The sequence below is a fragment of the Salmo salar genome, unplaced genomic scaffold (assembly GCF_905237065.1).
Source record: "Salmo salar unplaced genomic scaffold, Ssal_v3.1, whole genome shotgun sequence".
In the NCBI taxonomy this organism is placed as follows: domain Eukaryota; kingdom Metazoa; phylum Chordata; class Actinopteri; order Salmoniformes; family Salmonidae; genus Salmo; species Salmo salar.
The window spans coordinates 325,591-397,679 of NW_025547958.1; the positions used below are offsets into that span (position 1 = coordinate 325,591).

The 72,089-nt window shown below is 43.2% G+C and overlaps 1 protein-coding gene across 1 annotated transcript; it reads right to left on the reverse strand.

Annotated features, from left to right (window-relative positions):
- Positions 1-3,351: 3,351 nt before the first annotated feature.
- LOC123732520 (Fc receptor-like protein 5) lies at positions 3,352-28,422 on the reverse strand. The gene is made up of 11 exons (XM_045711743.1): positions 28,293-28,422; positions 21,560-21,604; positions 18,305-18,367; positions 17,403-17,699; positions 16,707-16,949; positions 14,697-14,897; positions 14,572-14,628; positions 12,629-12,709; positions 12,451-12,512; positions 10,020-10,062; positions 3,352-3,991 (listed from the first exon to the last, which is right to left on the reverse strand). The coding sequence occupies exons 1-9, from the start codon at positions 28,315-28,317 to the stop codon at positions 12,451-12,453; spliced, it is 1,074 nt and encodes a 357-aa protein (XP_045567699.1). The 5' UTR covers positions 28,318-28,422; the 3' UTR covers positions 3,352-3,991; positions 10,020-10,062.
- Between the last annotated feature and the right edge of the window lie 43,667 nt (positions 28,423-72,089).

Sequence of the window (72,089 nt, forward strand, 5' to 3'; positions counted from 1 at the left end):
ATAAACCTTGATAAAATATTGAACTGTTATTCAAACAATTATAGATAAACATCTCCTGAATCCAACCACGTTGTCCGATTTCAAAAAGGCTTTACAGAGAAAGCAAAACATTATATTATGTTAGGATACCACCACAGCAACAGAGTAACAAAACAGCCATTTTCCTAGCATTTTCAAAGCAATGGTAGCCGTCCAAAAGCAGAAAACCAGCTAAAATGATGCACTAACCTTTGATAATCTTCATCAGATGACACTCCTAGAACATTATGTTAGACAATATATGCATTTTTCGTTCTATCAAGATCATATTTATATCCAAAAACAGCATATTACATTGGCGTTTGACGTTCAGAGAATGTATTTCCCCAAATACTGCCGGTGAAAGTGCACCATAATTTACAGAAATACTCATAATAAACGTTGATAAAATATTAAACTGTTATTCAAAGAAATATAGATTGACATCTCCTGAATGCAACCGCATTGTCAGATTTCAAAATAACTTTACCGGGAGAGCACACTTTGCAATAATCTGAGTACTGAGCTCAGAAAACAGCAGCAGGCAAATACAGATAACCGCCATTTTGAACTAATTTAAAATCATAAATAGCACTATAAAAATTCCCTTACCTTTAGTAATCTTCATCAGAAGGCACTTCCAGGAATCCCAGGTCCACAATAAATGTTGTTTTGTTCGATAAAGTTCATCATTTATGTCAAAATAACTCCATGTTGTTTGCGCGTTCAGTAGGCTACTCAAAATGTAGGTGGCGAGAGAAAACCTTCACGACGAAAAGTAAAAATAAATACTATTTACGTTCGTTCAAACATGTGAAACGTTGTATGGCATCAACCTTTAGGCCCTTTTTAAGTTCAAACTTCAATAATATTCCAACCGGGCGTTTGCAAAGTCTTGGAAACGTTTTGGAACGCAGGTATCTCCCCAGGAGAGCGCGCGTTATGTACTGAAGGGGTCCTCTCAGTCCCATGCTTACCAGCCTTCTCCTTCGGTCTGTGTTTGCCGCAAAAGACTCAAACAACTTTCCAAGGACTGTTGGCATCTAGTGGAAGGTGTAGGAAGTGTAAAATGAGTCCTAACTCACTGTGTGTTAGATAGCCAAGGACTTTAAAAAACTACAGAGACCAGAAATTAATTTCCTTGTTGGATTTTTCTCAGGTCTTTGCCTGCCATATGAGTTCTTTTATACTCACAGACATCATTCAAACAGTTTTGGAAACTTTAGAGTGTTTTCAATTCAAATCTACTAATAATAATAATTTACAAATATTTGACTCTGGGCCCCGAGTATTAGGCTGTTTACTCTGGGCACGCTTTTCATCCAAAAGTGAAAATACTGCCCCCTAGCCCTAAAAGGTTAATTAACCTGTTAGGGCTAGGGGGCAATATTGACACGGCTGGATAAAAAACGTACCCGATTTAATCTGGTTACTACTCCTGCCCAGTAACTAGAATATGCATATAATTATTGGCTTTGGATAGAAAACACCCTAAAGTTTCTAAAACTGTTTGAATGGTGTCTGTGAGTATAACAGAACTCATATGGCAGGCAAAAACCTGAGAAGGTTTCATGCAGGAAGTGGCCTGTCTGACAAGGTGTCATTCTTCTTGTCTCTGTTTATTGAAGAGTGAGGATCTTAGCTGTCCCGTGACACTTCCTACGGCTGCCATAGGTTCTCAGAAGGCGGCAAAACACTGAATCGTGGCTTTGCAGGATCTGGCTGAAACAAAGTAGCGCGTTTGGGTAGTGGCTGGTTACAGTACTGTGAGACTCAGGCTCGTGCCGCGTCGACCGAAAGCTTTGTTTTCTTTCCTCTGTTTAGCTAAATGGAGATTCCCGGTCGGAATATTATCGCTTTTTTACAAGAAAAATTGCATAAAAATGGATTTTAAACAGCGGTTGACATGCTTCGAAGTACGGTAATGGAATATTTAGATTTTTTTGTCATGAATTGCGCCATGCGCGCGACCCTGATTTACCATTTCGGATAGTGTCTGGGACGCACGAACAAAACGCCGCTATTCGGATATAACGATGGATTATTTTGGACCAAACCAACATTTGGTCCAAAATAATCCATCCAGCAGTCCTGGGAGTGCATTCTGACGAAGACAACAAAAGGTAATCAAACTTTTATAATAGTAAATCTGATATTGGTGAGTGCTAAACTTGCTGGGTGTCTAAATAGCTAGCCCGTGATGGCTGGGCTATGTACTTAGAATATTGCAAAATGTGCTTTCACCAAAAAGCTATTTTAAAATCGGACATATCGAGTGCATAGAGGAGTTCTGTATCTATAATTCTTAAAATAATTGTTATGCTTTTTGTGAACGTTTAATCGTGAGTAATTTAGTAAATTGTTAGTGAATTCGCCGGAAGTTTGCGGGGGGTAGGCTAATTCTGAACGTCACATGCTAATGTAAAAAGCTGGTTTTTGATATAAATATGAACTTGATTGAACAAAACATGCATGTATTGTATAACATAATGTCCTAGGGTTGTCATCTGATGAAGATCATCAAAGGTTAGTGCTGCATTTAGCTGTCTTCTGGGTTTTTGTGACATTATATGCTAGCTTGAAAAATGGGTGTCTGATTATTTCTGGCTTGGTACTCTGCTGACATAATCTAATGTTTTGCTTTCGTTGTAAAGCCTTTTTGAAATCGGACAGTGTGGTTGGATTAACGAGAGTCTTGTCTTTAAATAGCTGTAAAATAGTCATATGTTTGAGAAATTGAAGTAATAGCATTTCAAAGGTTTTGAAAATTGCGCCACAGGATTCAACTGGCTGTTACGTAGGTGGGACGAATTCGTCCCGCCTGCCCCAGAGAGGTTAACCGCTAAAATCGCCACTGGACAACAAGTAGGCTGTAGTATATGTTTCAATTTACAACAACTTGGGATGTGCCAAGAACATTGATCGTATAAAATAAATGTGACTTTCACTGTCAGTTGCTGGCTAGATAGTTGTGAGCAGTATGGCAGATATGACTAAGGGCTGTAGGTGGAACCTGGAATGGAGCATTTAGAAGATACTCAAGGCCCTGGGGGCTGTAGGGGAAACCTGGAATGGAGCATTTAGAAGATACTCAAGGCCCTGGGAGCTGTAGGAGAAACCTGGAATGGAGTATTTAGAAGATACTCAAGGCCCTGGGGGCTATAGGGGAAACCTGGAATGGATCATTTAGAAGATACTCAAGGCCCTGGGGGCTGTAGGGGGAACCTGGAATGGAGTATTTAGAAGATATTCAAGGCCCTGGGGGCTGTAAGGGGATTAAAAACAGAGTGGTTGTGATGTCATTCAGAACAGATTAAAAAACACACTACATGATTGAGGAAAATCATTTATTTAGTTCTATATGCTACAAAGACAAAAGCAATATCTTACCAGGATGATTAATTGAAAAATAATTGTTTTGCACGAAACAACCACAATAAAACAAAAGGACCACATTAGTTTCATGTTTAAATCAAATAATGATGAACAACTATAGAGACCAAAATGGGAAAATAAAGTAAATAATGATAGTAATTGAATTCTCCTCTCTTGTATGTTTTCTAACTCTGTAACATGTAACGGTATAACATTATACTGAACCTGTAACAGTAATGCCTGAACCACAACACCTATCAGTTTATCTGTATAGACATGAAAAGTTAAGGCATTTACAATGTATCAAACATAATGCTGTACAGTATATGACCAGTATATGACTGATGTTAAAGGACAGCTGCTGAATGAATAATACAACACACATTATATTAAAACACATTCCAATCAGAATAATACATGTATCAGTTAATAGATCACATTTGATCAAATGCCACTATTGTTCCAGCAGGTGGAGCTACAATGTAACAACATACAGCATTGTGACTCACAGTTCTATATTAGAATTCCATGAGTTCCATTCTGATGGTTGTTATGGTGATCAGGTGATCTCAGCCTCACTCTTCTTCAACATGATCACCTGTTCAACACAGAAGTAGTTCATCAGTGTGGCCATGTATTTACTTATCCAATACAGAACCACTTAGAAATGTACATCATATCAGATGATTTACTAGTCAATTCTTTGCTACGAAGAATCCGATCAAATTATTTCGAATGAGGCTCCAGTTCTCCCTTATTAATACCAGAGCTATTTACTAATTATCAATACCAGGGCTATTTACTCATAATGTCCAGCTCTCCCAGGGTAGCCCAGTGGTTAGAGCGTTGGACTAGTAACCGAAAGGTTGCAAGTTCGAATCCCTGAGCTGACAAGGTACATCTGTCGTTCTGCCCCTGAACAAGGCAGTTAACGCACTGTTCCTAGGCCGTCATTGAAAATAAGAATTTGTTCTTAATGGACCCACCCATAACCACAGCCATACTCTGGACCTGGTTATTACCAAGGGGCTTTCTTCTGTGTGCCCTCGTCTCCTGCCTCTCTGGGAATGCCCTGGAGTGGGCCAACGCCGTATGGGGGGGAAGGAGAAGCGCTTCCGGGCAGTTTCCGGGTAGAGCGGCGGGTGAACGTCTTGTCCACATTAGGCAGGGGACGAGGAGTGCACAGGAGTTCCCTTTGGACTTTCGGACCCTGGCCGCCGGTTGGATAACATGCTGGCTACCCGCGGACATCCAGATCGGGCTCTGTCCATCCCCCAGCAAACTCTCCTACGCCCATGGATCTGGGTGGTGCTGTACTTAGGGCGACCGGAGGAGGGGCCGGTCCATGCACCATCTGTGGCTGCACAGGGCACACTGCCGGTCAAAGGTGGGGAGGTTCCTCTGGGAGTCGAGGCAGCAGGCAGGGCACTCTCGTGTCACCCCAGGTGAGTCGGCACCAGGCTCACACAGAGCCCTCTGTTGCAGACATGTTTCTGTATATACATTTTCCTGAGTTTTCCTCGCATTCCCAGCAAAAGACGCTCGTAGATTCAAGCACAGCTGGGAACTTTATTGACAGATCATTTGCCCATAGTTTAGGGACCCCTATTGTTCCAGTGGATATGCCCTTCCCAATTTACGCCCTAGATAGTCGACCATTAGGGTCAGGGCTAATTAGGGAGGCCACCGCTCCACTGGACATGGTGACGCAGGAGGGTCACAAGGAGAGAATCAGTCTCTTCCTTATTGATTCTCCTGCGTTTCCCGTGGTGCTGGGCCTACCCTGGTTGGCCTGTCATGACCCCACTATTTCGTGGCAACGGGGTGGTCACGAAAGTGCTCCAGGAGGTGTTTAGGGGTTTCCGTCGGTGCTACTACGGTGGAAAGTCCAGACCAGGTCTCCACCGTGCGCATCCCCTCTGAATATGCCGATTTGGACCTCGCCTTCTATAAGAAGAAGGCGACTCAATTACCACCCCATCGACGGAGGGATTGTGAGATAAATTTCCTGGTAGACGCAGCACTTCCCAGGAGTCACGTGTATCCCCTGTCACAGGAGGAGACGGTGGCTATGGAAACACATGTCTCCGAATCTCTGGGGCAGGGGTACATTCGGCCCTCCACTTCACCTGCCTCCTCGAGTTTCTTTTTTGTGAAGAAGGATGGAGGTCTGCGCCCGTGTATTGACTATCGAGGTATCAACCAGATCACTGTAAGGTACAGTTACCCGCTATCTCTCATAGCCAGTGCGATTGAGTCAATGCACGGGGCACGCTTCTTCACCAAATTGGATCTCAGGAGCGCTTACAACCTGGTGTGTATCCGGGAGGGAGACGAGTGGAAGATGGCTTTCAGTACCACCTCAGGGCACTATGAGTACCTCGTCATGCCGTATTGGTTGATGAATGCTCCATCAGTCTTCCAGGCCTTTGTAGATTAGATTTTCAAGGACCTGCACAGGCAGGGTGCAGTGGTGTATATTGATGACATCCTGATATACTCCGCTACATGTGCCGAGCATGTGTCCCTGGTGCGCAGGGTGCTTGGTCGACTGCTGGAGCATAACCTGTACGTCAAGGCTGAGAACTGTCTGTTCATCCAGCAGTCCGTCTCCTTCCTAGGGTACCGCATTTCCACTTCAGGGGTGGAGATGGAGAGCGACCGCATTTCAGCCGTGCGTAATTGGCCGACTCCCACCACGGTAAAGGAAGTGCAGCGGTTTCTAGGGTTTTCCAACTACTACCGGAGGTTTATCCGGGGTTTTGGTCAGGTAGCGGCTCCCATTACCTCACTGCTGAAGGGGGGACCGGTGCGATTGCGGTGGTCGGCTGAGGCGGACAGGGCTTTTGGTCACCTGAGGGCTCTGTTTACCTCGGCTCCTGTGCTGGCTCATCCGGATCCCTCTTTAATGTTCATAGTGGAGGTGGAAGCGTCCGAGGCTGGGATAGGAGCCGTGCTCTCTCAGCGCTCAGATACGCCACCAATGCTCCGCCCCTGTGCCTTCTTTTCGAAGAAGCTCAGCCCGGCGGAGCGAAACTATGATGTGGGGGACCGGGAGCTGTTGGCTGTTGTCATGGCCTTGAAGGCATGGAGACATTGGCTTGAGAGGGCTAAACACCCTTTTCTCATCTGGACTGACCACCGCAATCTGGAGTACATCCGGGCAGCAAGGAGACCAAACCCTCGCCAGGCAAGGTGGGCCATATTTTTTTACCCGTTTTGTTTTCACCCTATCCTACAGACCAGGTTCCCAGAACGCGAAGGCAAACGCACTGTCCCGGATGTATGACACAGAGGAGCGGCCCATGGATCACACCCCCATACTCCCGGCCTCTTGCTTGGTAGTGTGGGAGCTGGCCGCGGACATCGAACGGGCGTTATGTACAGAGCCCACTCCCCTCCAATGTCCAGCTGGGCGTCTGTACTGGTTTTATGTCTGCTGTCTGCGACCGTTTGATCTATTGGGCCCACATGTCACCCCCATCTTGTCATCTGGGCATTGGTCGGACAGTGCGCTGTCTTAGTGGGAAGTACTGGTTGTCCACTTTGGCTAAGGACGTGAGGGTTTATGTTTCCTCCTGCTCGGTGTGCGCCCAGTGCAAGGCCCCTAGGCACCTGCCCAGAGGGAAGACACAACCCCTACCCGTTCCACAACGGCCGTGGTCTCACCTGTCGGTGGATTTCCAAACGGATCTTCCTCCCTCACAGGGTAACACCACGATCCTGGTCGTGGTGGGTTGGTTTTCTAAGTCCTGCCGCCTCCTCCCTCTGTCCGGTCTCCCTGCAGCCCTACAGACTGCGGAGGCCCTGTTTACACACGTCTTCCGGCACTAGGACATATTATTTGATCGAGGTCCCCAGTTCACGTCAAGAGTTTGGAGGGCATTCATGGAACGTCTGGGGGTCTCAGTCAGCCTTACCTCGGGTTTTCACCCCGACAGTAACTGGCAGGTGGAGAGAGTGAACCAGGATGTGGGAAGGTTTCTGCGGTCTTATTGCCAGGACTGGCCGGGGGAGTGGGCGGCATTCGTGCCCTGGGCAGAGGCGGCCCAGAACTCGCTCCGCCACTCCTCCACTAACCTCTCCCCCTTCCAGTGCGTACTGGGGTACCAGCCGGTTCTTGCGCCTTGGCATCAGAGCCAGATCGAGGCTCCTGCGGTGGACGACTGGTTTAGGCGCTCTGAGGAGACGTGGGACGAAACTCATGTGCACCTTCAGCGGGCCGTGAGGTGCCATAAAACCAGCACAGACCGCCACCGCAGTGAGGCCCCGGTGTTCGCACCAGGGGACCGGGTCTGGCTCTCGACCCGAAACCTGCCCCTCCGCCTGCCCTGCCGGAAGCTGGGTCCGTGGTTTGTGGGGCCATTCAAAGTCCTGAGGAGAATAAACGAGGTGTGTTACAGTCTACAGCTCCCCCGATTATCATATTAACCCCTCGTTTCATGTGTCTCTCCTCAGGCCGGTGGTGGCTGGTCCGCTCCAGGAATCTGAGGTGCGGGAGGTTCCTTCGCCCCCTCTGGACATCGAGGGGGCTCAGTCGTATGCAGTTCGGTCCATACTGGACTTGAGGCGTTGGGCGATGGGCCTTCAGTACCTCGTGGAGTGGGTGGGGTACGGTCCGGAGGAGAGATACTGGGTGCCGGTGGAGGACGTGTTAGACCCATCAATGCTACGGGAGTTCTACCGTCTCCATCCGGATCGCCCTGCGCCTCGCCCTCCGGGTCGTCCCCGAGGTCGGTGTTGGCACACTGCTGGAGCTGCGCATCAAGGGGGGGGGTACTGTCATGACTTCTGCCGTCGGTCCCTCTCCTTGTTCGGGAGGCGTTCCACGTCACCGGTCTTCTAGCCATCGCCGATCCATCTTTCATTTTCCTTTTGTTTAGTCTTTGTTTTTTACACACCTGGTTTCATTCCCCAATTACATGTTCATGTACTTAAATACTTGGAGGGCTCACAACTTCTTCCAGCTAAATCAAGACAAGACTGAAGTACTTATTGTTGGATCTAGAGAGAGAATCTGGCCGCACATTTTAATTCACAGGCAACAAAGATAAAACACCAGGTAAAAAGCCTAGGTGTTATTTAAGTTTCTGTACTCAATTCCGAATCACACATTATGAAAGTGACCAAAATAGCTTTTTACCACCTGAGGAACATTGCCAAGGTGCGGCAGTTTCTCACTCAGGCTGATACAGAGAGACTCATCCATGCTTTTACTAAAAGCAGGCTTGACTACTGTAATGCTTTCCTGTCTGGTCTACCCAAGAAAGCTTTTGGTAAACTGCAAAACATACAGAATGCTGCAGGGTACTGACCAAGACCAGACAGAACACATTACACCGGTTTTAAGGTCTCTGTACTGTAAAACATACAGAATGCTGCAGGGTACTGACATAGAACAGACAGAGAACACATTACACTGGTTTTAAGGTCTCTGTACTGTAAAACATACAGAATGCTGCAGGGTACTGACCAAGACCAGACAGAGAACACATTACACTGGTTTTAAGGTCTCTGCACTGGCTGCCTGTGAGTTTTAGAATTCATGATAATATTCTTCTATTGGTTTTTAAATCAATCCACGATTGTGCACCCCAATATATGTCAGACATGCTTTTAAGTTATGTACCCAGTAGGTCCCTCAGGTCCTCTGGCCTTTTAACTATCTCAAAGCCCAGGACCAAGAGGCATGGAGAGGCAGCCTTTAGTTACTATGCCCCCCAGACTTTAGTTACTATGGGCCCCCAGCCTTTAGTTACTATGCCCCCAGACTTTAGTTACTATGCCCCCAGACTTTAGTTACTATGCCCCCAGCCTTTAGTTACTATGGCCCCAGCCTTTAGTTATTATGCCCCCAGCCTTTAGTTATTATGCCCCCAGCCTTTAGTTACTATGCCCCCAGCCTTTAGTTACTATGCCCCCAGACTTTAGTTACTATGCCCCCAGCCTTTAGTTACTATGCCCCCAGCCTTTAGTTACTATGCCCCCAGCCTTTAGTTACTATGCCCCCAGCCTTTAGTTACTATGCCCCCAGCCTTTAGTTACTATGCCCCCAGCCTTTAGTTACTATGCCCCCAGCCTATAGTTACTATGCCCCCAGCCTTTAGTTACTATGCCCCCAGCCTTTAGTTACTATGGCCCCAGCCTTTAGTTATTATGCCCCCAGCTATAATAGTGTTATACTGACAGATACAAGACCTCTGGGTGTAGTGGGTTGGGTGTTATACTGACAGATACAAGGCCTCTGGTTGTAAAAAGGAGACAGATCATTTGTACATTAGGGTTAGTGATACAGTGATCTGGACCTACCTCAGTCTGTACATTAGGGTTAGTGATACAGTGATATGGACCTACCTCAGTCTGTACATTAGGGTTAGTGATACAGTGATCTGGACCTACCTCAGTCTGTACATTAGGGTTAGTGATACAGTGATATGGACCTACCTGCAGTCTTGTACATTAGGGTTAGTGATACAGTGATATGGACCTACCTCAGTCTGTACATTAGGGTTAGTGATACAGTGATATGGACCTACCTCAGTCTGTACATTAGGGTTAGTGATACAGTGATCTGGACCTACCTCAGTCTGTACATTAGGGTTAGTGATACAGTGATCTGGACCTACCTCAGTCTGTACATTACGTCCCTGGATCCAGATACAGCTCTACCTAAAGTACACACAGATTACATTTATTAAAATGGCAATATGTAACTTTTTGAGCAACCCAACAAAATCCACATAGAAATGTGTTATAGATCTGTCATACTGCTTTAAAGCCAATCTAAGTAGCGGTAGATATTTTCCACGTGAGCTATTTCTATGCTTCCCATTCTTCAGATTTGTTTTTGCGACTATTACAAAGAGCTGAAACAACAGTATTTTTGGTTATAGAAAACACAGTGGTTTAGATGGTACAATGTTTATCTAAACTATAAACATTGCTTCTTAGGTAAATCTGAACAAAAAGTGAGTTAATTATTTTTCATGCCAGAATGAAACATTCTAAAACAGAGAGGTGCCGGGTCCTGTTTCAGCAGGTATCTGAGTATAGAGAGGTGTCGGGTCCTGTTCCAGCAGGTATCTGAGTATAGAGAGGTGCCGGGTCCTGTTCCAGCAGGTATCTGAGTATAGAGAGGTGCCGGGTCCTGTTCCAGCAGGTATCTGAGTATAGAGAGGTGTCGGATCCTGTTCCAGCAGGTATCTGAGTATAGAGAGGTGTTGGGTCCTGTTTCAGCAGGTATCTGAGTATAGAGAGGTGCCGGGTCCTGTTCCAGCAGGTATCTGAGTATAGAGAGGTGCCGGGTCCTGTTTCAGCAGGTATCTGAGTATAGAGAGGTGTCGGGTCCTGTTCCAGCAGGTATCTGAGTATAGAGAGGTGCCGGGTCCTGTTCCAGCAGGTATCTGAGGATAGAGAGGTGCCGGGTCCTGTTCCAGCAGATATGTGAGTATAGAGAGGTGCCGGGTCCTGTTCCAGCAGGTATCTGAGTATAGAGAGGTGCCGGGTCCTGTTTCAGCAGGTATCTGAGTATAGAGAGGTGTCGGGTCCTGTTCCAGCAGGTATCTGAGTATAGAGAGGTGTCGGGTCCTGTTCCAGCAGGTATCTGAGTATAGAGAGGTGCCGGGTCCTGTTCCAGCAGGTATCTGAGTATAGAGAGGTGTCGGATCCTGTTCCAGCAGGTATCTGAGTATAGAGAGGTGTTGGGTCCTGTTTCAGCAGGTATCTGAGTATAGAGAGGTGCCGGGTCCTGATCCAGCAGGTATCTGAGTATAGAGAGGTGCCGCGTCCTGTTCCAGCAGGTATCTGAGTATAGAGAGGTGCCGGGTCCTGTTCCAGCAGGTATCTGAGTAAAGAGAGGTGTCGGGTCCTGTTCCAGCAGGTATCTGAGTATAGAGAGGTGCCGGGTCCTGTTCCAGCAGGTATCTGAGTATAGAGAGGTGCCGGGTCCTGTTCCAGCAGGTATCTGAGTATAGAGAGGTGCCGGGTCCTGTTCCAGCAGGTATCTGAGTATAGAGAGGTGCCGGGTCCTGTTCCAGCAGGTATCTGAGTATAGAGAGGTGTCGGATCCTGTTCCAGCAGGTATCTGAGTATAGAGAGGTGTTGGGTCCTGTTTCAGCAGGTATCTGAGTATAGAGAGGTGCCGGGTCCTGATCCAGCAGGTATCTGAGTATAGAGAGGTGCCGCGTCCTGTTCCAGCAGGTATCTGAGTATAGAGAGGTGCCGGGTCCTGTTCCAGCAGGTATCTGAGTATAGAGAGGTGTCGGGTCCTGTTCCAGCAGGTATCTGAGTATAGAGAGGTGCCGGGTCCTGTTCCAGCAGGTATCTGAGTATAGAGAGGTGCCGGGTCCTGTTCCAGCAGGTATCTGAGTATAGAGAGGTGTCGGGTCCTGTTCCAGCAGGTATCTGAGTATTGAGAGGTGTTGGGTCCTGTTTCAGCAGGTATCTGAGTATAGAGAGGTGCCGGGTCCTGATCCAGCAGGTATCTGAGTATAGAGAGGTGCCGGGTCCTGTTCCAGCAGGTATCTGAGTATAGAGAGGTGTTGGGTCCTGTTTCAGCAGGTATCTGAGTATAGAGAGGTGCCGGGTCCTGATCCAGCAGGTATCTGAGTATAGAGAGGTGCCGGGTCCTGTTCCAGCAGGTATCTGAGTATAGAGAGGTGCCGGGTCCTGTTCCAGCAGGTATCTGAGTATCTACACTGGACTATCTAACTTTGTCACAGAAACTGAAATTAGGTGAACTACTAGAGTTTTAGCATAGTGCATCTTTAACTCTAAATGACTACCGACACAGTGGCACAGATGTAGGAAGAAATCCTCTTATCACTGCAGAAACTGATGGGTGGTGCTGAGCCCTCTGGCACAAATGGATGCCATGATCTCTACTTTTCATCATCATCATTAAGCTGTCTGTCTGTCTGTCTGTCTGTCTGTCTGTCTGTCTGTCTGTCTGTCTGTCTGTCTGTCTGTCTGTCTGTCTGTCTGTCTGTCTGTCTGTCTGTCTGTCTGTCTGTCTGTCTGTCTGTCTGTCTGTCTGTCTGTCTGGAACGACCTTCTGACCTATATCTCTGTCTGTCTGTCTGTCTTCACTGCTGAGTATCCAGGGTCTGGAACGACGTTCTCTGAAAGAAACACATAAGCAGGTTACAACTAGTGACATGTTAAAAACACGAAAAAAAACATATTATTTTCTTCAGAAAGATGAGGGGAGTGTTGTTGGTCTCTCCCTTCTTCCTACCTCTCCTCCTGTTGTGTTGTCTCTTCTCTGTGTGGTTGATGTCAGCATAGGTCACATCACCTGGACCAGATCCACCTGGAACTAAACACAGGAGAGAGAGAGGATATTAACACAGACTGGACCAGATCCACCTGGAACTAAACACAGGAGTGAGAGAGGATATTAACACAGACTGGACCAGATCCACCTGGAACTAAACACAGGAGAGAGAGAGGATATTAACACAGACTGGACCAGATCCACCTGGAACTAAACACAGGAGTGAGAGAGGATATTAACACAGACTGGACCAGATCCACCTGGAACTAAACACAGGAGAGAGAGAGGATATTAACACAGACTGGACCAGATCCACCTGGAACTAAACACAGGAGAGAGAGAGAGGATATTAACACAGACTGGACCAGCTGAGAGAGGATAGTCTGAGTGTTGTACAGTATTACAGTACCTGTGGTGTTATAGTGTTGTACAGTATTACTGTACCTGTGGTGTTATACAGTATTACAGTACCTGTGGTGTTATAGTGTTATACAGTATTACAGTACCTGTGGTGTTATAGTGTTATACAGTACTACAGTACCTGTGGTGTTATAGTGTTATACAGTACTACAGTACCTGTGGTGTTATAGTGTTGTACAGTATTACTGTACCTGTGGTGTTATACAGTATTACAGTACCTGTGGTGTTATAGTGTTATACAGTATTACAGTACCTGTGGTGTTATAGTGTTATACAGTATTACAGTACCTGTGGTGTTATACAGTATTACAGTACCTGTGGTGTTATAGTGTTATACATTATTACAGTACCTGTGGTGTTATAGTGTTATACAGTACATTTACATTTACATTTACATTTAAGTCATTTAGCAGACGCTCTTATCCAGAGCGACTTACAAAATGGTGCATTCACCTTATGATATCCAGTGGAACAACCACTTTACAATAGTGCATCTAAATCTTTTAAGGGGGGGGGGGGGGTGTTAGAAGGATTACTTTATCCTATCCCAGGTATTCCTTGAAGAGGTGGGGTTTCAGGTGTCTCCGGAAGGTGGTGATTGACTCCGCTGTCCTGGCGTCGTGAGGGAGCTTGTTCCACCATTGGTGTGCCAGAGCAGCGAACAGTTTTGACTGGGCTGAGCGGGAACTGTGCTTCCTCAGAGGTAGGGGGGCCAACAGGCCAGTGGTGAATGAACGCAGTGCCCTTGTTTGGGTGTAGGGCCTGATCAGAGCCTGAAGGTATGGAGGTGCCGTTCCCTTCACAGCTCCGTAGGCAAGCACCATGGTCTTGTAGCGGATGCGAGCTTCAACTGGAAGCCAGTGGAGAGAGCGGAGGAGCGGTACTGCAGTACCTGTGGTGTTATACAGTATTACAGTACCTGTAGTGTTGTACAGTATTACAGTACCTGTGGTGTTATAGTGTTATACAGTACTGCAGTACCTGTGGTGTGTTATACAGTATTACAGTACCTGTGGTGTTATCGTGTTATACAGTACTACAGTACCTGTGGTGTTATAGTGTTATACAGTACTACAGTACCTGTGGTGTTATAGTGTTATACAGTACCTGTGGTGTTATAGTGTTATACAGTATTACAGTACCTGTGGTGTTATAGTGTTATTCAGTATTACAGTACCTGTGGTGTTATAGTGTTATACAGTATTACAGTAGCTGTGGTGTTATAGTGTTATACAGTACTACAGTACCTGTGGTGTTATAGTGTTATACAGTATAACAGTACCTGTGGTCTTATAGTGTTATACAGTACTACAGTACCTGTGGTGTTATAGTGTTATACAGTACCTGTGGTGTTATAGTGTTATTCAGTATTACAGTACCTGTGGTGTTATAGTGTTATTCAGTATTACAGTACCTGTGGTGTTATAGTGTTATACAGTACTACAGTACCTGTGGTGTTATAGTGTTATACAGTACTACAGTACCTGTGGTGTTGGAGGTCTTCACTGCAGAGTAGACTGGATCAGCTCCTGGAGACTTCTCTGGAGGAGATGAGACAATGGGTTAAAGACATAAAGACACTGTACTGTGTGTGTGTGTGTGTGTGTACCTCTCCTTCTCCTGGGTTCTGGGTCCTGTTTGATTCTAACGTCAGGATAGGTAACATCTCTGGGTTCAGCTGCTACATCTTTGATCCTCTTGCAGAACAGGACCAGTAGAATGATCAGAGAGATGGAGAGAACAGCCACCAACCCAGAGACAGACAGAGGGAGGAGGAGAGAGGAGGGGAGGAGAGAGGTAGAGCCCCCATCTTGAAAAACACAAGAGAAAACAACAGTAAAAAGTTATAAACAAACTGATTAATATTATCTTAGACAGTACCAGTCAAAAGTTTGGACACAACTACTCATGCAAGGGTTTTTCTTTTTTTAACTATTTTCTACATCGGCATTCTCTTAACCAGATTCACGAGGTAGTCACCTGGAATGCATTTCAATTAACAGGTGTGCCTTATTAAAAGTTAATTTGTGGAATTTCTCTTCATTGTGCGTTTGAGCCAATCAGTTGTGTTGTGACAAGGTAGAGTTGGTATAGAGAAGATTGCCCTATTTGGTAAAATACCAAGTCCGTATTATTGTCACGACACCGACGGATGGTGGCGCAGAGGTATTTAGGGGCTGCGTCCCTATTTTGGACGTCTAATAAGGGTTTTGGTATCTGTTTGGCGCCCTGCCCTGCCGTGTTTGGACTTTCTTTATTTTTGTGCATACGGATTAAAAGTCTGTTCAAGAATTTACTGTCTCCTGCGCTTGACTCTACCTCTCCTGCTTCCTTGAGCCAGCCCTGACAAATATGGCAAAAAACAGCTCAAATAAGCAACGAGAAACGACAGTCCATCAATACTTTAAGACATGAAGGTCAAATCTGGAATTTTTTCAAGAACTTTGAAAGATTCTTCAAGTGGAGTTGCAAAAACCATCAAGCGCAATGATGAAACTGGCTCTCATGAGGACCGCCACAGGAAAGAAAGACAGAGTTCCCTTTGCTGCAGAGGATGAGTTCATTAGTTACCAGCCTCAGAAATTGACAATTAACTGCACCTCAGATTGCATCCTAAATAAATGCTTCACAGAGGTCAAGTAACAGACACATCTCAACATCAACTGTTCAGAGGAGACTGTGTGAATCAGGCCTTCATGGTCGAATTGCTGCAAAGAAACCACTACTAAAGGACACCAATAATAAGAAGAGACTTGCTTGGACCAAAAAACACGAGCAATGGACATTAGACCGGTGAAAATCTGTCCTTTGGTCTGATGAGTCCAAATTTGACATTTTTGTGAGACGCAAATTAGTTGAACAGATGATCTCCGCATGTGTATTTCCCACCGTGAAGCATGGAGGAGGAGGTGTGATGGTGTGGGGGTGCTTTGCTGGTGACATTGTCTGTGATTTATCTAGAATTCAAGGCACACTTAACCAGCATGGCTACCACAGCATTCTGCAGCGATACGCTTAGTGGGACTATCATTTGTTTTTCAACAGGACAATGACATAAAGCACACCTCCAGGCTGTGTAAGAAGGAGAGTGATGGAGTGCTGCATCAGATGACCTGGCCTCCACAATCACCCAACCTCAACCCAACTGAGATGGTTTGGGATGAGTTGGACCGCAGAGTGAAGAAAAAGCTGCCAACAAGTGCCCAGCATATGTGGGAACTCCTTCAAGACTGTTGGAAAAGCATTCCTCAAGAAACTGGTTGAGAGAATGCCGAGAGTGTGCAAAGCTGTCATAAAGGCAAAGAGTGGCTACTTTGAAGAATCTCAAATATAAATATATTTTGATTTGTTTAACACTTTTTTGGTTACTACATGATTCCATGTGTTATTTCATAATTGTGATGTCTTCACTATATCTCCAATGTAGAAAATAGTAAAAAATAAAGAAAAACCCTTGAATGAGTGGGTGTGTCCAAACTTTTGACTGGTACTGTATGTACTGCGTCTAATGACCAAGCGAGATTACAAGAACACAAATTATTATGAATGTAACGTCTCAAACTTAACAGTGTAAAGAAGAACCAAATAATCTGAATGTCAAAGTTTCTCATATTCTCACCTGTCACAGTCATCCAGCTCTCTGGTGAATCTCCTTTCGAGTTGTAACACTTGTAGAGTCCTTCATCTGACTTGGATACTGCAGGGATGGTCATCTCTCCTGTAGTCTCAGCCCTGATGAGGGATCCATCTTTGTAGAAAACAGCTGTGAGGTCAGAGGGAGTTTCCTGATATCTGCAGCGCAGAGTCACAGAATCTCCCTCAGTCACAGGAAGGGCAGGGCTCTCCAGGATCATAGCACCAGCTGTATATAATATATAAACATCATATATAAACAGGTCTCTCCAGGATCACAGCTCCAGCTGTATATAATATATAAACATCATATATAAACAGGTCTCTCCAGGATCACAGCTCCAGCTGTATATAATATATAAACATCATATATAAACAGGTCTCTCCAGGATCACAGCTCCAGCTGTATATAATATATAAACATCATATATAAACAGGTCTCTCCAGGATCACAGCTCCAGCTGTATATAATATATAAACATCATATATAAACAGGTCTCTCCAGGATCACAGCTCCAGCTGTATATAATATATAAACATCATATATAAACAGGTCTCTCCAGGATCACAGCTCCAGCTGTATATAATATATAAACATCATATATTAACATAACATCAGCTATCTGAAACCAGATGAACCACTAAACACTATAATGTTAGTAGATGGTGTTTGTGGACATACCATGTACTGTGATGTTGACAGCATTGCTGTGTTCTCCAGAACCAGACTCACACCAGTACACTCCACTGTCTGATGGTGTTAGTGACACATTGCATGAAGACCCTTGTTGTTTTCCCCAGTCAGTATGACACTCTGAAAGGATTCCTCTCATTGTGTTCCTCACCACTCTCCATCTAGCAGAGTTCCCCTGAACCTCACAGCTCAGAGAGACAGACTCATATTCAAAGAACTGAGATCTGTCAGGACTGAGACTCAGAGATGCTTGGTTAGAGAGAACTGAGAGAGAGAAAGTCTGATCTGAGAGACACACAGAGAGAGAAAAAAGAGAGGGATGTAGAGAGAGAGATACATAGAGAGGGTCAGTCTGATATCTGTACTATTGTAATATATTCCAGAGCTGGGTCTGTATCACATCTGAGTTAAACATTTTTTGTTCTACCAGTCTACACCAGATTCAATGAGACCCTTTCTGCCCTTTGTCAGGTCTCTCCAGGATCACAGCTCCAGCTGTATACAATATATAAACATCATATATAAACAGGTCTCTCCAGGATCACAGCTCCAGCTGTATATAATATATAAACATCATATATAAACAGGTCTCTCCAGGATCACAGCTCCAGCTGTATATAATATATAAACATCATATATAAACAGGTCTCTCCAGGATCACAGCACCAGCTGTATATAATATATAAACATCATATATAAACAGGTCTCTCCAGGATCACAGCTCCAGCTGTATATAATATATAAACATCATATATAAACAGGTCTCTCCAGGATCACAGCTCCAGCTGTATATAATATATAAACATCATATATAAACATAACATCAGCTATCTGAAACCAGATGAACCACTAAACACTATAATGTTAGTAGATGGTGTTTGTGGACATACCATCATATTCAAAGAACTGAGATCTGTCAGGACTGACGCTCAGAGAGGCTGGAGGAGAGAGATCTAAGAGAGAGAGAGAAAGGGAGAGAGAGAGAAGAGAGCGATGAAGCCTGTGAGCTGCATTGGAACAGAGATGCTGAAACACAGCAGAGAGAGGCTATTCTCTAGCTGTTTAACCTGGTGATGAGGGTAGGCTACTATCCTGAGATCTGGAGACAAGGCTTTATATTCTAACAGAGATGCTGAAACAGAGACAGTAGATCTAGCTGGTCTGTCATAATATAATAGAGACAGTAGATCTAGCTGGTCTGTCATAATATAATAGAGACAGTAGATCTAGCTGGTCTGCCATAATATAATAGAGACAGTAGATCTAGCTGGTCTGTCATAATATAATAGAGACAGTAGATCTAGCTGGTCTGTCATAATATAATAGAGACAGTAGATCTAGCTGGTCTGCCATAATATAATAGAGACAGTAGATCTAGCTGGTCTGTCATAATATAATAGAGACAGTAGATCTAGCTGGTCTGTCATAATATAATAGAGACAGTAGATCTAGCTGGTCTGCCATAATATAATAGAGACAGTAGATCTAGCTGGTCTGTCATAATATAATAGAGACAGTAGATCTAGCTGGTCTGTCATAATATAATAGAGACAGTAGATCTAGCTGGTCTGTCATAATATAATAGAGACAGTAGATCTAGCTGGTCTGTCATAATATAATAGAGACAGTAGATCTAGCTGGTCTGTCATAATATAATAGAGACAGTAGATCTAGCTGGTCTGTCATAATATAATAGAGACAGTAGATCTAGCTGGTCTGTCATAATATAATAGAGACAGTAGATCTAGCAGGTCTGTCGTAATATAATAGAGACAGTAGACCTAGCTGGTCTGTCATAATATAATAGAGACAGTAGATCTAGCAGGTCTGTCATAATATAATAGAGACAGTAGATCTAGCTGGTCTGTCATAATATAATAGAGACAGTAGATCTAGCTGGTCTGTCATAATATAATAGAGACAGTAGATCTAGCTGGTCTGTCATAATATAATAGAGACAGTAGATCTAGCTGGTCTGTCATAATATAATAGAGACAGTAGATCTAGCTGGTCTGTCATAATATAATAGAGACAGTAGATCTAGCTGGTCTGTCATAATATAATAGAGACAGTAGATCTAGCTGGTCTGCCATAATATAATAGAGACAGTAGATCTAGCTGGTCTGTCATAATATAATAGAGACAGTAGATCTAGCTGGTCTGTCATAATATAATAGAGACAGTAGATCTAGCTGGTCTGTCATAATATAATAGAGACAGTAGATCTAGCTGGTCTGTCATAATATAATAGAGACAGTAGATCTAGCTGGTCTGTCATAATATAATAGAGACAGTAGCTCTAGCTGGTCTGTCATAATATAATAGAGACAGTAGATCTAGCTGGTCTGTCATAATATAATAGAGACAGTAGATCTAGCTGGTCTGTCATAATATAATAGAGACAGTAGATCTAGCTGGTCTGTCATAATATAATAGAGACAGTAGATCTAGCTGGTCTGTCATAATATAATAGAGACAGTAGATCTATCTGGTCAGACCATAATATAATAGAGACAGTAGATCTAGCTGGTCTGTCATAATATAATAGAGACAGTAGATCTAGCTGGTCTGTCATAATATAATAGAGACAGTAGACCTAGCTGGTCTGTCATAATATAATAGAGACAGTAGATCTAGCTGGTCTGTCATAATATAATAGAGACAGTAGATCTAGCTGGTCTGTCATAATATAATAGAGACAGTAGATCTAGCTGGTCTGTCATAATATAATAGAGACAGTAGATCTAGCTGGTCTGTCATAATATAATAGAGACAGTAGATCTAGCTGGTCTGTCATAATATAATAGAGACAGTAGATCTAGCTGGTCTGTCATAATATAATAGAGACAGTAGATCTTTCTCCAGATTATGTCCTGGTCTCCAGACAGAAGGGAGGGAGAGAGCCAGTTGGTGTCTGAATTTTTTAAATATTTACCCTCTATTTAATTAGGCAAGTCAGATTAGAACAACATGTAATTTACAATGACATCCTAGGAATATTTGTTCAGTAGCAGAACGACAGACTTTTACCTTGTCAGCTCGGTGATTCAATCCACCAACCTTTCGGTAACTAGTCCAATGCTCTAACCGCTAGGCTACCTGCCGCCCCAGACTATCACTGCCCCTTTTGTTGTATTGTAGTCCTGATCACTTCCCTATTGTTGTACTGTAGACCTGATCACTGCCCTATTGTTGTACTGTAGACCTGATCACTGCCCTATTGTTATACTGTAGACTTGATCACTGCCCTATTGTTGTACTGTAGACCTGATCACTGCCCTATTGTTGTACTGTAGACCTGATCACTGCCCTATTGTTGTACTGTAGACCTTATCACTGCCTTATTGTTGTACTGTAGACCTGATCACTGCCCTATTGTTGTACTGCAGACCTGATCACTGCCCTATTGTTGTACTGTAGACCTGATCACTGCCCTATTGTTGTACTGCAGACCTGATCACTGCCCTATTGTTGTACTGTAGACCTGATTAGTGACACCCCCACAGGGTTGGAGTTATAGTCATTATGTAGCTATATGAGTCTGTATGGAGTTATAATCATTATGTAGCTATATGAGTCTGTATGGAGTTATAGTCATTATGTAGCTATATGAGTCTGTATGGAGTTATAGTCATTATGTAGCTATATGAGTCTGTATGGAGTTATAGTCATTATGTAGCTATATGAGTCTGTATCTTCCATCACAGAGTAACACTTTCTACCCTGTGATGTGTTGCAGGTGAGAGCAGCTAGAACAAGTGGAGATCCATTATGGAACATTATTTACTAAGAGAATAAGGACTGGAGACATGAAGAACCAATGAAGAGACCAGGAAGAAATGATACTATTATAGAACAGGTGATGAATATAGAGAGATGTTACTATTATAGAACAGGTGATGAATATAGATAAATGTTACTATTATAGAACAGGTGATGAATATAGAGAAATGTTACTATTATAGAACAGGTGATGAATATAGATAAATGTTACTATTATAGAACAGGTGATGAATATAGATAAATGTTACTATTATAGAACAGGTGATGAATATAGATAAATGTTACTATTATAGAACAGGTGATGAATATAGAGAAATGTTACTATTATAGAACAGGTGATGAATACAGATAAATGTACTCACCTCCACCTTGTCCGAGGCTACAGTATACCAGTGTACTCAACAGCACTGAAACACACAGAGAGAACTATCACTATGGTACATGATGTAAACACTGAAACACACAGAGAGAACTATCACTATGGTACATGATGTAAACACTGAAACACACAGAGAGAACTATCACTATGGTACATGATGTAAACACTGAAACACACAGAGAGAACTATCACTATGGTACATGATGTAAACACTGAAACACACAGAGAGAACTATCACTATGGTACGTGATCTAAACACTGAAACACACAGAGAGAACTATCACTATGGTACATGATGTAAACACTGAAACACACAGAGAGAACTATCACTATGGTACATGATGTAAACACTGAAACACACAGAGAGAACTGTCACTATGGTACATGATGTAAACACTGTAACACACAGAGAGAACTATCACTATGGTACATGATGTAAACACTGAAACACACAGAGAGAACTATCACTATGGTACATGATGTAAACACTGAAACACACAGAGAGAACTATCACTATGGTACATGATGTAAACACTGAAACACACAGAGAGAACTATCACTATGGTACATGATGTAAACACTGAAATACACAGAGAGAACTATCACTATGGTACATGATGTAAACACTGAAACACACAGAGAGAACTATCACTATGGTACATGATGTAAACACTGTAACACACAGAGAGAACTATCACTATGGTACATGATGTAAACACTGAAACACACAGAGAGAACTATCACTATGGTACATGATGTAAACACTGAAACACACAGAGAGAACTATCACTATGGTACATGATGTAAACACTGAAACACACAGAGAGAACTATCACTATGGTACATGATGTAAACACTGAAACACACAGAGAGAACTATCACTATGGTACATGATGTAAACACTGAAACACACAGAGAGAAATATCACTATGGTACATGATAGTGATAGTTATAGATATATAGATATATATTAAACCTTAATCTGAAGGTAACCCATGGTAACCCATACAAATGAATCGAAGTATGGAGGTATATATAGATATTAACCTTCATCTGAAGCTAACCCATACAAATGAATGGAAGTATGGATATATATATATATATATATATATATATATAGATATTAAACCTTCATTTTATTTTTTATTTTCTTATTTCACCTTTATTTAACCAGGTAAGCTAGTTGAGAACAAGTTCTCATTTACAAGTGTGACCTGGCCAAGATAAAGCAAAGCAGTGCGACACAAACAACAACACAGAGTTACACATGGAATAAACAAACGTACAGTCAACGTACAGTCAATAACACAAAATAAAAAAGTGTATATATACAGTGTGTGCAAATTAGGTAAGATAACCTCTTACATCTAGACGTTCCGCTAGCGGAACACCTGCTCCAATATCTAATGATAGGCGTGGCGCGAATTACAAATTCCTCAAAAATCCAAAAACTTCCATTTTTCAAACATATGACTATTTCACACCATTTTAAAGACAAGACTCTCCTTTATCTAACCACACTGTCCGATTTCAAAAAGGCTTTACAGCGAAAGCAAAACATTAGATTATGTCAGCAGAGTACCCAGCCAGAAATAATCAGACACCCATTTTTCAAGCTAGCATATAATGTCACAAAAAACAAAACCACAGCTAAATGCAGCACTAACCTTTGATGATCTTCATCAGATGACACGCCTAGGACATTATGTTATACAATACATGCATGTTTTGTTCAATCAAGTTCATATTTATATCAAAAAACAGCTTTTTACATTAGCATGTGACGTTCAGAACTAGCATTCCCACCGAACACTTCCGGTGAATTTACTAAATTACTCACGATAAATGTTCACAAAAACATAACAATTATTTTAAGAATTATAGATACAGACCTCCTTTATGCAATCGAGGTGTCCAATTTTAAAATAGCTTTTTGGTGAAAGCACATTTTGCAATATTCTGAGTAGATAGCTCGCCATCACAGGCTAGCTATTTTGACACCCACCAAGTTTGACCCTCACCAAACTCAGATTTACTATAAGAAAAATTGGATTACCTTTGCTGTTCTTCGTCAGAAGGCACTCCCAGGTCTCCTACTTCAATAACAAATGTTGGTTTGGTTCAAAATAATCCGTAGTTATATCCAAATAGCGGCGTTTTGTTCGTGCGTTCAAGACACTATCCAAAGGGTGACGAAGGGTTACGCGCCCGACGCGTTTTGTGACAAAAAAATTCTAAATATTCCATTAAAGTACTTCAAAGCATGTCAACCGCTGTTTAAAATCAATTTTTATGCTATTTTTCTCGTAAAAAAGCGATAATATTCCGACCGGGAGTCGTTGTTTTCATTCAAAGACGATAGAATAAAAACATGGTGTCGCCTCGTGCACGCGCCTCCAGTCTCTGTTCTCTGATCGACCACTATCTAAATGCTCTACTGTTTGTGTTTTTCAGCCAAGGCCTGCAAAGACATCATTCAGCTTTTTGCCGCCTTCTGAGAGCCTATGGGAGCCGTAGGACGTGTCACGTTACAGCAAAGAGCCTCAGTTTTAAATAAAGAGAGTGTAGAAGCCCAAGAAATGGTCAGAGACGGCACTTCCTGTAAGGAATCTACTCAGCTTTTGGCCTGCCAAATGAGTTCTGTTATACTCACAGACACCATTCAAACAGTTTTAGAAACTTTGGAGTGTTTTCTATCCAAAGCTAATAATTATATGCATATTCTAGTTTCTGGGCAGGAGTAATAATCAGATTAAATCAGGTAAGTTTTTTTATCCGGCCGTGAAAATACTGCCCCCTATCCATAACAGGATAAGGTAGGTTAGGCAATAAATAGGCCATAGTGGTGAGATAATTACAATTTAGCAATTAAACACTGGAGTGATAGAGACTGGAGTGATAGATGTGCAGAAGATGAATGTGCAAGTAGAGATACTGGGGTGCAAAAATTAAAAATAACAGTATGGGGTGCAGTCATCTGTGAGCTGCTCTGACAGCTGGTGCTTAAAGCTAGTGAGGGAGATATGAGTCTCCAGCTTCAGTGATTTTTGCAATTCGTTCCAGTCATTGGCAGCAGAGAACTGGAAGGAAAGGCGCCCAAAGGAGGAATTGGTTTTGGGGGTGACCAGTGAAATATACCTGATGGAGCATGTGCTACGGGTGGGTGCTGCTCTGGTGACCAGTGAGCTGAGATAAGGCAGGGCTTTACCTAGCAAAGACTTATAGATGGAGTCAGTGGGTTTGGCGACGAATATGAAGCGAGGGCCAGCCAATGAGAGCATATAGGTCACAGTGGTGGGTAGTATATGCGGCTTTGGTGACAAAACAGATGGCACTGTGATAGACTACATCCAATTTGTTGAGTAGAGTGTTGGAGGCTATTTTGTAAATGACATCGCTGAAGTCAAGGATCGGTAGGATAGTCAGTTTTACGAGGGTATGTTTGGCAGCATGAGTGAAGAATGCTTTGTTGCGAAATAGGAAGCCGATTCTAGATTTAATTTTGCATTGGAGATGCTTAATGTGAGTTTGGAAGGAGAGTTTACAGTCTAACCTGACACCTAGGTATTTGTAGATGTCCACATATTCTAAGTCAGAACCGTCCAGAGTAGTGATGCTGGGCGGGCGGGCAGGTGCTGGTAGCGATTTGTTGAAGAGCATGCATTTAGTTTTACTTGCATTATGAGCAGTTGGAGGCCACGGAAGGAGAGTTGTATGGCATTGAAGCTCATCTGGAGGTTAGTTAACACAGTGTCCAAAGAAGGGCCAGAAGTATACAGAATGGTATCGTCTCCGTAGAGGTGGATCAGAGAATCACCAGCAGCAAGAGCAACATCATTGATGTACACAGAGAAAAGAGTCAGCCCGAGAATTTGACCCTGTGGCACCCCATAGAGACTGCCAGAGGTTCGGACAACAGGCCCTCCGATTTGACACACTGAACTCTGTCTGAGAAGTAGTTGGTGAACCAGGCGAGGCAGTCATTTGAGAAACCAAGGCTGTTGAGTCTGCTGATAAGAATGTGGTAATTGACAGAGTCGAAAGTCTTGGCCATGTCGATGAGTACAGCTGCACAGTATTGTCTCTTATCGATGGAGGTTATGATATCGTTTAGGACCTTGAGCGTGGCTGAGGTGCGCCCATGACCAGCTCGGAAACCAGATTACATAGCAGAGAAGGTACGGTGGGATTTGAAATGGTCGGTGATCTGTTTGTTAACTTAGCTTTCGAATACCTTAGAAAGGCAGGGTAGGATAGATATAGGTCTGTAGCAGTTTGTGTTTAGAGTGTCTCCCCCTTTGAAGAGGGGGATGACCGCGGCAGCTTTCCAATCTTTGGGAATCTCAGACGTTACGAAAGAGAGGTTGAACAGGCTAGTAATAGGGGTTGCAACAATTTCGGCTGATAATTTTAGAAAGAGAGGGTCCAGATTGTCTAGTCCTGCTGATTTGTAGGGGTCCAGATTTTGCAGCTCTTTCAGAACATCAGCTATCTGGATCTGGGTAAAGGAGAATAGGGAGGAGGCTTGGGCAAGTTGCTGTGGGGGGTGTACGGCTGTTGACCAGGGTAGGGGTGGCCAGGTGGAAAATATGGCAAGCCGTAGAAAAATGCTTATTGAAGTTCTCAATTATCATGGATTTATCAGTGGTGACAGTGTTTCCTAGCCTCAGTGCAGTGGACAGCTGGGAAGAGGTGCTCTTATTCTCCATGGACTTTACAGTGTCCCAGAACTTTTTGGACTTTGTGCTGCAGGATGCACATTTCTGTTTGAAAAAGATAGCCTTTGCTTTCCTATCTGCCTGTGTAAATTGGTTCCTAACTTCCCTGAAAAGGAATATCACATATCACAGGGCCTATTCGATTCTAATGCAGTATGCCACAGGATGTTTTTGTGCTGTTCAAGTGCAGTCAAGTCTGGATTGAACCACGGGCTATATCTGTTCCTGGTTCTACACTTTTTCAGTGGGGCATGCTTATTTACGATTGTGAGGAAAGCACTTTTAAAGAATAACCAGGCATCTTCTACTGACGGAATGACGTCTGAAGGTAACCCATGGTAACCCATACAAATGAATGGAAGTATGGAGATATATATAGATATTAAACCTTCATCTGAAGGTAACCCATACAAATGAAGTGAATATACAAATATATTTCCTTATCTTTCTTATATCTCGTAGATACGAGACACTATCCTAAACCTTATTCCTTAAACCTTAAATGAAAAAAAAATTTACTGTATTTTTTGCCATTTCTGAATGTGTTATTAAATGCACAGGTGTAGTAGTAGTAGTACAGGCCAAATTAAATATTTCATCAAATCATATTTATTTAAAAAAATATACAGACTGTTTGGCCATAATGACCATCGTTATGTTTGGAGGAAAAAGGGGGAGGCTTGCAAGCCGAATAACACCATCCCAACCGTGAAGCACGGGGTTGGCAGCATCATGTTGTGGGGGTGCTTTGCTGCACCAGTGTGCACTTCACAAAATAGATGGCATCATGAGGAATGAAAAATGATGTGGATATATTGAAGCAACATCTCAAGACACCAGTAAGGAAGTTAAAGCTTGGTAGCAAATGGGTCTTCCAAATGGACAATGACCCCAAGCATTCTTCCAAAGTTGTGGCAAAATGGCTTAAGGACAACAAAGTTAAGGTATTGGGGTGGCCATCACAAAGCCCTGACCTCAATCCTATAGAAAATGTCTGGGTAGAATTAAAAAATGTGTGCGAGCAAGAAGGCCTACAAACCTGACTCAGTTACACCAGCTCTGTCAGGAGGAATGGGCCAAAGTTCACCCAACTTATTGTGGGAAGCTTGTGGAAGGCTACCCGAAACATTTGACCCAAGTTAAACAAATTAAAGGCAACGCTACCAAATACTAATTGAGTGTATGTAAACTTCTAACCCACTGGAAATGTGATGAAAGAAATAAAACCTGAAAAAATCATTCTCTCTACGATTATTCTGACATTTCACATTCCTAAAATGAAGTTGTGATCCTAACTGACCTAAGACAGGGAATTTTTACTAGGATTGAATGTCAGGAGTAGTGAAAAACTGAGTTTATATGTACTTGGCTAAAGTGTATGTAAACTTCTGACTTATTGATAATAGACAAAATAGATATTCAACTATACATATGATAAACTATTTAGATATTAAACTATTTAGATATTAAACCATATTGATATTAATCCATATAGATATTAAACCATATAGATATTAATCTATATAGATATTAATCTATATATATATTAACATATACAGATATTAAACTATACATATATTAAACTACATAGATATTAAACTATACAGATATTAGACTATATATATATATATATATATATATTAAATTATGTTGATATTAAACCATACAGATATTAAACTATACAGATATTAAACTATTTAGAAATTAAACTATATAGATATTAAACTATATAGATATTAAACTATATATATTAAATATTATAGATATTAAACCATACACATTTTAAAATATATAGATATTAAACTATATAGATATTAAACCATATATATATTAAATATTATAGATTTTAAACCATACACATTTTAAACTATATAGATATTAAACCATACAGATATTAAAGTTTACAGATATTAAACCATATAGATTTACAGATATTAAACCATACAGATATTACAATTATATCTAGACATTAAACCATTTAGATAATATTCAACTCACAGAGTAGAAGACAGGTGCGTTCCATCTCAACGTGTCGATCACTAACTGTATCTAAACTCTAGTGACTTGTAGCCTGTCCATCCCCCCACCCACCCACCTCTCCTCTCTAACCATCTATACTTCCTCTTGAGAAGGACTGAGAGGTATGAAAGATGTGTGTGACAGAATGAGGGGCCCTAGAGAGGAGAGATACACAGAAAGAGAGAGAGATAGAGAGGGAGAGAAAGAGAGAGAAAGAGAGAGAGAAACACAGAGAGAGAGGTAGAGAGAGATAAATAGATATATATAGAAGAGAGGGACAAGAGAGAGAGAGAGAGAGAGAGAGAGAGAGATGGAGAGAGGGAGAGAGAGAGACAGACAGACTCTCTCTCTCTCTCTCTCTCTCTCTCTCTCTCTCTCTGTCTCCCTCTCGCACACACACTTGCTGTCTTGATCTCTGATTGCTCGGCTATGAAAAGCCAACTGACATTTACTCCTAAGTTGCTGACCGGTTGCTCCCTCTACAACCACTGTTTATATTATTTGAATGTCTATGAATGTTTGAACAGCTTGAAAAATGACCTAGCCTTTATGGCCATGTACTCTTATAATCTCCAACCAGTTCGGATTTAAGTATAACTTTTGTATGACTGAAGCCTTTAATGAGAGGTCTTGGTAATAACCAGGTCCAGAGCATGGCTGTGGTTATGGGTGGGCCCAGTAGAAAGCCCCTTGGTAATAACCAGGTCCAGAGTATGGCTGTGGTTATGGGTGGGCCCAGTAGAAAGCCCCTTGGTAATAACCAGGTCCAGAGTATGGCTGTGGTTATGGGTGGGCCCAGTAGAAAGCCCCTTGGTAATAACCAGGTCCAGAGCATGGCTGTGGTTATGGGTGGGCCCAGTAGAAAACCCCTTGGTAATAACCAGGTCCAGAGTATGGCTGTGGTTATGGGTGGGCCCAGCAGAAAGCCCCTTGGTAATAACCAGGTCCAGAGTATGGCTGTGGTTATGGGTGGGCCCAGTAGAAAGCCCCTTGGTAATAACCAGGTCCAGAGTATGGCTGTGGTTATGGGTGGGCCCAGTAGAAAGCCCCTTGGTAATAACCAGGTCCAGAGTATGGCTGTGGTTATGGGTGGTCCATTAATTAACATGTTGGATAAAGTCCATAGAGCTCAAAAGATTCATCAATTCAATGGCCTTTGGAGTCAGTCTCTTTGTCAACATGAATATTAGAGAAATAAGTAAGGAAAGTGGGGCAGTGGTTTGGTGGTCTATACAGGGTTATGGACAGCACAGTTGGCTGACATTTAAACAGTATAACATGATGCTCTGGTCTGGTGGCTGACATTTAAACAGTATAACATGATGCTCTGGTCTGGTGGCTGACATTTAAACAGTATAACATGATGCTTACAGCTGAGAGCATTATAGTAGTAGCTTTATGTGAACAACATCACCCATAGTTAAACACCAATGTCCCTTTGTCACACACAGATGTGACCCGTTTCAGGAAACTAGGCGTACAACTGAAAGCATTAGTAAAAATAGAGGCTGCCCCCCACAAACACATAGATACTTATCAGAGCAGTAGATCTGTGTCTGTTTGAGGTTATAGCTGTGTATATATATAGACTCATCAGAGCAGTAGATCTGTGTCTGTTTGAGGTTATAGCTGCATGTGAACAACATCACCCATTGTTAAACACCTCTGTTCCTCTGTCACACATTTCACATGTATTTTTAGGTCATTTATCTCTTGTCCAGAGCAACTTGCAGTAGTGAGTGAATACATTTTCATACTTTTTCCTGGAATGGTCCACCGTGAGAATCAAACCCACAAACCTGGCGTTGCAAGGGCCATGCTCTACCAACAGAGCAACACGGGAAACAGACACACACACTGAGCCATATACACAGACAGACACACACACAGACAGATAAACAAACACGCACGCACAAACACACACAGACACAGCAACACAAACACACACAAACATACACAGACACACACAGACAGACACTGTACCATGACAGGTTGGGCCTTCCAGGTCAGGTCACACAGGGGTCCTGAAATGATGGCATATTCCTGGATGAAATGTCTGTAATAACCGGTTATTCCCAGAAAAGCACATACCTTTTTCTTATTCACTGGTCGAGGCCAATTCTGGATCTCAGCGACCTTCTTCTCTTGTGGTTTGATCAACCCTCGCCCTATGGAATAGCCCAGATAGTCTGCTTCACTTACCCCCAGCGTGCAGTTCCTTGGGTTGGCCGTGAGTCCTGCTTGTCCAAAGACCCTCAATGACCGCTGTTAATCGAATTAGGTGCTCCTCCCAAGTGTAGCTGTGGATTATCAAATCATCCAGATATGCTGCAGCATAGGATTGATGTGGGCGCAGAATGCTGTCCATCAGCCTTTGAAACATAGCGGTGGCTCCATGAAGTCCAAAGGGCAGTCGCACATACTGATATATATAAAGGACTTTGCTCTTTGCTCTCAATTAATTGGACAAAGCACACACATTGGAACAGGTCATCTGGAGTAAAGAATGCAGTCTTCTCACAAACTGGGTCAGAGGAACCTTTGGTGATTCTTCAATGACTTTTAGCTCCAACATCTTCCTCACTTCTTAATTTACTATTTTATTGCCGTTCTCCTTGCCTATGGCGACCAATAAGGTTTTTGATGAATCACTGGAGGTGTCATGATGTCATGTTGGAGGTGATTGGTGTTTTCAGGTAAGGAAGAAAACATCTTTATTTTTTCATAACCAACTCACTTTACTCCTGGGTTTAGGATGGCGAGACATCTCAAAGTTTGTGAGGGTTTTAGGTGCCAAGCCAAATTTCTCCAGTGTCCTGAGGTTGAAGAAGCACTGATGCCCCTTCTTCACCACACAATCTGTGTTGATGGACCATTTTCAGTGGTGTGTACAAATTGAAGCTTTCCACCTTCTCTAATGTGGTCCCGTCGATATGGATAGGGGGGTGCTCCCTCTGCTGTTTCCTGAAGTACACGATCAGCTCCTTTGTTTTGTTTACGTTGAGTGAGAGGTTATTTTCATGGCACCACACTCCCAGGGCCCTCACCTCCTCCCTAAATCGTTGCACAGAAAAACGTGGACGGTCCGGTGCATCGCAAATTCAGAACAGCTGGACAGCAACATAATAAAGTAAATCACTGATCATTGGGAACGAGATCAGAATGACTGCTGGGGCTTGATCCGTAAATTAACCTGTCGAGGATAGGGGGCAGTATTTTCACGGCCGGATAAAAAACGTACCCGATTTAATCTGGTTATTACTCCTGCCCAGAAACTAGAATATGCATATAATTATTAGCTTTGGATAGAAAACACTCCAAAGTTTCTAAAACTGTTTGAATGGTGTCTGTGAGTATAACAGAACTCAAATGGCAGGCCAAAACCTGAGAAGATTCTGTACAGGAAGTACCCTGTCTGACCATTTCTTGGCATTCTTTGCCATCACTATCCAAAACTGAGGATCTCTGCTGTAACGTGACATTTTCTAATGCTCCCATAGGCTCTCAGAAGGCGCCAGAACGTTGAATGATGACTTTGCAGGCCATGGCTGAAAAACAGTAGCGCATTTGGTAAGTGGTCGATCTGAGAACAATGAGACTGGCCGCGCATGCACGAGACGACTCCATGTTTACATTTCAGTCTTTGAACGAAAACAACGACTCCCGGTCGGAATATTATCGCTATTTTAAACAGCGTTTGACATGCTTCGAAGTACGGTAATGGAATATTTTGAATTTCTTTGTCACGAAACGCGCCGGGCGCGTCACCCTTCATTACCCTTCGCATAGTGTCTTGAACGCACGAACAAAACGCCGCTATTTGGATATAACTATGGATTATTTGGAACCAAACCAACATTTGTTGTTTAAGTAGAAGTCCTGGGAGTGCATTCTGACGAAGAACAGCAAAGGTAATCCAATTTTTCTTATAGTAAATCTGAGTTTTGTGAGTACCAAACTTGGTGGATGTCAAAATAGCTAGCCTGTGATGGCCGGGCTATCTACTCAGAATATTGCAAAATGTGCTTTCACCGAAAAGCTATTTTAAAATCGGACACCGCGAGTGCATAAAGGAGTTCAGTATCTATAATTCTTAAAATAATTGTTATGTTTTCTGTGAACGTTTATCGTGAGTAATTTAGTAAATTCACCGGAAGTGTTCGGTGGGAGTGCTAGTCATATGCTAGTCACATGCTAATGTAAAAAGCTGTTTTTTTATATAAATATGAACTTGATTGAACAAAACATGCATGTATTTTATAACATAATGTCCTAGGATTGTCATCTGATGAAGATCATCAAAAGTTAGTGCTGCATTTAGCTGCGGTTTTGGTTTTTATGACATTAAATGCTAGCTTGAAAAATGGGTGTCTGATTATTTCTGGCTGGGTACTCTGCTGACATAATCTAATGTTTTGCTTTCGTTGTAAAGCCTTTTTGAAATCGGACAGTGTGGTTAGATTAACCTCTCTAGGGTCGGAGGGACGAAATCGTCCCACCTACTCAACAGCCAGTTGAATCCCGTGGCGCGATTTTCAAATACCTTAGAAATGCTATTACTTCAATTTCTCAAACATATGACTATTTTACACCATTTTAAAGACAAGACTCTCGTTAATCTAACCACACTGTCCGATTTCAAAAGGCTTTACAACGAAAGCAAAACATTAGATTATGTCAGCAGAGTACCCAGCCAGAAATAATCAGACACCCATTTTTCAAGCTAGCATATAATGTCACATAAACCCAAACCACAGCTAAATGCAGCACTAACCTTTGATGATCTTCATCAGATGACACACCTAGGACATTATGTTGTACAATACATGCATGTTTTGTTCAATCAAGTTCATATTTATATCAAAAAACAGCTTTTTACATTAGCATGTGATGTTCAGAACTAGCATACCCCCCGCAAACTTCCGGTGAATTTACTAAATTACTCACGATGAACGTTCACAAAAAACATAACAATTATTTTAAGAATTATAGATACAGAACTCCTCTATGCACTCGCTATGTCCGATTTTAAAATAGCTTTTCGGGTGAAAGCACATTTTGCAATATTCTCAGTAGATAGCCCGGCATCACAGGGCTAGCTATTTAGACACCCAGCAAGTTTAGCACTCACCAAAATCAGATTTACTATAAGAAAAATGTTATTACCTTTGCTGTCTTCGTCAGAATGCACTCCCAGGACTTCTACTTCAATAACAAATGTTGGTTTGGTTCAAAATAATCCATAGTTATATCCAAATAGCGGCGTTTTGTTCGATGCGTTCAAGACACTATCCGAATGGTAAAGAAGGGTGACGCGCACGACGCATTTCGTGACAAAAAATTCTAAATATTCCATTACCGTACTTCGAAGCATGTCAACCGCTGTTTAAAATCAATTTTTATGCCATTTTCTCGTAAAAAAGCGATAATATTCCGACCAGGAATCTGTGTTTAGGTTCAAAGACGATAGAAAATAAAAACATGGGGTCGACTCGTGCATGCGCCTCAGCCCATTGTCCTCTGATAGAGCACTTGCCAAAAGCGCTAATGTGTTTCAGCCTGGGGCTGGAATTACATCATTCAGCTTTTTCCCGCCTTCTGAGAGCCTATGGGAGCCGTAGGAAGTGTCACATTACAGCAAAGATCCTCAGTCTTCAATAAACAGAGTCAAGAAGCTCAAGGAATGGTCAGACAGGCCACTTCCTGTAAGGAATCTTCTCAGGTTTTTGCCTGCCATATGAGTTCTGTTATACTCACATACACCATTCAAACAGTTTTAGAACCTTTAGGGTGTTTTCTACCCAAAGCCAATAATTATATGCATATTCTAGTTACTGGGCAGGAGTATCAACCAGATTAAATCGGGTACGTTTTTTATCCGGCCAGTCATATGTTTGAAAAATTGAAGTTTTCGAATTTTAGAGGAATTTGTATTTCGCGCCACACCCATCATTGGATATTGGAGCAGGTGTTCCGCTAGCGGAACATCTAGATGTAAGAGGTTAATTGGTGATGAAAATCCATTTTTTCCGGGCGTTGCTTCGGGGTCCTTGAATGAGCTATCGGACAGAAACGTCGGGGTCCATCTCTATGGGCCGAGGTAGTTTCAATGCACCTAGTCTTGCGACTCTGGGACATTTCTAAATGTCGCCATTTTCATGATAGTCAAAATGAATTGAACATATTGCAAATGCACGAGGCTGTTTCTCGGTCTGAGAACCTTCTAGAGCCACATAACTCACTGTGCACAATCGACTTGACCTCTAGAACAGGTTTCTAAAGTTTCAGAGCTCTAGGTCTGACGGTTCTTTGATTGTTGGAACGAAGGTAACTTCCGGTTGTCACAGGAAGCTCTTACTCAACATACGTTGTCTTTGGGGTAGGCATAAACAGAATCCTGAATATGAAGCCTCTACCTTAAGAATTGACTGAATGACACAGGGTTGAGTTGCGTGATTTTCACATTCTGCAGGTTGGTTATATTACAATAGCTCTAGGGTGATTTTTAACAACTTCCGTTTGCTCCAGGAACCTTAGGTAGACGTCACAGTAGCCTGATGGATTGTTATAGAAGACAGGTTCACATAGGCTTCAAGTTGAATTTAGGAGAATAGTTAATGTATTCCTATGGGGAGAGAAGTCATTGCACACTGTTTGATATAAACACCTTCTTTGCACTGTGAAGGGTCAATGCCACATGGTCAAGGTTAGGCTTGCACAGATCGGGAGGACCTCAGGAACGCTCCTGAGGTCGAATTGTGCTTCTAACCCTAACGGTTCTCTAACTGTCACCCAAAAGCACTTGACATATTGGTGCAGGCTTGATTTTGGGCCTAGTTTTCTCACGGTGGCTGCGCTCAGACCGAGCGTGCTACGGTCAAGCGGGCGTCTCATTGAACTCGGCACAGACTAGAGATAATGATAATGCCATTGCAGGCTCTTTGTGTCTTTAAGCACTGCACTGTGTCACTCCGTCCTTGCTGTGTGTGTGTGTGAGAGAGAGCTTTTCTTTGTCATCTGATGGGATAAATGACTGATTTACAGTTCATGAGGGTTGCCTAATCACACATATGAAGTTGTGGAAAGATCTGACCTTTTTAACCCTTCAAAACAGCCCCCTATGACACCATTTTAAGGCACTTCTGGTTGGCACAGGAAGCTGAACGTTAGGCTCTTATAGAATATTGAGTTTTAAGTCTTTATGTTAAGAACTGACTTATTTACAGAGGGTTGAACAAGTGTGTGTTGTTTCAGAAAATCACAGAAAATCTCAGAAATCTCACAGAGCTCTGAAACCCGCCCTAACAGACTCATCTGAACACGCTGCAACTGGATCTGTAACTTTTTGGAAAAAAACCCTCCTATTTTTGAATATCACCAATGTGCCATTGTACAATTTCTCTGAAATGAACATTGGTAAATGGATGGTTCTTTTTTTCCTGACACCGTAGGCTCATGTACTTTGATGTGAAGTGGTCAAATCAGCACTCTATTTTCATGTTTGACTTTCAATTCCAGAAAAACGGCCTTAACTCGAAAAACATCGAGACCTCGACTCCATCCTGTTCGGAGCCAACTGCCCATTATGCCAAACCCACGTTCACCGAGTGTCGTCTTGAAGTCTTTCCCGTTTAGGAGAAAAAGCCGCGTCGTGATTGGTGATATATGTTACATTTGCAATATGATTCCATTCGCCCTCCTGTGGAATAATCCAGAACTGGAGAGAAATGACCAAAATGTGAAAATTTTCTTAAATGGAAACCGAAGGTCCGAGAGACTCCGTTCGATGACTTCCCGGAAGATCCAGCCCCGGTGAGCGGCCTGACGCCGTCCGTGGATTTATCGGACATAGTCGGACGTCTAGGAAGGGACCGTACATTTGCAATATGCACTTTCTCACTGACCATACAGCTGGCACATATGAGTTCCCTTCATGTATGGATGGGATCTCAAAAAAATAATAATTCTGGTGTGTTTTTCTTTGGATTTTTCTCCTACCATATCTATTGTGTTATAGTCTCATACATAATTTTAACATTTCTACAAACCTCAAAGTATTTTCTATCCAATACTACTAATTATATGCATATCCTGGCTTCTGGGCCTGAGTAACAGTCAGTTTACTTTGGGCACGTCAGTCAGGCGGAAATTGACAAAAATAGACCCTATCCTGAAGAAGTTTTAGGATCGGTGTCCCCCCATGGGACGGTTAAGCTAACGTAGGCTAATGTGATTAGCATGAGGTTGTAAGTAACATGAACATTTCCCAGGACATAGACATGTCTGATATGGGCAGAAAGCTTAAATTCTTGTTAATCTAACTGCACTGTACAATTTACAGTAGCTATTACAGTGAAAGAATACCATGCTATTGTTTGAGGAGAATGCACAATTATGAACTTGAAATTGTATTAATACACCAATTAGGCACATTTGGGCTGTGTCACACCCTGACCATAGAGATCCCTTGGTTCTCTATGGTGTTTAGGTCAGAGCGTGACTAGGGGGGTGTTGTAGTCATTGTATTTCTATGTTGGTGTTATGTATGGTTCCCAATTAGAGGCAGCTGGTAATCGTTGTCTCTAATTGGGGATCATATTTAGGAAGCCCTTTCTTCCACCTGCTTTGTGGGATATTGTTTTGTGTCTGTGCATGTTGCACCACTGAGGTCACGTTTTCGTTGTTGGTTATTTGTTTTTTGGTAGTTTTACTTTGAATAAAGATGTGGAACTCAAATCACGCTGCGCCTTGGTCCGTCCTTCATAATGACCGTGACAGGCAGTCTTGATACAACATTTTGAACAGATATGCAATGGTTCATTTGATCAGTCTACACTGCTGCCCTCTAGTGGCCAAAATCTAAATTGCACCTGGGCTGGAATAATACATTATGGCCTTTTCTTGCTTTTCAAAGATGATGGTACAAAAAAAATTTGTTTTTCTTTGTATTATCTTTTACCAGATCTAATGTGTTATATTCTCCTACATTAATTTCACATTTCCACAAACTTCAAAGTGTTTCCTTTCAAATGGTACCAAGAATATGCATGTCCTTGCTTTAGGTCCTGAGCTACAGGCAGTTAGATTTGGAGAAAATGTAAAAAAAGGGGCGGATCCTTTTAACACAAAATAGAATCACTGTTATTCATTCTAACAATTAGTTTCTTTTAACATGCATTTTTTTCAAATTATCTTTGGGTGCTGAATAGTAGCTCGAAACAGTACAGTTAATACCTTCATTCATATTTGACTATTTTTCCAAGTTGACTACACACAATTACAATTTTGTAATTGTGGCAAAGCCTAGAAAGACATCAGTCTTCCAGTTATCCTCATACATATGATTGAAGACACATACAGAGATTTTGACATACTATAGTGAGGGTGTAACCACACAATTTAACCTGTTATGGATAGGGGGCACTATTTTCACAGCCGGATAAAAAACGTACCCGATTTAATCTGATTATTAATCCTGCCCAGAAACTAGAATATGCCTATAATTATTAGCTTTGGATAGAAAACACTCCAAAGTTTCTAAAACTGTTTGAATGGTGTCTGTGAGTATAACAGAACTCATTTGGCAGGCCAAAACCTGAGAAGATTCTGTACAGGAAGTACCCTGTCTGACCATTTCTTGGCCTTCTTGATCATCTCTATCCAAAACAGGGGATCTCTGCTGTTACGTGACACTTCCTACGGCTCCCATAGGCTCTCAGAAGACGGCAAAAAGCTGAATGGTGGCTTTGCAGGCCCTGGCTGAAAAACATTAGCGCATTTTGATAGTGGTCGATCAGAGAACAGAGACTGGAGGTGCGTGCACGAGGCGACTCCATGTTTTTAATTATTTCGTCTTTGAACGAAAACAACGACTCCCGGTCGTAATATTATCGCTTTTTTTACGAGAAAAATAGCATAAAAATTGATTTTAAACAGCGGTTGACATGCTTCGAAGTACGGTAATGGAATATTTCGAATTTTTTTGTCATGAAACGCGTCGGGCGCGTAACCCTTCGTCACCCTTGGATAGTGTCTTGAACGCACGAACAAAACGCCGCTATTTGGATATAACTATGGATTATTTTGAACCAAACCAACATTTGTTATTGAAGTAGAAGTCCTGGGAGTGCATTCTGACGAAGAACAGCAAAGGTAATCAAATTTTTCTTAAAGTAAATCTGAGTTTGGTGAGGGTCAAACTTGGTCGGTGTCAAAATAGCTAGCCTGTGATGGCGTGCTATCTACTCAGAATATTGCAAAATGTGCTTTCACCGAAAAGCTATTTTAAATCCGGACACCTCGATTGCATAAAGGAGTTCTGTATCTATAATTCTTAAAATAATTGTTATGTTTTTTGTGAACGTTTATCGTGAGTAATTTAGTAAATTCACCGGAAGTGTTCGGTGGGAATGCTAGTTCTGAACGTCACATGCTAATGTAAAAAGCTGGTTTTTGATATGAAGTTGATTGAACAAAACATGCATGTATTGTATAACATAATGTCCTAGGCGTGTCATCTGATGAAGATCATTAAAGGTTAGTGCTGCATTTAGCTGTGGTTTTGTTTTTTGTGATATTATATGCTAGCTTGAAAAATGGGTGTCTGATTATTTCTGGCTGGGTACTCTGCTGACATAATCTAATGTTTTGCTTTCGCTGTAAAGCCTTTTTGAAATCGGACAGTGTGGTTAGATAAAGGAGAGTCTTGTCTTTAAAATGGTGTAAAATAGTCATATGTTTGAAAAATTGAAGTTTTTGGATTTTTGAGAAATTTGTCATTCGCGCCACGCCTATCATTGGATATTGGAGCAGTTGTTCCGCTAGCGGAACGTCTAGATGTAAGAGGTTTTAGAGTTTAGAAAGTTGAGCACATACATCTGAAATTGCATTTTGTCCTAGCTAATGAAATTAATTAGGCCTAATTATTGTTCCACATGGGTAACTGCTAAAATTCTATGTCAAGTTTTGACAAAGCTGTCATTTTGCCCCAATGACCATGAAAGAAAGTGGAACTAAAGCAGCTGGCTAATCAGGAAACACTTGAACTACTTCAAACCCTGGCCATCTTCCTGATTGTTGTATTAAATGATGCTTGATGTTGGTCTCATGTATAACGTTTACTGATATTATGGTTTTAAAACATTCTTCAAGTAAGACCCATATATTCATTAATTCATTTTGACCATTTCAGTGACCTTATGGTGGGGAGGCTGATCTGCAGGCCTGCATAGGTGTTGTCTACACTGCAGGGAACACCCTCACCTACCTTGACCGGGAGTGCTCTGAGTGTTTCCTCACCTGCTCTGAGTGTTCTCATATCACCTTCTCTGAGTGTTCCCTCACCTGCTCTGAGTGTTCTCATATCACCTTCTCTGAGTGTTCCCTCACCTGCTCTGGGTGTTCTCATATCACCTTCTCTGAGTGTTCTCATATCACCTGCTCTCAGTGTTCTCATATCACATGCTCTGAGTGTTCTCATATCACCTTCTCTGAGTGTTCCCCCACCTTCTCTGAGAGACCTCATATCACCTTCTCTGAGTGTTCTCATATCCCCTGCTCCGAGTGTTCCCTCACCTTCTCTGAGTGTTCTCATATCCCCCTGCTCCGAGTGTTCCCTCACCTTCTCTGAGTGTTCTCATAGCACCTGCTATGAGTGTACCCTCACCTGCTCTGAGTGTTCCCTCACCTGCTCTGAGTGTTCCCTCACCTGCTCTGAGTGTTCTCAAATCATCTTCTCTGAGTGTTCTTATATCACCTGCTCTGATTGTTCTCATATACCTTCTCTGAGTGTTCTCATATACCTTCTCTGAGTGTTCTCATATCACCTGCTCTGAGTGTTCTCATATCACCTGCTCTGATTGTTCTCATATAGCTTCTCTGAGTGTTCTCATATCACCTGCTCTGAGTGTTCTCATATCACCTGGTCTTAGTGTTCCCCCACCTTCTCTGAGTGTTCTCATATCACCTTCTCTGAGTGTTCCCCCACATTCTCTGAGTGTTCTCATATCACCTGCTCTGAGTGTTCTCATATCACCTTCTCTGAGTGTTCTCATATCACCATCTCTGAGTGTTCCCCCACCTTCTCTGAGTGTTCTCATATCACCTTCTCTGAGTGTTCTCATATCCCCTGCTCCGAGTGTTCCCTCACCTTCTCTGAGTGTTCTCATAGCACCTGCTATGAGTGTACCCTCACCTGCTCCGAATGTTCCCTCACCTGCTCTGAGTGTTCTCATATCACCTGCTCTGAGTGTTCCCTCACCTGCTCTCAGTGTTCTCATATCACCTGCTCTGAGTGTACCCTCACCTGCTCTGAGTGTACCCTCACCTGCTCTGAGTGTTCTCATATCACCTTCTCTGAGTGTTCTCATATCACCTTCTCTGAGTGTTCTCATATCTCCTGCTCAGGGTGTTCTCATATAACCTTAGCTGAGTGTTCCCTCACCTTCTCTGAGTGTTCCCTCCCCTGCTCTGGGTGTGCTCATGTCACCTTCTCTGAGTGTTCTCAAATCATCTTCTCTGAGTGTTCTCATATCACCTGCTCTTAGTGTTCTCAAATCATCTTCTCTGAGTGTTCTCATATCACCTTCTCTGAGTGTTCTCATATCCCCTGCTCCGAGTGTTCCCTCACCTTCTCTGAGTGTTCTCATATCCCCTGCTCCGAGTGTTCCCTCACCTGCTCTGAGTGTTCCCTCACCAGCTCTGTGTGTTCCCTCACCTTCTCTGATTGTTCTCATATCACCTGCTCTCAGTGTTCTCATATCACCTGCTATGAGTGTTCTCATATCACCTGCTATGAGTGTACCCTCACCTGCTCCGAATGTTCCCTCACCTGCTCTGAGTGTTTCCTCACCTGCTCTCAGTGTTCTCATATCACCTGCTCTGAGTGTACCCTCACCTGCTCTGAGTGTACCCTCACCTGCTCTGAGTGTTCCCTCACCTGCTCTGAGTGTTCCCTCACCTGCTCTGAGTGTTCTCATATCACCTTCTCTGAGTGTTCTCATATCTCCTGCTCTGGGTGTGCTCATGTCACCTTCTCTGAGTGTTCTCATATCACCTTCTCGGAGTGTTCCCCCACCTTCTCTGAGAGACCTCATATCACCTTCTCTGAGTGTTCTCATATCCCCTGCTCCGAGTGTTCCCTCACCTTCTCTGAGTGTTCTCATATCACCTGCTGTGAGTGTTCCCTCACCTTCTCTGAGTGTTCTCATATCACCTGCTGTGAGTGTTCCCTCACCTGCTCTGAGTGTTCTCATATCACCTGCTCTGAGTGTTCTCATATCACCTGCTCCGACTGTTCCCTCACCTGCTCTCAGTGTTCTCATATAACCTTCTCTGAGTGTACCCTCACCTGCTCTGAGTGTACCCTCACCTGCTCTGAGTGTTCCCTCACCTGCTCTGAGTGTTCTCATATCACCTTTGTTGGTTCCATCTTTTCTTGGTTCCGTTATTTACTTAACAAATAAGGAATATTCAAAATGTGCATATATATATACAGTGGGGAGAACAAGTATTTGATACACTGCCGATTTAGCAGGTTTTCCTACTTACAAATTATGTAGAGGTCTGTAATTTTTATCATAGGTACACTTCAACTGTGAGATACTGAATCAAAAATCCAGAAAATCACATCTTATGATTTTTAAGTAATTCACTAGAATTTTATTGCATGACATAAGTATTTGATACATCAGAAAAGTAGAACTTAATATTTGGTACAGAAACCTTTGTTTGCAATTACAGAGATCATACATTTCCTGTAGTTCTTGACCAGGTTTGCACACACTGCAGCAGGGATTTTGGCCCACTCCTCCATACAGACCTTCTCCAGATCCTTCAGGTTTCGGGGCTGTCGCTGGGCAATACGGACTTTCAGCTCCCTCCAAAGATTTTCTATTGGGTTCAGGTCTGGAGACTGGCTAGGCCACTCCAGGACCTTGAGATGCTTCTTACGGAGCCACTCCTTAGTTGCCCTGGCTGTGTGTTTCGGGTCGTTGTCATGCTGGAAGACCCAGCCAGGACCCATCTTCAATGCTCTTACAGAGGGAATGAGGTTGTTGGCCAATACATGGCCAATACATGGCCTCATCCATCCTCCCCTCAATACGGTGCAGTCGTCCTGTCCCCTTTGCAGAAAAGCATCCCCAAAGAATCATGTTTCCTCCTCCATGCTTCACGGTTGGGATGGTGTTCTTGGGGTTGTACTCATCCTTCTTCTTCCTCCAAACACGGCGAGTGGCGTTTAGACCAAAAAGCTCTATTTTTTTGTCATCAGACCACATGACCTTCTCCCATTCCTCCTCTGGATCATCCAGATGGTTATTGGCAAACTTCAGATGGGCCTGGACATGTGCTGGCTTGAGCAGGGGGGACCTTGCGTGCGCTGCATGATTTTAATCCATGACGGCGTAGTGTGTTACTAATGGTTTTCTTTGAGACTGTGGTCCCAGCTCTCTTCAGGTCATTGACCAGGTCCTGCCGTATAGTTCTGGCCTGATCCCTCACCTTCCTCATGATCATTGATGCCCCACGAGGTGAGGTCTTGCATGGAGCCCCAGACCGAGGGTGATTGACCTTCATCTTGAACTTCTTCCATTTTCTAATAATTGCGCCAACAGTTGTTACCTTCTCACCAAGCTGCTTGCCTATTGTCCTGTAGCCATCCCAGCCTTGATGTCCTTACACAGCTCTCTGGTCTTGGCCATTGTGGAGAGGTTGGAGTCTGTTTGATTGAGTGTGTGGACAGGTGTCTTTTATACAGGTAATGAGATCAAACAGGTGCAGTTAACCTCTATGGGCTAGGTGGGATGCTTGCGTCCCACCTACTCAACAGCCAGTGGAATCCCGTGGCGCGTTATCCAAATACCTTAGAAATGCTATTACTTCAATTTCTCAAACATATGACTATTTTACACCATTTTAAAGACAAGACTCTCCTTTATCTAACCACACTGTCCGATTTCAAAAAGGCTTTACAAAGAAAGCAAAACATTAGATTATGTCAGCAGAGTACCCAGCCAGAAATAATCAGACACCCATTTTTCAAGCTAGCATATAATGTCACATAAACCCAAACCACAGCTAAATGCAGCACTAACCTTTGATGATCTTCATCAGATGACATCTTAGGACATTATGTTATACAATACATGCATGTTTTGTTCAATCAAGTTCATATTTATATCAAAAACCAGCTTTTTACATTAGCATGTGACTAGCATGTGACTAGCATTCCCACCGAACACTTCTGGTGAATTTACTAAATTACTCACGATAAACGTTCACAAAAAAAATAACAATTATTTTAAGAATTATAGATACAGAACTCCTATATGCACTCGCTATGTCCGATTTTAAAATAGCTTTTCGGTGAAAGCACATTTTGCAATATTCTGAGTAGATAGCCCGGCCATCACAGGCTAGCTATTTTGACACGAACCAAGTGTGGTACTCACCAAACTCCGATTTACTATTAGAAAAGTTTGATTACCTTTGGTGTTCTTCGTCAGAATGCACTCCCAGGACTTCTACTTCAATAACAAATGTTGGTTTGGTCCCAAATAATCCATAGTTATATCCAAATAGCGGTGTTTTGTTCGTGTGTTCAAGACACTATCCGAGGGGTAAATAAGGGTCACGCGCAAGACGCGTTTCGTGACAAAAAAATTCTAAATATTCCATTACCGTACTTCGAAGCATGTCAACCGCTGTTTAAAATCAATTTTTATGCCATTTTTCTCGTAAAAAAAGTGATAATATTCCGACCGGGAGTGGTGGTTTTTGTTCAAAGAGAGAGAAAGTAAACATGGAGTCGACTCGGGCACGCGTGCCCCGTCCCATTGTTCTGAGATCGACCACTATCAAAATGCGCTACTGTTTTTCAGCCATGGGCTGCAAAGCCACGATTCAGCTTTCTGGCGCCTTCTGAGAGCCTATGGGAGCGTTAGAAAATGTCACGTCATGCCAGAGATCCCCTGTTTTTGTTAGAGATGATCAATAAGGCCATGAAATGGTCAGAGAGAGCGCTTCCTGTTTGGAATCTTCTCAGGTTTTGGCCTGCCAAGTGAGTTCTGTTATACTCACAGAAATCATTCAAACAGTTTTAGAAACTTTAGGATGTTTTCTATCCAAATCAAACAATTATATGCATATTTTAGTTACTGGGCAGGAGTAGTAACCAGATTAAATCGGGTAAGTTTTTTTTCCGGCCGTGCAAATACTGCCCCCTAGCCCCAACAGGTTAATACAGGTAATGAGTGGAGAACAGGAGGGCTTCTTAATTATTAAAGAAAAACAGGTCTGTGAGAGCCGGAATTCTTACTGGTTAGTAGGTGATCAAATACTTATGTCATGCAATAAAATGCAAATTAATTACTTAAAAATCATAGAATGTGATTTTCTGGATTTTTGTTTTAGATTCCATCTCTCACAGTTGAAGTGTACCTATGATAAAAATTACAGACCTCTACATGCTTTGTAAGTAGGAAAACCTGCAAAATCGGCATTGTATCAAATACTTGTTCTCCCCACTGTATATATATGATTAAGATATTTTAATAAAAATACAGCCGTTAACAGAAGTCAAAGATCAACATACAACTTGTCTCTCCTGAGTTCTGCCCCGAACAAAAGAAAGACATGATCTTATCCTCTCTGGGCTAGGCGGGACGAATTCGTCCCACCTACGCAACAGCCAGTGTAATCCAGTGGCGCGATTTTCAAATACCTTAGAAATGCTATTACTTCAAATTCTCAAACATATGACTATTTTACACCATTTTAAAGACAAGACTCTCGTTAATCTAACCACACTGTCTGATTTCAAAAAGGCTTTACAACGAAAGCAAAACATTAGATTATGTCAGCAGAGTACCCAGCCAGAAATAATCAGACACCCATTTTTCAAGCTAGCATATAATGTCACAAAAACCCAGAAGACAGCTAAATGCAGCACTAACCTTTGATGATCTTCATCAGATGACACACCTAGGACATTATGTTATACAATACATGCATGTTTTGTTCAATCAAGTTCATATTTATATCAAAAACCAGCTTTTTACATTAGCATGTGACGTTCAGAACTAGCATACCCCCCGCAAACCTCCGGTGAATTTACTAAATTACTCACGATAAACGTTCACAAAAAACATAACAATTATTTAAAGAATTATAGATACAGAACTCCTTTGTGCAATCGAGGTGTCCGATTTTAAAATAGCTTTTCGGTGAAAGCACATTTTGCAATATTCTCAGTAGATAGCCCAGCCATCACGGGTAGCCATTTAGACACCGACCAAGTTTAGCCCTGACCAAACTCCGATTTACAATTACAAAAGTTTGATTACCTTTGTTGTCTTCGTCAGAATGCACTCCCAGGACTGCTACTTCAATAACAAATGTTGGTTTGGTCCAAAATAATCCATCGTTATATCCAAATAGCGGCATTTTGTTCGTGCATTCCAAGACACTATCGAAATGTAAATAAGGGTCACGAGCATGGCGCAATTCGTGACAAAAAAATCTAAATATTCCATTACCGGACTTCGAAGCATGTCAACCGCTGTTTAAAATCCATTTTTATGCCATTTTTCTCATAAAAAAGCGATAATATTCCGACCGGGAATCTGCGTTTAGGTAAACAGAGGAAAGAAAACAAAGCATTCGGTCGACGCGGGCACGCGCCTGAGTCTCACTGTACTGTAACCAGCCACTACCCAAACGCGCTACTTTTTTTCAGCCAGAGCCTGCAAAGCCACAATTCAGCTTTTTCCCGCCTTCTGAGAGCCCATTGGAGCCGTAGGAAGTGTCACGTAACAGCAGAGATCCTTTGTTTTGGATAGAGATGACAAAGAAGGCCAAGAAATGGTCAGACAGGGTACTTCCTGTACAGAATCTTTTCAGGTTTTGACCTGCCATTTGAGTTCTGTTATACTCACAGACACCATTCAAACAGTTTTAGAAACTTTGGAGTGTTTTCTATCAAAAGCCAATAATTATATGCATATTCTAGTTACTGGGCAGGAGTAGTAACCAGATTAAATCGGGTACGTTTTTTATCCTGCCGTGTCAATACTGCCCCCCTAGCCCTAACAGGTTAAAGGACCTTATATACCCGAGATCATACCTTATGGTGTGATCTCCTCTGTCAAACCCTGCATGTGCAGCTAAAAGAACAAGTTATTCTTAACACAAGGTTTCTGAGAACCTGTCTCAGTGGTATGCAAATCTGCCCTTGTTTCAGAGAGAAACAGACGCTGTCTCTCTGTGTCTCGCTATCACCCTCAGTCCCTTTTCTCATCTTTACTCACAGATGCGGGGCTGTGGGTTTTGGCAGAGAGCTAGACACAGAGAGGCCTCAATATTCAGCTAAACAGTACAATGGCACGTAAGCAAATTAATAACAACATAATCAATGATAGGGGTCTTTAGAAGACCCCAAAAATCAACTTTAACCCTTCACCTTCTTTGAGTGTTCCCTCACCTGCTCCGAGTGTTCCCTCACCTGCTCCGAGTGTACCCTGTTTGAGAACAGTCCATGTATGAAAGAGTAACTGCGGAAATAAAACACATTTTATGAAACCCTTGACTAAGACTGTTGAATCCCTAAAAGTCAAAATAGTATGAGAAAAAATAGACCGATGTATTGCTTTGTGAGGTTCAACCAACCTTTTGTTGGTGTCTCGATATTTTTAGGAAGGGGGACATTGATGAGGCTTGACAAGATACTAACTCTATATCACAGTCATCATTTGATACCCTACTCAACAGCCTCAATTCCTCAGGGCATGAACTCTACAAGGTGTCAAAAGTGTTCCACAGGGATGCTGAATCATGTAGACTTCAATACTCCCTACAGTTGTGTCAAGTTGGCTGGATGTCCTTTGGGTGGTGGACCCGCGCTGAAGACTCTGGGCTGCAGGCCGCCGCTGAAGACACGGGGCTGCCGCCCGCCGCTGAAGACTCATAGCTGCAGAGCGTCGCTGGAGGCTCCAGACTGAAGAGCATCGCTGGAGGCTCCAGACTGAAGAGCGTCGCTGGAGGATCTGGACTGAGGAGCGTTGCTGGAGGCTCCGGACTGAAGAGCGTCGCTGGAGGCTCCGGACTGAAGAGCGTCGCTGGAGGCTCCGGGCTGAGGAGCGTCGCTGAAGGCTCCGGGTTGAGGGCCGTCTCAGTAGGTTCTCGACGGGGAACTGTCGCCGGAAGCTCTGGACGGGGAACTGTCGCCGGAAGCTCTGGACGGGTAACTGTCGCCGGAAGCTCTGGACGGGGAATGCGCAATGGAGGCCTGATGCATGGGTTTGGCACAGGAGGCACCACACTGGTAACACGCACCTCAGGGCGAGTGCGGGGAGCAGGAACAGGACACCCCGGACTGGGCAGGCGCACTGGAAGTCTGATGCGTGGAACTGGCTTAGGTGGCGCCAGACTGGCAACACGCACCTCAAGACGAGTGCAGGGAGCAGGAACAGGACGTACCGGACTATGTAGGCAAACTGGAGACCTGGCATGCTGAGCAGGCCTACTCCTTCCGGGTTCAATGACCATCGTCGCCTACACCGGCGAGGAGCTTGCACCGACCGCACCGGGCTGTGAGTGCGTATGGGCGATATAGTGCGCACCACACCGTAACTCATCGCTCGCTCCTCTGCACATCCGCACCACCGTGCTCTTTCCACCAGTACCTCTCTCCGGAATCTCGCGTCGAGCTCCGCGCTTGACTCCTGTACTGGATTCTGTCTGCTCCATGGCTCTCTCCGATAGGCAAGGGAAGTTCGATCAGGGCTCCCCCTGATGTTGACAAACTCCCCTTATGCCCCCCCCACCAAAAAAATAAATTAGAGGGCTGCCTCTCCACCTTGCCTCTTGGTGGATATAGCGCCTCATAGTATCGCCGCTCCCTCTTGGCTTCCTCTAGTTCCTCCTTCGGGCGACGATACTCCCCCTCCTGCCTCCTGCCTCCAGGGTCCTTTCCCGTCTAATTTCTCCTCCCAAGTCCATTTTTCCCACTGCTCCATTCCACACTGCTTGGTCCTTTGTAGGTGGGGTCAATCTATCAATATAATGTACAGACTAACCTCTGGGGTCAATCCATCAATATATTGTAAGAACAGATTATACTTCTCAGCATGGATCTAGGCTACCCGCATTCTGATCTGTAGAGTATAATGATGATTCAGTTGAACTGCTGCACTAAAAGAAGAAAAACCAAGGAGGAGACAGGTGCCAAAACATAGACTTCTTTTGTTTCCTTTTTACAGTTTACAGAATGAGGTTTTTATTATCTTACACACTAGCCAACAATCGTTCAAGCCTTCAAGCAAATACTGCTTTTCTGAGTATAATATTTCTTTATTTTAAAGGATTCTGCGGTAAAGGATTCTATATGTGTGGGGAAATAAATGGGTCCTTGAAGGAGGAGGAGGAGACATGGGTCCTTGAAAATAATGTTTCTTCACGCATCGCGCCGACAGAAACTAACATCTCTCTGGTAAGAAGAAGGGCGGGGGAGTATGCCTTATGATTAATGAGTCAAGGTGTGATCATAACAACATACAGGAACTCAAGTCCTTTTGTTCACCTGACCTAGAATTCTTTACGATCAAATGCCGACCGCATTATCTACCATGAGAATTCTCTTCAATTATAATCACAGCCGTGTATATCCCTCCCCCCAAGCAGACACCTCAATGGCCCTAAAAGAACTTAATTGGACTCTATGTAAACTGGAAGCCACATATCCTGAGGCTGCATTTATTGTAGCTGGGGATTTTAACAAGGCTAACCTGAAAACAAGGCTCCCTAAATTTTATCAGCACATCGAATGCGAGACCCTGGCTGGTAAAACTCTGGATCATTGCTATTCTAATTTCCGCGATGCATACAAAGCCCTCCCTCGCCCTCCTTTCGGCAAATCTGACCACGACTCCATTTTGTTGCTCCCAGCCTATAGACAGAAAGTAAAACAGGAAACGCCCGTGCTCAGGTCTGTTCAACGCTGGTCCGACCAATCTGATTCCACGCTTCAAGATTGCTTCGATCACGTGGACTGGGATATGTTCCGGATAGCATCGGACAATAACATTGATGTATACGCTGATTTCGTGAGCGAGTTTATTAGCAAGTGCATCGGTGATGTGCTACCCACGGTAAATATTAAAACCTTCCCCAACCAGAAACTGTGGATTGATGGCAGCATTCTCGCAAAACTGAAAGCGCAAACCACTGCTTTTAATCATGGAAAGGCGACCGGAAACATGACCGAATACAAACAGTGTAGTTATTCCCTCCGCAAGGCAATCAAACAAGCTAAGCGTCAGTATAGAGACAAAGTAGAGTCGCAATTCAACGGTTCAGACACGAGATGTATGTGGCAGGGTCTACAGTCAATCACAGACTACAAAAAGAAAACCAGCCCCATCGCGGACACCGATGTCTTGTTCCCAGACCAACTAAACAGCTTCTTTGCTTGCTTTGAGGACAATACAGTGCCACTGACATGGCCCGCTACCAAAACCTGCGGGCTCTCCTTCACCGCAGCCAACGTGAGTAAAACATTTAAACGTGTTAACCCTCGCAAGGCTGCCGGCCCAGACGGCATCCCTAGCCGCGTCCTCAGAGCATGCGCAGACCAGCTGGCTGGTGTGTTTATGGACATATTCAATCGCTCCCTATCCCAGTCTGCTGTTCCCACATGCTTCAAGAGGGCCACCATTGTTCCTGTTCCCAAGAAAGCTAAGGTAACTGAGCTAAATGACTATCGCCCGCGTCGCACTCACTTCCGTCATCATGAAGTGCTTTGAGAGACTAGTCAAGGATCATATCACCTCCACCCTACCTGACACCATAGACCCACTCCAATTTGCTTACCGCCCTAAGAGGTCCACAGAAGACGCAATCGTAATCACACTGCACAGTGCCCTAAGCCATCTGGACAAGAGGAATACCTATGTAAGAATGCTGTTCATCGATTACAGCTCAGCATTCAACACCATAGTACCCACCAAACTCATCATTAAGCTCGAGACTCTGGGTCTTGACCCTGCCCTGTGCAACTGGGTTCTGGACTTTCTGACGGGGCGCCCCCAGGTGGTGAGGATAGGAAACAACATCTCTACCCCGCTGATCCTCAACCCCGGGGCCCCACAAGGGTGCATTCTCAGCCATCTCCTGTACTCCCTGTTCACCCATGACTGCATGGCCATGCATGCCTCGAACTCAATCATCAAGTTTGCGGACAACACTACGATAGTGGGCTTGATTACCAACAACGACGAAACGGCCTACAGGGAGGAGGTGAGGGTCCTCGGAGCGTGGTGTCGGGAACATAACCTCACACTCAACGTCAACAAAACAAAGAGATGATCGTGGACTTCAGGAAACATCAGAGGGAGCACCCCCCCCATCCATATCGACGGGACAGTAGTGGAGAAGGTGGAAAGTTTTAAGTTCCTCGACATACACATCACGGACAAACTGAAATGGTCCACCCACACAGACAGCGTGGTGAAGAAAGCGCAACAGCGCCTCTTCAACCTCAGGAGGCTGAAGAAATGTGGCTTATCACCAAAAACACTCACAAACCTTTACAGATGCACAATCGAGAGCATCCTGTCGGGCTGTATCACCGCCTGGTACGGCAACTGCTCCGCCCACAACCTTAAGGCTCTCCAGAGGGTAGTGAGGTCTGCACAATGCATCACCGGGGGCAAACTACCTGCCCTCCAGGACACCTACACCACCCGATGCCATAGGAAGGCCAAAAAGATCATCAAGAACATCAACCACCTGAGCCACTGCCTGTTCACCCCACTATCTTCCAGAAGGAGAGGTCAGTACAGGTGCATCAAAGCGGGGACCGAGAGATTGAAAAACAGCTTCTATCTCAAGGCCATCAGACTGTTAAACAACCATCACTAACATTGAGTGGCTGCTGCCAACATACTGACTCATCGCTAGCCACTTTAATAATTAATAATTGGATGTAATAAATGTATCACTAGTCATTAAACAATGTCACTTTAGATAATGTTTACATACCCTATATTACTCATCTCATACATACCCTATACCATCTACTGCATCTTGCCTATGCCGTGTGGCCATCACTCATTCATATATTTATATATACATATTGTTATTCATTCCTTTACACTTGTGTGTATTAGGTAGTTGTTGTGAAATTGTCAGATTACTTGTTAGATATTACTGCATGGTCAGAACTAGAAGCACAAGCATTTCACCACACTCACATTAACATCTGCTAACCATGTGTATGTGACCAATAACATTTGATTTGATTTGATTTGATGTTTCCAAAGCCACAATCTGACTCATCTACAGATATGGACACTCTCAAAGCCACCTTCAACCATGCTAAGATCTAATCTCAACTGGGCTATCGGAAAAACTATAGTTTCACTTGTTGACTATGGTGACACCCATAGTCAACACATTGTTCCTCTAATTCCCTCCAGTTTGATTTGATTTAACTATGGTGACACCATCTACCATTGTCCCTCTAATACCCTGCAGTTTGATTTAACTATGGTGACACCCTCTACAATTGTTCCTCTGATACCCTCCAGTTTGACACTGGAGCCCCTTATCACGCCCACCATGAAGACTTAGTCTACACTCTATGACGACCTATGACCTACCTACGAAATAAACCGTATACACACTCATTTAAGACAATCTACCAAGTCCACTACCAGTCTATAGTACTAATGTGATCATCCTTTCTGTCAAAAAGCATTTCTACACAAAAAGCTACAGACCGGATCCTACATCAACATGAGTTAATCAGTCAGTTTGTCTCCTTCCCCATTTTTTCAACAGTGGGAATGAACCCATGTCTGCCGTGCAATATTAGTAGCTTTGTTTAACATTAAACAGCTTCTGTTTTTGAGGCTAGAGGTAGGTAGAGGTCATAAAACAGCTTCAGTCTTTGAGATTAGAGGTACGTAGAGGTCATGAAACAGCTTCTGTCTTTGAGGCTAGTGGTAGGTAGAGGTCATGAAACAGCTTCTGTCTTTGAGGCTAGAGGTAGGTAGAGGTCATGAAGCAGCTTCTGTCTTTGAGGCTAGAGGTAGGTAGAGGTCATGAAACAGCTTGTGTCTTTGAGACTAGAGGTAGGTAGAGGTCATGAAACAGCTTCTGTCTTTGAGGCTAGTGGTAGGTAGAGGTCATGAAACAGCTTGTGTCTTTGAGGCTAGAGGTAGGTAGAGGTCATGAAACAGCTTCTGTCTTTGAGGCTAGAGGTAGGTAGAGGTCATGAAACAGCTTGTGTCTTTGAGACTAGAGGTAGGTAGAGGTCATGAAACATGGAGTCTCGCCACAGTTGGGTGAAGAGAAGGTCAAATACGCTGGTCCCCAGTCAGGCTGGCAGGTAACCTGGTAAGTGTGGGAGTGTGGTGCCAGGAAAATAACCTCTCACTCAACGTAAACAAAACAAAAGAGCTGATTGTGGACTCAGGAAACAGCAGAGGGAGCACCCCCTATCCATATCGACGGGACCGCATTAGAGAAGGTGGAAAACTTCAATTTGTACACATCACTGAAAATGGTCCATCAACACTGATCGTGTGGTGAAGAAGGCGCAACAGTGCTTCTTCAACCTCAGGACGCTGAAGAAATTTGGCTTGGCACCTAAAACCCTCACAAACTTTGAGATGTCTCGCCTTCCCAGACCCAGGAGTTAAGTGAGTTGGTTATGAAAAATAAAGATGTTTTCTTCCTTACCTGAAAACACCAATCACATCCAACATGACATCATGACACCTCTGGGGATTCATCAAAAACCTTATTGGTCGCCAGAGGCGAAGAGAGCGACAATAAAATAAGAAGTGAGGAAGATGTTGGAGCTGAAAGTCATTGAAGAATCACCAAAGGTTCCTCTGACCAAGTTTGTGAGAAGACTGCATTCTTTACTCCAGATGGCCTGTTCCAATGTGTGCAACGCTTTGTCCAATTAATTGAGAGCAAAGAGCAAAGCCCTTTGGACTTCATGGAGCCATCACCACGTTTCAAAGGCTGATGGACCGTATTCTGCGCCCACATCAATCCTATGCTGCAGCCTACCTGTGTAACGGCCGTCGTAGGAAGTGGACCAAAATGCAGCGGGTACGTGAATGCTCATATTTATTTTATTACGAACACCACACAAAAACAACAAAACGAAAAAAACGAACGACAGCTAACAGTTCTGCAGGCTCGACATAGCAGTGCACGAATACAACCTCCCACCATTCCCATAACAAACACCACAAGTCCTAATTATAGGACCTTCAATCAGAGGCAACGATAAACAGCTGCCTACAATTGAAGGCCCCAATCCCAATTACCTAAACATAGAAATAGAATGACTATACGGAACATAGAAATACTCTAACATAGAACATAGACCAAAACCCCGGAATACATAAATCAAACACCCCTCTACATAAACACACACCCCGAACCATATAAAACAAATACCCCCTGCCACGTCCTGAACAAACTACAATAACAAATGACCCCTTTACTGGTCAGAACGTGACAACCTGGATGATGTGATAATCCACAGCTACACTTGGCAGGAGCACCTAATCCGATTAACAGCGGTCATTGAGGGTCTTTGGGCAAGCAGGACTCATTGCCAACCCACGGAAATGGACTCTGGGGGTAAGTGAAGCAGACTGTCTGGGCTATTCCATAGGGCGAGGGTTGATCAAACCACAAGAGAAGAAGGTCGCTGCGATCCAGAATTGGCCTCGACCAGTAAATAAGAAAAAGGTATGTGCTTTTCAGGGAATAACCGGTTATTATAGACATTTCATCCAGGAATATGCCATCATTTCAGGACCCCTGTGTGACCTGACCTGGAAGGCCCAACCTGTCATGGTACAGTGTCTGTCTGTGTGTGTCTGTATGTGTTTGTGTGTGTTTGTGTTGCTGTGTCTGTGTGTGTGTGTGTGCATGTTTGTTTATCTGTCTGTGTGTGTGTCTGTCTGTGTATATGGCTCAGTGTGTGTGTCTGTTTCCCTGTTGCTCTGTTGGTAGAGCATGGCCCTTTTTTATTTATTTCACCTTTATTTGTTTGTTGAGAACAAGTCCTTTATTTAACCAGGTAGGCAAGTTGAGAACAAGTTCTCATTTACAATTGCGACCTGGCCAAGATAAAGCAAAGCAGTTCGACAACATACAAAACACAGAGTTACACATGGAGTAAAACAACATACAATCAATGATGCAGTAGAAAAAAATATATAAAAAAAATAAGACTATATACAATGTGAGCAAATGATGTGAGATAAGGGAGGTAAAGGCAAAAAAATGCCATGGTGGCAAAGTAAATAAAGTATAGCAAGAAAAACACTGGAATGGTAGATTTGTAGTTTGAAGAAAGTTCAGAGATAAAATATAAATAATATGGTGCAAAGGAGCAAAATAAATAAAATAAATAAATACAGTAGGGGAAGAGGTAGTAGTTTGGGCTAAATTTTAGATGGGCTATGTACAGGTGCAGTGATCTGTGAGCTGCTCTGACAGCTGGAGCTTAAAGCTAGTGAGGGAGATAAGTGTTTCCAGTTGCAACGCCAGGGTTGTGGGTTTGATTCCCACGGTGGACCATTCCGGGAAAAAGTATGAAAATGTTTCAACTCACTACTGTAAGTCTCTCTGGACAAGAGCTACATTACCTAAAAATACATGTGAAATGTGTGACAGAGGAACAGAGGTGTTTAACAATGGGTGATGTTGTTCACATGCAGCTATAACCTCTAACAGACACAGACCTACTGATCTGAAAAGTCTATATATATACACAGCTATAACCTCAAACAGACACAGATCTACTGCTCTGATAAGTATGTATGTGTGTGTGGGGTGGAGACAGCCTCTATTTTTACTAGTGCTTTCAGTTGTATGCCTAGTTTCCTGAAACGGATCACATATGTGTGTGACAAAGGGACATTGGTGTTTAACTATAGGTGATGGTGTTCACATAAAGCTACAACTAATACTCTCAGCTGTAAGCATCATGTTATACTGTTTAAATGTCAGCCACCAGACCAGAGCATAATGTTATACTGTTTAAATGTCAGCCACCAGACCAGAGCATAATGTTATACTGTTTAAATGTCAGCCACCAGACCAGAGCATCATGTTATACTGTTTAAATGTCAGCCACCAGACCAGAGCATCATGTTATACTGTTTAAATGTCAGCCACCAGACCAGAGCATCATGTTATACTGTATAAATGTCAGCCACCAGACCAGAGCATCATGTTATACTGTTTAAATGTCAACCACCAGACCAGAGCATCATGTTATACTGTTTAAATGTCAGCCACCAGACCAGAGCAATATGTTATACTGTTTAAATGTCAGCCACCAGACTAGAGCATCATGTTATACTGTTTAAATGTCAGCCACCAGACCAGAGCATCATGTTATACTGTTTAAATGTCAGCCAACTGTGCTGGCCATAACCCTGTATAGACCACCAAACCACTGCCCCACTTTCCTTACTGATTTGTCTAATATTCATGTTGACAAAGAGACTGACTCCAAAGGCCATTGGATTTATGAACCATTTTAGCTCTTTGGACTTTATCCAACATGTTAATGGACCCACCCATTACCAAAGCCACACCACATACTATAGACCTGGTTATTACCAAGGGGCTTTCTACTGGGCCCACCCATAACCACAGCCATACTCTGGACCTGGTTATTACCAAGGGGCTTTCTACTGGGCCCACCCATAACCACAGCCATACTCTGGACCTGGTTATTACCAAGGGGCTTTCTACTGGGCCCACCCATAACCACAGCCATACTCTGGACCTGGTTATTACCAAGGGGCTTTCTGCTGGGCCCACCCATAACCACAGCCATACTCTGGACCTGGTTATTACCAAGGGGCTTTCTACTGGGCCCACCCATAACCACAGCCATGCTCTGGACCTGGTTATTACCAAGGGGCTTTCTACTGGGCCCACCCATAACCACAGCCATACTCTGGACCTGGTTATTACCAAGGGGCTTTCTACTGGGCCCACCCATAACCACAGCCATACTCTGGACCTGGTTATTACCAAGGGGCTTTCTGCTGGGCCCACCCATAACCACAGCCATACTCTGGACCTGGTTATTACCAAGGGGCTTTCTACTGGGCCCACCCATAACCACAGCCATACTCTGGACCTGGTTATTACCAAGGGGGCTTTCTACTGGGCCCACCCATAACCACAGCCATACTCTGGACCTGGTTATTACCAAGGGGCTTTCTACTGGGCCCACCCATAACCACAGCCATGCTCTGGACCTGGTTATTACCAAGGGGCTTTCTACTGGGCCCACCCATAACCACAGCCATACTCTGGACCTGGTTATTACCAAGGGGCTTTCTACTGGGCCCACCCATAACCACAGCCATACTCTGGACCTGGTTATTACCAAGGGGCTTTCTGCTGGGCCCACCCATAACCACAGCCATACTCTGGACCTGGTTATTACCAAGGGGCTTTTTACTGGAAGTTTCTGTCCATGAGTGATGCAACCCAAAAAATCATTGAAGACAGAGTTAATGAGTACTTGACGTCACAGTTATGTTAACTTGTCAGACTGCACTGTAGTTTAATAAACATACTGTATTTAAAAACACAGAATTTCTAAGGGGCTTTTATGTAATTATAATGCAGTGTTAATAATAATAATAATAATAATAATCGTTTGATAACAGATCACTATGACAATATTACATGTAGAGGGAGCAACCGGTCAGCAACTTAGGAGTAAATGTCAGTTGGCTTTTCATAGCCGAGCAATCAGAGATCAAGACAGCAAGAGTCTGTCTATCTCTCTCTCTTTCTCTCTCTCTCTCTCCCTCTCTCCCTCTCTCCCTCTCTCTCTGTCCCTCTCTTCTATATATCCCCCTTTCTCTCAATCTCTATTTATCTAACTCTCTCTGTCTCTCTTCTCTCTGTCCCTCTCTTCTATATATCCCTTTCTCTCTATTTCTCTCTCTCTACCTCTCTCTGTGTGTGTCTCTCTCTTTCTATCTATATCTCTTTCTATTCCTATCTCTCTCTCTGTCTCTCTCTCTCTCTCTCTCTCTCTCTCTCTCTCTCTTTCTGTGTTTCTCTCCTCTCTAGGGCCCCTCATTCTGTCACACACATCTTTCATACTTCTCAGTCCTTCTCAAGAGGAAGTATAGACGGGTAGAGTGGAGAGGTGGGTGGGGGATGGACAGGCTACAAGTCACTAGAGTTTAGATACAGTTAGTGATCGACACGTTGAGATGGAACGCACCTGTCTTCTACTCTGTGAGTTGAATATTATCTAAATGGATTAATATTTATATAGTTCAATGTCTAGATATAATTTTAATATCTGTATGGTTTAATATCTGTATATCTATATTGTTTAATATCTGTATACTTTAATAACTGTATGGTTTAATATCTGTATAGTTTAAAATGTGTATGGTTTAAAATCTAAATAGTTTAATATCTAAATAGTTTAATATATGTATAGTTTAATATCTGTATAGTTTAATATCTATATAGTTTAATGTCTATATAGTTAAATATCTATTTTTCCTATTGTCAATAAGTCGGAAGTTTATATACACTTTAGCCAAGTACATATAAACTCAGTTTTTCACTACTCCTGACATTCAATCCTAGTAAAAATTCCCTGTCTTAGGTCAGTTAGGATCACGACTTCATTTTAGGAATGTGAAATGTCTGTCACGGTTGTTGTCGGTGAATGAGGACCAAAACACAGCAGGTACGTGAATGCTCATCTTGATTTTTAATTATCTTCAAAATGAACGTACAAAATAACAAAACACGAACGATCAACAAAAACAGTCTGGTAAGGCACAAGGCAAAACACAGAACAATCACCCACAAATAACACATACAAACACACCCTAATATATGGGACTCTCAATCAAAGGCAGATAGACAACACCTGCCTTCAACTGAGAGTCCCAACCCCAATCAACCAAACATAGAAACACACACACTAGACTAACCCTAGAATTAACTAAACATAAACCAAAACCCGGAAATACTAAATCAAACACCCTTTACACAAACACAACACCCCGAACCACATAAAACAAATACCCCCTGCCACGCCCTGACCAAACTACAAAACAATTAACCTTATATACTGGCCAGGACGTGACAGTACCCCCCCTTAAAGGTGCTACCCCAGAAGCACCTTAACAAAAAAATAACCCCAAGCAACACCAACAAAAAGTCCCCTTTTCTAAAGGGAGGGAAGGGAGGGTGGCTGCCGTCAACGACGGCACTGTGCGACACCCCCTCCCCAACCCACCTATTTCTGGAGGTGGCTCTGGTTCCGGCCGTTCCAGGCTGTCGGGCCACTCTGGCATCGCCGAGGGGCAGTCGGGCCAGTCTGGCATCGCCGGGGGCAGTCGGGGCAGTCTGGCAATTCGGGAGAGTCTGGGCAGTCTGGCAATTCGGGAGAGTCTGGGCAGTCTGGCAATTCGGGACAGTCTGGGCAGTCTGGCAATTCGGGACAGTCTGGGCAGTCTGGCAATTCGGGACAGTCTGGGCAGTCTGGCAATTCGGGACAGTCTGGGCAGTCTGGCCACTCCGGCAGTTCAGGGCAGTCTGGCCACTCCGGCAGTTCAGGGCAGTCTGGCCACTCCGGCAGTTCAGGGCAGTCTGGCCACTCCGGCAGTTCAGGGCAGTCTGGCCACTCCGGCAGTTCAGGGCAGTCTGGCCACTCCGGCAGTTCAGGGCAGTCTGGCCACTCCGGCAGTTCAGGGCAGTCTGGCCACTCCGGCAGTTCAGGGCAGTCTGGCCACTCCGGCAGTTCAGCGCAGTCTGGCCACTCCGGCAGTTCAGCGCAGTCTGACCACTCCGGCAGTTCAGCGCAGTCTGACCACTCCGGCAGTTCAGCGCAGTCTGACCTCTCTGGCGACTGTTGACTGGCGGGCAGCTCTGACGACTGTTGACTGGCGGGCAGCTCTGACGATGACTGTTGACTGGCGGGCAGCTCTGACGATGACTGTTGACTGGCGGGCAGCTCTGACGATGACTGTTGACTGGCGGGCAGCTCTGACGATAACTGTTGACTGGCGGGCAGCTCTGACGATGACTGTTGACTGGCGGGCAGCTCTGACGATGACTGTTGACTGGCGGGCAGATCTGATGATGACTGTTGACTGGCGGGCAGCTCTGATGATGACTGTTGACTGGCGGGCAGCTCTGATGATGACTGTTGACTGGCGGGCAGCTCTGATGAAGACTGTTGACTGGCGAGGCTGGGTTGACGCACTTGTAGCCTGGTGCGTGGTGCTGGTACTGGGCTTACCAGATTATGTACACGCACCTCCAGGCTAGTGCGGGGAGCGGGAACAGGACGAGTCGGACTGGGTTGACGCACTTCCGGGTCCGCACGAGAGACAGGAGCTGGAAACCCAGGGCTATGGAGGCGCACAGCCGGTCTAGATCTTACCTCCTGCACAACCCGCCTTGGCTGGATGGAACTAGTAGCCCTGTACGAGCGGGGTGCTCGTACAGGGCAGACTGGGCTGTGCAGGGGCCTGATGGTAGCCGTGCGTAGAGCGGGAGTTGGGTAGCCTGGTCCTCGGAGGCGTACCGGCGACCAGATGCGCTGCACAGGCATCCTCCTACCAGGCTGGATGCCCGCTCTAGCACGGCACCTGCGAGGGGCTGGAATAACGCGCACCGGACTGTGCGTGCGTATGGGTGAGATAGTGCGCTCCTCAGCGAAACATAGCGCTCTCCACCCCATACGGCTCCTCCATATAACCACGAGTAGCTGGCTTCCGGCTCTTCTTACGCCTAGCCAAACTACCCGTGTGCCCCCAAAAATTTTCTTGGGGGTGCCTCTCGTGCTTCTCCTTCAGCGCGTACTTGGCCTCGTACCACCGCCTCTCTGCCTTGGCTGCCTCAATTTCCCACTGCGGGCGTCGATAATCCCCAGCCTGGTGCCAAGGTCCGGCCCCGTCCAGAACTTCCTCCCAAGTCCACTTCTCCCGCCAGTCCAACTCGAACTCCGTCTGCTCCTTCCTCTGCTGCTTGGTCCTTTGGTGGTGGGTGATTCTGTCACGGTTGTTGTCGGTGAATGAGGACCAAAACACAGCAGGTACGTGAATGCTCATCTTGATTTTTAATTATCTTCAAAATGAACGTACAAAATAACAAAACACGAACGATCAACAAAAACAGTCTGGTAAGGCACAAGGCAAAACACAGAACAATCACCCACAAATCACACATACAAACACACCCTAATATATGGGACTCTCAATCAAAGGCAGATAGACAACACCTGCCTTCAACTGAGAGTCCCAACCCCAATCAACCAAACATAGAAACACACACACTAGACTAACCCTAGAATTAACTAAACATAAACCAAAACCCGGAAATACTAAATCAAACACCCTTTACACAAACACAACACCCCGAACCACATAAAACAAATACCCCCTGCCACGCCCTGACCAAACTACAAAACAATTAACCTTATATACTGGCCAGGACGTGACAATGTCAGAATAATCGTAGAGAGAATGATTTAATTCAGATTTGATTTCTTTCATCACATTTCCAGTGGGTTAGAAGTTTACATACACTCAATTAGTATTTGGTAGCGTTGCCTTTAATTTGTTTAACTTGGGTCAAATGTTTCGGGTAGCCTTCCACAAGCTTCCCACAATAAGTTGGGTGAACTTTGGCCCATTCCTCCTGACAGAGCTGGTGTAACTGAGTCAGGTTTGTAGGCCTTCTTGCTCGCACACATTTTTAAATTCTACCCAGACATTTTCTATAGGATTGAGGTCAGGCATTTGTGATGGCCACCCCAATACCTTAACTTTGTTGTCCTTAAGCCATTTTGCCACAACTTTGGAAGAATGCTTGGGGTTATTGTCCATTTGGAAGACCCATTTGCTACCAAGCTTTAACTTCCTTACTGGTGTCTTGAGATGTTGCTTCAATATATCCACATAATTTTCATGCCTCATGATGCCATCTATTTTGTGAAGTGCACACTGGTGCAGCAAAGCACCCCCACAACATGATGCTGCCACCCCCGTGCTTCACGGTTGGGATGGTGTTATTCGGCTTGCAAGCCTCCCCCTTTTTCCTCCAAACATAACGATGGTCATTATGGCCAAACAGTCTGTATAATTTTTTTAATAAATATGATATGATAAAATATTTAATTTGGCCTGTACTACTACTAGCATACCTGTGCATTTTATAACACATTCAGAAATGGCAAAAAATACAGTAAACATTTTTGTTCATTTAAGGTTTAAGGAATAAGGTTTTGGATAGTGTCTCGTATCTACGAGATATAAGAAAGATAAGGAAATATATTTGTATATTCACTTCATTAGTATGGGATACCTTCAGATGAAGGTTTAATATCTATATATATATATATATCTCCATACTACCATTCATTTGTATGGGTTACCATGGGTTACCTTCAGACGTCATTCCGTCAGTAGAAGATGCCTGGTTATTCTTTAAAAGTGCTTTCCTCACAATCGTAAATAAGCATGCCCCAATGAAAAAGTGTAGAACCAGGAACAGATATAGCCCGTGGTTCAATCCAGACTTGACTGCCCTTGACCAGCACAAAAACATCCTGTGGCATACTGCATTAGAATCGAATAGCCCCCGTGATATGCAATTTTTCAGGGAAGTTAGGAACCAATTTACACAGGCAGTTAGGAAAGCAAAGGCTAGCTTTTTCAAACAGAAATGTGCATCCTGCAGCACAAACTCCAAAAGGTTCTGCAACACTCTAAGGTCCATGGAGAATAAGAGCACCTCCTCCCAGCTGCCCACTGCACTGAGGCTAGGAAACACTGTCACCACCGATAAATCCATGATAATTGAGATCTTCAATAAGCATTTTTCTACGGCTTGCCATGCTTTCCACCTGGCCACCCCTACCCTGGTCAATAGCCCTACACCCCCCACAGCAACTTGCCCAAGCATCCCCCCTATTCTCCTTCACCCAAATCCAGATAGCTGATGTTCTGAAAGAGCTGCAAAATCTGGACCCCTACAAATCAGCAGGACTAGACAATCTGGACCCTCTCTTTCTAAAATGATCAGCCGAAATTGTCGCAACCCCTATTACTAGCCTATTCAACCTCTCTTTCGTATCGTCTGAGATTCCCAAAGATTGGAAAGCTGCCGCAGTCATCCCCCTCTTCAAACGGGGAGACTCTCTAGACACAAACAGCTGCACACCTATATCTATCCTACCCTGTCTTTCTAAGGTATTCGAAAGCCAAGTTAACAAACAGATCACCGACCATTTCAAATCCCACCGTACCTTCTCTGCTATACAATCTGGTTTCCGAGCTGGTCATGGGCGCACCTCAGCCACGCTCAAGGTCCTAAACGATATCATAACCTCCATCGATAAGAGACAATACTGTGCAGCTGTACTCATCGACATGGCCAAGACTTTCGACTCTGTCAATTACCACATTCTTATCAGCAGACTCAACAGCCTTGGTTTCTCAAATGACTGCCTCGCCTGGTTCACCAACTACTTCTCAGACAGAGTTCAGTGTGTCAAATCGGAGGGCCTGTTCTCCGAACCTCTGGCAGTCTCTATGGGGTGCCACAGGGTCAAATTCTCGGGCTGACTCTTTTCTCTGTGTACATCAATGATGTTGCTCTTGCTGCTGGTGATTCTCTGATCCACCTCTACGGAGACGATACCATTCTGTATACTTCTGGCCCTTCTTTGGACACTGTGTTAACTAACCTCCAGATGAGCTTCAATGCCATACAACTCTCCTTCCGTGGCCTCCAACTGCTCATAATGCAAGTAAAACTAAATGCATGCTCTTCAACAAATCGCTACCAGCACCTGCCCGCCCGCCCAGCATCACTACTCTGGACGGTTCTGACTTAGAATATGTGGACATCTACAAATACCTAGGTGTCAGGTTAGACTGTAAACTCTCCTTCCAAACTCACATTAAGCATCTCCAATGCAAAATTAAATCTAGAATCGGCTTCCTATTTCGCAACAAAGCATTCTTCACTCATGCTGCCAAACATACCCTCGTAAAACTGACTATCCTACCAATCCTTGACTTCAGCGATGTCATTTACAAAATAGCCTCCAACACTCTACTCAACAAATTGGATGTAGTCTATCACAGTGCCATCTGTTTTGTCACCAAAGCCGCATACACTACCCACCACTGTGACCTATATGCTCTCATTGGCTGGCCCTCGCTTCATATTCGTCGCCAAACCCACTGACTCCATCTATAAGTCTTTGCTAGGTAAAGCCCTGCCTTATCTCAGCTCACTGGTCACCAGAGCAGCACCCACCCGTAGCACGTGCTCCATCAGGTATATTTCACTGGTCACCCCCAAAACCAATTCCTCCTTTGGGCGCCTTTCCTTCCAGTTCTCTGCTGCCAATGACTGGAACGAATTGCAAAAATCACTGAAGCTGGAGACTCATATCTCCCTCACTAGCTTTAAGCACCAGCTGTCAGAGCAGCTCACAGATCACTGCACCCCATACTGTTATTTTTTATTTTTGCACCCCAGTATCTCTACTTGCACATTCATCTTCTGCACATCTATCACTCCAGTCTCTATCACTCCAGTGTTTAATTGCTAAATTGTAATTATCTCACCACTATGGCCTATTTATTGCCTAACCTACCTTATCCTGTTATGGATAGGGGGCAGTATTTTCACGGCCGGATAAAAAAACTTACCTGATTTAATCTGATTATTACTCCTGCCCAGAAACTAGAATATGCATATAATTATTAGCTTTGGATAGAAAACACTCCAAAGTTTCTAAAACTGTTTGAATGGTGTCTGTGAGTATAACAGAACTCATTTGGCAGGCCAAAACCTGAGTAGATTCCTTACAGGAAGTGCCGTCTCTGACCATTTCTTGGGCTTCTACACTCTCTTTATTTAAAACTGAGGCTCTTTGCTGTAACGTGACACGTCCTACGGCTCCCATAGGCTCTCAGAAGGCGGCAAAAAGCTGAATGATGTCTTTGCAGGCCCTGGCTGAAAAACACAAACAGTAGAGCATTTAGATAGTGGTCGATCAGAGAACAGAGACTGGAGGCGCGTGCACGAGGCGACACCATGTTTTTATTCTATCGTCTTTGAATGAAAACAACGACTCCCGGTCGGAATATTATCGCTTTTTACGAGAAAAATAGCATAAAAATTGATTTTAAACAGCGGTTGACATGCTTTGAAGTACTTTAATGGAATATTTAGAATTTTTTTGTCACGAAGCGCGTCGGGCGCGTAACCCTTCGTCACCCTTTGGATAGTGTCTTGAACGCACGAACAAAACGCCGCTATTTGGATATAACTACGGATTATTTTGAACCAAACCAACATTTGTTATTGAAGTAGGAGACCTGGGAGTGCCTTCTGACGAAGAACAGCAAAGGTAATCCAATTTTTCTTATAGTAAATCTGAGTTTGGTGAGGGTCAAACTTGGTGGGTGTCAAAATAGCTAGCCTGTGATGGCGAGCTATCTACTCAGAATATTGCAAAATGTGCTTTCACCAAAAAGCTATTTTAAAATTGGACACCTCGATTGCATAAAGGAGGTCTGTATCTATAATTCTTAAAATAATTGTTATGTTTTTTGTGAACATTTATCGTGAGTAATTTAGTAAATTCACCGGAAGTGTTCGGTGGGAATGCTAGTTCTGAACGTCACATGCTAATGTAAAAAGCTGTTTTTTGATATAAATATGAACTTGATTGAACAAAACATGCATGTATTGTATAACATAATGTCCTAGGCGTGTCATCTGATGAAGATCATCAAAGGTTAGTGCTGCATTTAGCTGTGGTTTTGTTTTTGTGACATTATATGCTAGCTTGAAAAATGGGTGTCTGATTATTTCTGGCTGGGTACTCTGCTGACATAATCTAATGTTTTGCTTTCGCTGTAAAGCCTTTTTGAAATCGGACAGTGTGGTTAGATAAAGGAGAGTCTTGTCTTTAAAATGGTGTGAAATAGTCATATGTTTGAAAAATGGAAGTTTTTGGATTTTTGAGGAATTTGTAATTCGCGCCACGCCTATCATTAGATATTGGAGCAGGTGTTCCGCTAGCGAACGTCTAGATGTAAGAGGTTATCTTACCTAATTTGCACACACTGTATATATACACTTTTTTATTTTGTGTTATTGACTGTACGTTGACTGTACGTTTGTTTATTCCATGTGTAACTCTGTGTTGTTGTTTTTGTCGCACTGCTTTGCTTTATCTTGGCCAGGTCACACTTGTAAATGAGAACTTGTTCTCAACTAGCTTACCTGGTTAAATAAAGGTGAAATAAGAAAATAAAAAATAAAATGAAGGTTTAATATCTATATATATATATATATATATATATATCCATACTTCCATTCATTTGTATGGGTTACCTTCAGATGAAGATTAATATCTATATATACCTCCATACTTCGATTCATTTGTATGGGTTACCATGGGTTACCTTCAGATTAAGGTTTAATATATATCTATATATCTATAACTATCACTATCATGTACCATAGTGATAGTTCTCTCTGTGTGTTTCAGTGTTTACATCATGTACCATAGTGATAGTTCTCTCTGTGTGTTTCAGTGTTTACATCATGTACCATAGTGATAGTTCTCTCTGTGTGTTTCAGTGTTTACATCATGTACCATAGTGATAGTTCTCTCTGTGTGTTACAGTGTTTACATCATGTACCATAGTGATAGTTCTCTCTGTGTGTTTCAGTGCTTACATCATGTACCATAGTGATAGTTCTCTCTGTGTGTTTCAGTGTTTACATCATGTACCACAGTGATAGTTCTCTCTGTGTGTTTCAGTGTTTACATCATGTACCATAGTGATAGTTCTCTCTGTGTGTTTCAGTGTTTCCATCATGTACCATAGTGATAGTTCTCTCTGTGTGTTTCAGTGTTTACATCATGTACCATAGTGATAGTTCTCTCTGTGTGTTTCAGTGTTTACATCATGTACCATAGTGATAGTTCTCTCTGTGTGTTTCAGTGTTTACATCATGTACCATAGTGATAGTTCTCTCTGTGTGTTACAGTGTTTACATCATGTACCATAGTGATAGTTCTCTCTGTGTGTTTCAGTGTTTACATCATGTACCATAGCGATAGTTCTCTCTGTGTGTTTCAGTGTTTACATCATGTACCATAGTGATAGTTCTCTCTGTGTATTTCAGTGTTTACATCATGTACCATAGTGATAGTTCTCTCTGTGTGTTTCAGTGCTATTGAGTACACTGGTATACTGTAGCCTCGGACAAGGTGGAGGTGAGTACATTTATCAATATTCATCACCTGTTCTATAATAGTAACATTTATCTATATTCATCACCTGTTCTATAATAGTATAATTTATCTATATTCTTCACTTGTTCTATAATAGTAACATTTATCTATATTCATCACCTGTTCTATAATAGTATAATTTATCTATATTCTTCACTTGTTCTATAATAGTAACATTTATCTATATTCATCACCTGTTCTATAATAGTAACATTTATCTATATTAATCCCCTGTTCTATAATAGTATAATTTCTTCCTGGTCTCTTCATTGGTTGTGACTTCATGTCTCCAGTCCTTATTCTCTTAGTATAGAAGGTTCCATAATGGATCTCCACCTGTTCTAGCTGCTCTCACCTGCAACACATCACAGGGTAGAAAGTGTTACTCTGTGATGTGAGATATAGACTCAAATAGCTACATAATGACTATAACTCCATACAGACTCATATAGCTACATAATGACTATAACTCCATACAGACTCATATAGCTACATAATGACTATAACTCCATTCAGACTCATATAGCTACATAATGACTATAACTCCATACAGACTCATATAGCTACATAATGACTATAACTCCATACAGACTCATATAGCTACATAATGACTATAACTCCATTCAGACTCATATAGCTACATAATGACTATAACTCCATACAGACTCATATAGCTACATAATGACTATAACTCCATACAGACTCATATAGCTACATAATGACTATAACTCCATTCAGACTCATATAGCTACATAATGACTATAACTCCATACACTCATATAGCTACATAATGACTATAACTCCAACCCTGTGGGGGGTGTCACTAATCAGGTCTACAGTACAATAGGGCAGTGATCAGGTCTTCAGTACAACAATAGGGCAGTGATCGGGTCTACAGTACTACAATAGGACAGTGATCAGGTCTACAGTACAACAATAGGGCAGTGATCAGGTCTACAGTACAACAATAGGGCAGTGATCAGGTCTACAGTACTACAATAGGGCAGTGATCAGGTCTACAGTACAACAATAGGGCAGTGATCAGGTCTACAGTACAACAATAGGGCAGTGATCAGGTCTACAGTACTACAATAGGGCAGTGATCAGGTCAATAGTAATTAATAAGTAACTATTTAAATAGAGGTTAAATATATATATTTTTTAATAAAGTCAGACACCAACTGGCTCTCTCCCTCCCTTCTGTCTGGAGACCAGGACATAATCTGGAGAAAGATCTACTGTCTCTATTATATTATGACAGACCAGCTAGATCTACTGTCTCTATTATATTATGACAGACCAGCTAGGTCTACTGTCTCTATTATATTATGACAGACCAGCTAGGTCTACTGTCTCTATTATATTATGGCAGACCAGGACATAATCATAAATTCTTTCTTTCTCTCTCTCTCTCTCTCTCTCTCCCTTTCTCTCTCTTAGATCTCTCTCCTCCAGCCTCTCTGAGCATCAGTAATGACAGATCTCAGTTCTTTACATATGAGTCTGTCTCTCTGAGCTGTGAGGTTCAGGGGAACGCTGATGGATGGAGAGTGGTGAGGAACACAGAAAGAGGAATCCTTTCAGATTGTAATACTGACTGGGGAAAACAACTAGCGTCTTCATGCAATGTGTCACTAATACCATCATACAGTGGAGTGTACTGGTGTGAGTCTGGGTCTGGAGAACACAGCAATGCTGTCAACATCACAGTACCTGGTATGTCCACAAACACCATCTACTAACATTATAGTGTTTAGTGGTTCATCTGGTTTCAGATAGCTGATGTTATGTTTATATATGATGTTTATATATTGTATACAGCTGGAGCTCTGATCCTGGAGAGACCTGTTTATATATGATGTTTATATATTATATACAGCTGGTGCTGTGATCCTGGAGAGACCTGTTTATATATGATGTTTATATATTATATACAGCTGGTGCTGTGATCCTGGAGAGACCTGTTTATATATGATGTTTATATATTATATACAGCTGGACCTGTGATCCTGGAGAGACCTGTTTATAGATGATGTTTATATATTATATACAGCTGGTGCTGTGATCCTGGAGAGACCTGTTTATATATGATGTTTATATATTATATACAGCTGGTGCTGTGATCCTGGAGAGCCCTGCCCTTCCTGTGACTGAGGGAGATTCTGTGACTCTGCGCTGCCGATATCAGGGAACTCCCTCTAACCTCACAGCTGATTTCTACAAAGATGGATCCCTCATCAGGGCTGAGACTACAGGAGAGATGACCATCCCTGCAGTATCCAAGTCAGATGAAGGACTCTACAAGTGTACCAACTCTGAAGGAGATTCACCAGAGAGCTGGATGACTGTGACAGGTGAGAATATGACAAACCTTGACATTCAGATTATCTGGTCCTTCTTTACACTGTTAAGAGGTGCTAAAACCTGCATTATAAACTGGGGGGTTCCAGCCCTGAATGCTGATTGGCTGGAAGCCGTGGTATATGAGAAACGTATACCACGGGTATGACAAAACATTTATTTTTATTCTAATTCTAAAAGGAGCTCTTCTCATGATCTTCTCTCTCTCTCCCCTCCTCTCTACCTTCCTCTGTCTCTCTCTCTCTCTCTCTCTTTCTCTCCTCCTCTCTACCTTCCTCTCTCTCTCTCTCTCTCTCTCTCTCTCCTCCTCTCTACATTTATTTTACTGCACTAATATACCACGGTTAAAAACTTCTTCGGGATCAGTGTCCCTTCCATGGGACAGTTGAGCTAACGTAGGCTAATGCGATTAGCATGAGGTTGTAAGTAACAAGAACATTTCCCAGGACATTGACATAACTGATATTTGCAGAAAGTTAAAATTCTTGTTAATCTAACTGCACTGTCCAATTTACAGTAGCTGTTACAGTGAAAGAATACCATGCTATTGTTTGAGGAGAGTGCACAATTTTGAACATGAAAGGCGTCGTGCGTAAAAACAGCCATAAACCCCCGGAGGTTCCTTACTGGGCGTACTACTACAGCGTAATTAGAAAAATACATGTTTTGTCATACCCGTGGTATATGATATTGGCCCTTATGCCACATCTCCTGGGGCCTTAATGCTTCAATATGTACTGACGTGGTAGTTACATGTCTAACACTGTATTGGCTGTAACCATGAAAATATACAGAACATTTACATTATGAACAGAATAACATGAAAATATACTGAATATTTACATAATGAACAGGTGAGCCATCTACTGTGACTGGTCTTATTCGCTCCCTTTTCATATAGAAGCCTGAAACAACTTTCTAAAGACTGGTGACATCTAGTGGAAGCCTTAGGAAGTGCAATCTGACCCCATTTACACTGTATATTGGATAGGCAATCACTTGAAAAACTACAAACCTCAGATTTCCCACTTCCTGGTTGGATTTGTCTCAGGTTTTCACCTGCCATATGAGTTCTGTTATACTCAGACATCATTCAAACAGTTTTAGAAACTTCATTGTTTTCTATCCAAATCTACTAATAATATGCATATCCTAGCTTCTGGGTCTGAGTAGCAGTCAGTTTACTCTGGGCACACTTTTCATCCAGATGTGAAAATACTGCCCCCTATCACAAAGAAGATAACAGGTGGCAACAGTGAGAGACTTATTTCTGGAGAGATGCAGGGCCTGGGTTAACCTCTACATCACCAGAGGAACAGAGGAGGAGTAGGATAAGGGTAGGGCTAAAGGCTATAAGAACTGGTCGTCTAGTGCGTTCGGAGCAGAGAGAGTAAAAGGAGCAGACTTCTGAGCATGGTAGGAAAGATTCAGAGCATAATGCACAGACAAGGGCATGGTAGGATTTGAGTACAGTGAAGGTAAACCTTGGCATAGAGTGACAATGAGAGAGGCTGCATCTCTGGAAGCGCCAGTTAAGCTAGGTGTGGTCTCCGCATATGTGGGGGGTGGGCCAAGGGAGCTTACCGAGGCATGTAGAGCGGGACTAGGGGCTCCGCAGTTAAACAAAACAATGAGAGCTACCCTAAACAACAGTATACAAGGCATATTGACATTAGAGGTAGGCATATAGCAATCACAGGTGTTGATTGGGAGGGATAAGACAACAACGGGTAAACAGCTAAGACAACAACAACAACGGGTAAATACATTTACATTTTAGTCATTTAGCAGACGCTCTTATCCAGAGCGACTTACAGTAGTGAATGCATACATTTCATGCATATTTTTTATTTTTTTTAATTTTTTAATTGTACTGGCCCCCCGTGGGACTCGAACCCACAACCCTGGTGTTGCACACACCATGCTCTACCAACTGAGCCACAGGGAAGACCGGAGATGAATGTGCAGAGAGGGTAAGTTAGCTACACACAGGGCCTGAGTTCGAGGCTGGGGCCGACAGATAAACAAAATGAGGTACCGTGTTAATGAACAGTCCTGTAGGCATCAGCTGTGTAGCCGAGTGATCATAAGGTCCAATAAGCAGCAATGGACAAAACAGGGAGCCGCTCGGCAGTCCTCACTACGCTAGGCGAGCAGGAGACACAATGCTCAGAGAGCTAGCAGGCCGGGGCTAGTAGCTGGGTCCTCACCGACATCAACGACGCAGAGGCCGGTTGAGAGCACATCGGCCGAAATACGTCAGCAGACCAGCAGACCAGTTGGTTCAGGCCAATTGGCAAGAGAGGTATTGTAGTTGGTGTACTTCGTTTGCTAGCCGGGGAAATGGGCCTAGCTAAAGCGGCTGGTGTCCGAGCTAAAGGTAAAGACCGCTAGCAGTGGCTAACAATGACTAAATAGCTGGCTAGCTTCTGATGGAGGTTCTGTTTATAAGGTAAAAAAAAAATTGCAGAACCGTGCCACGTTGGGTGAGGCGGGTTGCAGGGAGGTATATTTCATTTGAAAATGGAAAAAGAGATTGAAATGTATACAGAAAATACTAAGTGTTTACACGGGATAATAACAGGACAAAAACAAACACGTCTTGTTGCTACACCATCTTGGATCATCGATTATGAAGTGCTTTGAGAGACTAGTCAAGGATCATATCACCTCCACCTTACTGGTCACCCGAGACCTTCAATTTGCTTACCGCCCCAATAGTTTAACTTAGTTTAGTTTAATTTAGTTTAACAGACGACGCAATCGCCATCACACTGCACACTTCCCTATCCCATCTGGACAAGAGGAATACCTTCGTAAGAATGCTGTTCATTGACTACAGCTCAGCATTCAACACCATAGTACCCTCCAAACTCATCATTAAGCTTGAGACCCTGGGTCTTGACCCTGCCCTGTGCAACTGGGTCCTGGACTTTCTGACGGGGCGCCCACAGTTGGTGAAGGTAGGAAATCTCCACTCATGCTGATCCTCAACACTGATGCCCCACAAGGGTGCATTCTCAGCCCCCTCCTGTACTCCC

Coding starts and splice junctions, on each gene's coding strand:
- LOC123732520 (XM_045711743.1), bottom strand. CDS start 28,317: ATGGAACGCACCTGTCTTCTACTCT. Junction 21,605..28,292: donor ACGCACCTGTCTTCTACTCT/GTGAGTTGAATA, acceptor TGTGTGTTTCAG/TGCTGTTGAGTACACTGGTA. Junction 12,513..12,628: donor ACAACACAACAGGAGGAGAG/GTAGGAAGAAGG, acceptor TGTTTCTTTCAG/AGAACGTCGTTCCAGACCCT.